The sequence below is a fragment of the Sarcophilus harrisii genome, chromosome 4 (assembly GCF_902635505.1).
Source record: "Sarcophilus harrisii chromosome 4, mSarHar1.11, whole genome shotgun sequence".
Classification (NCBI taxonomy): domain Eukaryota; kingdom Metazoa; phylum Chordata; class Mammalia; order Dasyuromorphia; family Dasyuridae; genus Sarcophilus; species Sarcophilus harrisii.
The window spans coordinates 422,786,889-422,847,836 of NC_045429.1; the positions used below are offsets into that span (position 1 = coordinate 422,786,889).

The following is a 60,948-nucleotide window of genomic DNA, read 5'->3' on the forward strand; positions in this document are numbered from 1 at the left end:
TCTCTTAGGTTCTTTCCAGTGTTATACAATCTATGACCTAGGAAATGCTCAAGTAAAAGTTGTGTGGGGTGGGACAGAAAGTTGGCCCTCCTGAAGTAGGATGTGGGTCCAACCACTGTGACCATGGCTGGTCTCCCAACTAGTCAGAATAGAAAGTGGGATGTGAGTCATTGTTAGAACTTAATGCTCCCTTCTTGCTTGTCACTGCTGTAATCATGTGGAGAAAGTAACCAAAACGGCTGGCTTCCCACTATCTCTGATCTTAGGTATCTTTTTCTGGCTTTCTTGCTTGCTTGTTTTTTTCTCCCTCCCTCCTTCCCTTCCTTCTTTCCTTCCTCTCATTTTCCTTCATTCCTTCTTTTCTTCCTTCCTTCCTTCCTTCCTTCCTTTCTTCCTTCCTTCCTTCCTTCCTTCCTTCCTTCCTTCCTTCCTTCCTTCCTTCCTTCCTTCCTTCCTTCCTTCCTTCTTTTCTTTTTCTTTCCTTCTTTCTTTATGCCTTGCATTCCTTCCTTTCTTTTTTCTTTCTTTCTTCTTTCTTCTCTCCTTCCTCTCTTTTTTCTTTCTTTTTAGGGGAAAAGCACTGAGAGGAATTAAAACAGGATTTAAAGCATTTCTTCTTCCTGCAGTTCTCCTCATTTCATTGCCTTTCTAGTCAGTATGCATGGTCCCTTGAGATGATTTTCATTCCTTGGTATTTTACCCTACTTATGTTCTGTAATGAAGGGATCCTAAGCAATAAGTAGAAATAGCTCTTAGGGCCACACTTCAACCTCAGTCCCAGACTTAGCCCCAGTCCATTTGAGATTTTCTTCTATTTTTTTTTTTTTTACTCAATCACTATGATCTTTACACCTTAAACTTTTGAGGTTATAGCATTCCTACTGATACTGGTCTCTCGGGAATTTTAAAACCAAAGAATTTCAAAGTTGGAAACAACCTCTTCTCCACAACATCTGAAAATCATCAACCAGCCTTTTGCTGGAAAACCACAAGGGATGGGGAAACTACTAACTCTGTAGACGAACAATTCTTAATCTTGCACTTTTTCTTTCTGAAGTAATTGGGGTTAAATGACTTGCCCAGGATCACACAGCTAGAAAGTGTTAAGTGTCTGAGGTCAATTTTGAACTCAGGTCTTTCTGACTTCAGGGCTGGTGCTCTATCCACTGCACCACTTAGCAACCCCCAATCTTATACTTTTTTTGCATAGATAATGTTGGAATTTTGAGACTATGTGAAAATGGTGGCCCCATTTACAGAGATCAGGAAAGATGAAGTAAGAACAGAGAAAGTTTGAATAAAAGAAAGTAATATCAACTTAGGGTTTGCTGACCATGAGGTACCAGTAGAAGTAGAAATAAAAGATTTCCAGTCACGGGATTGAGGCTCAGGGGAGAGATTGGATTTGGAAGTCATCTGCATAAAAGTGATTATTGAACATAAGAATATTATAGTGATCACCAAAGGAGAATCTCTCTCTCATCATCAACCTTTTCCAGTCTGTTAGAAAAATGGAAAGGAAGCTAGGGCTGACAATTAAGAAATAATTAGCTGATAGATTATGATAAATCTTTCAAGGTAAGAACATTTATTCAGTTGAATCAATTTGAGGTATCCTTAATACCTGTCCCTGTCGAATATCCAACACGAAATCTGACACGATTAAATAAATCTCTTCTTTGTTAACTGTTGAATGACCTAACAGGGTCTTATTTTGTTCTAATATCAAACCATTCTCAGAAACTTCCTAGCTGTGTGATCCTGAACAAATCATTTAACTTCTGTGTGCCTCAGTTTCTTCATCTGCAAAATGAAGATAATAATAGCACCTCCTTTCCAGGGTTGTTGTGAGAATCAAATCAGATAATATTTGTAAAGTGCTTAACATTTATGCCTGTGGGTTTGAATAGTTTTGAGCCTTCAAGTGTCCTGTAGTAACTCCCAAGTGGAAAGTATGACCATTTGGTGAGAAAGCACAGCCCTGAGAAAAGAGAGGAAAAAAAGGAACATGAGAGAAAAAAGACATTGGGGAAACCAAGAAGAGGATGTAGAAGCCAGATGAACTTTGCTTACTTCACAATCTTTTGGAGCTCTTGAATATTCTGAATGTTCCTGAACATGCATGAGAGTGGGGAAGAAGACTTTTAAACCATGCACTCTTGTTCCAAAACCTTCCTGACATACCAAATCCTGATTTCTCTCTGTGTAATATTCAATTCCCCCCACCAATAAACACATATAAAATTGACTGAATGACCAAGATGGAAAATGTAAAACCTGCTACTTTTTCCTCAGAGCAAGGGCAAAAGGAACATGGGTACCATGTTGATCCAATGTCCTGTGTTCAAATGCACCAAATAATAATAAGGGAAAGAGAGAAGAAAAAGGACAAAAGACAAAAGAAAAAGGAGACTAAAGTAATGACAGCAGCTGCAAAACCAGTTCTTCACCTCCCTGTATCACTTGATATTATGAACCATACTCTTTTCCTATGCTCTTTCCTCTTTTGTTTAACATGACATTGACTCTCCTTCTCCTCCCTACCTCTGCTCCTCTACCTGAGCTCTGGCTCAGTCTCCTTTGCCGGACCATAATGCATATAATTGCTCTTAACTGTAAGTGTGGTACAAGAGTCTTTCCCATGTGCTGTTATATTTTATCACTTGACAACCTCATTAGCTCCCATGGGTTCAATATATCTCTTTTTAGATGAACCTCACGTTTCACAGATCCAACTCTAGTCTCTCTCCCGTGCTGAGGTCCTACATTACCAACTCCAGATTGAGCATTTCAAACTGAATTATCTCAAATCAACATGTCCAAAATGAAGTTCATTTCTTTCCAACAAAACCCATTTCTTACTGGAATATTTCTGTCAATTACATTACCATTCTCCTAGTTACCCAGGTTCTGAACATCAGTGTCATTCCTGACTCCTTATTCTCATTCACTTCACAAATCCATCATCCCAACTGATGTTGCCAGCCCCCTCATGGCTTGAACTATTCCAATAACATCCATATCTTAAGTGTTTTCCCTCTTTCATCCGGTCTTCTCACAAAAACAAATATTTTTCCTAAAGCATAAGTCTGACAATATTGCTCCTGATTCCCTATAAATTGCATTAAATCTTGATTATCTCTAAGGTCAAACACAAGCCCCACTTTTGCAATTGAAAACTTTTTCAAGCTGGCCCTACTTTACCTATCCAGCTTTATTATATGGAGTGGAGTTCTTTATGCAGGGAAAGAGGGTAGTGGGGCAACTATCTCAGTTCAATCAAGCTAGAGAATTGATGAACCTTTACGCAGAAATAATTCTGTTTATGATGCAATTCAGGAACTGAGTTATGTTTTGAGCTTAATCCCCCAGCCCCAGCCTCAAACTGAGGTAGTATATGGCAGGAATTATGCTTGCAATGGGATGAGAGAAGCATTTGTATATTTATTCTCTGAATATCTTTGAAGTAAAGGGCTCTTTATTTTTAAAAATTATTATTATTATTATTAAGTGCTTAAGAGGAACTGGCATTTTATTCATTGATCCCATAATATAGTCAGTGGAGGGTTTAAGCTGATGCCAGAGAAAAGACATTCCACCAAATCTACAGAAATAGAAAGGGAGAAATGCAATCTGCCTATCCCTGAGAAACTAAGACCAGGACAACATGTTACATGTATGTGTGTATAAGTGACACAATAAACACACAGTATTATGACATGTATACAAACACACTGCAGAGATGTGTATATACTTTGTGCATATGTATATTGTGTTAAATGGTATATGTATACAAATTTATATAGATGAATAACCATATGAATAAATTTAGTTGGATGATGAATAGATAAGTGGATAGATAGATAGATAGCTTCTATTGACAGGCATGTATTCTAAGTAATTCAAAGACAGAAAATAAGAAATAGATGCATATTGTGATTTTGTATATAGTCCCCAAGTAGACATTATTTAAAAATATCATTCTATGTATACATTCATATATATCTGTACTTTATGTACCTATCCACATATACATATAGGCAATAGGTGTGTGTGTGTGTGTGTGTGTGTGTGTGTGTGTGTAGAGAGTACCACATTTGGAGTTAGGAAGACTCATTTTTATGAGTTGAAATCTGCCCTCAAATATTTACTAGCTGTGTGACTCTGGGCAAGTCACTTAATTCTGTTTGTTCCAGTTTCCTCATCTGTAAAAATGAGTTGGAGAAGGAAATGACAAACCATTCCAGTACCTTTGCAAGAAAACCCCAAATAGGTCATAAAGAGCTGGACAGGACTAAATCAATCGAACACAAAGATGTATATATACATATGCATAAATGAGTATATATACACTTCATGTATGTGTATTTTTATTCCCAGAGCCATGTATACATGTCTATATAATTAGAATATTTAACACTTTTATAACAGCAAAGAAATGTAAACAAAATTAAATAATGATTAAAGAATAGTCAAATGAATTATGGTGCGTGAATTAAGTAGAATTTTACTACATCGTGAGAAATAATTCAGGGAAATATGGGAAGGGTTAGATGGACAAAAGAAAGCAAGCAAAACTAAGAAAGTAGTATACAAAATTGCTACAACGATGTAATGCAAAGAACAACAAGAAAAGATGCAAAACCCAATAATTTGTACTTAAGTGAATAAGCTTGATCCCAGAGAAAAGGTGAAAAATATGAACATCCCTCCCTTAACTGCAGATGTGGAGTACCATGTATGTTTTACATAGCCATGATCATTGTCACTAAACATTTAGTAAGCTCCTATTATTTCTTAAAGCTTTGAAAATTGTTTGTTCTTATATAAATTTTTGTTATTATTACATAAATTATTCTCCTGGTTCAAATAAGTTCATAGAAGTCCTTCAAATATCTCTTTGTACTCATCTATTTCTTCTTTTCAAATAATATACTCTATCACATTTAAATAACACCTCTTATTCATGCATCCCATCATTGATGGCCATCTTTAGGGTTTCTACTTTTTTTTGCCACCACAGAAATAGATGCTATTTTTGCACATAAATAACCTTTTCCTTTTTCTATGATCTCTTTTGGGTACGGGTCTAGCATGTAGACAGGTGGCACAGTGAATAAAGCACTATCTACAATATCAGATATATTTGTTTCTGTTTGTTGTATATCTGATTTGTTTCATTGTTAAGTCAATTTTTTTTTTTACCAAATTAGTTTAACAAGCACTGTTTTCCTGTGTAGACTTTTCTCTTTTCAACAATGAGACAATTCAAAACAATATCAATAGACATGTTAGAAAGTGCCATCTATATCCAGAGAGAGCTATGGAAAATGAATGTGAATCAAAGCACAATATTTTCACCTTTTTGTTGTTGTTTGTTTTCTTGTTTTTTTTTTTCCTTTCTTATGTTTTTTTTCCTATCTTGATCTGATTTTTCCTGTGCAATATGACAAATATGGAAATATATTTAGAAAAATTGCACCTGTTCAATCTACATTAAATTGCTTGCTGTCTTGAAGAGGTAGAAGGGAGGGGAGAAGAGAGGAAGAACAATTTAGAACACAAAGTTTTGCAAAGGTAAATGTTGAAAACTATCTTTGCATATATTTGGAAAAATATAACACTATTGAATAAAAAAGTATTATTTTGTAGTATAACATGAATCATATTGATAGACCTCCTTCATTACTTTTTCATTATTTCTCTTGAAATTTTTGATCTTTTTTTTCTACAAATGAATTTCATTATTCTTTTTCTAATTTTATACAGCCTTTAGCATGTTGATTTGTATGGCATTGATTACATTTATTCATTTAGGTAGTATTGTCATTTTGATATATTGGTTTATCATACCTTTGGACAAATAATATTTTCCAATTATTTGGATATGTCTATTTTTTAAGCAGTTGTTTATTGTTGTATCTATACAGTTTTGGTATTTTGGAAAGTAGACATTTCCCTCCCCCCAAGTATTTTATATAGTCAGTAGTAATTTGTTTTTATTCAGTAGTAATTTTAAATGTAATTTCTCTCTTCCTGTTCAATTTTTATATATTACATTAAAATGCTAATGATTTTTTAAGATTTTTTTTTTATCCTGCAAGTTTATTGATGCTATTGTTTCACTTAATTTAGTTGACTCTTTAAAGTTCTCAAAGAACAACATGATATCATTTGCAAAATGGGATAATTTTAGTTCTTCTTTACCCATACTAATTTTCTCGGAATATATTGTTGTTATTGTCTTGTTATAGCTAGCATTTCTAATACTATATCAGATAGAACTTGTGACAATGGATATTTTTTCACCCCTAAATTTTTTGAAAGAGTTCTAGTTTTTCTCTGTTACAAATAGTGATAGCTTTTGATTTTAGATAGATATTATTTATCATTTCAAGATAAGGTTTGGTTATTCCTATGCTTCCTATTATTTTAATAGAAATAGGTATGTCATTTTGTCAAAATCTTTTGTTGCATTTATTAATGTAATCATGGGATTTTTATTAATATGGTTGAGTTTGTCATTTTCCTAGTATTAAAACTACCTGCCCTCTTTTCCCTTTTCCTCTCTTTCTGTTCCTGACTATATATCTTTATTGAGTTGAATGTGTTTCTACATGAAACTCTATGTCCATGTTGTAGGGGGAATGGGAGCCATGTGGATGGTAGGGAGAGGGTGTTCTGGTCTCTTTACACTAATTAAGATAAAAATCAAATTCAAATTAGGCCCATTCCCTTCACTCTTTTTATATTTCCATATAGTTCTATAACCTGATTATACCTCTAAACAAGTTTCCCATATCTCCATCCAATTACCTTGTGTTTTTTCTCTCCCTTCCATCTCTTTTCTTTTTTTCTTTTAATATCTTTTATTTTTAAATAACAAAGGTATTTACGGCTGGTGTATCTTCCATTATCAATTGACTTCCTCTCTGATCATTTGTGACATTAAAATTCTAAAAGAATTTTTTAATATCCCTCCTTTCCATTAAAATATAATCATGTTATTTATGAAAACTCAGTACTCTCTTAGTGGAAAAAGTCTCCTTGTCCACCCACTCCCCACAGAATGGACCATTTATAAACACCCTTATGTCCCATTACAGAAGATACCTTTCCCCTCCAATGAAATAATATTTAATTAAAAACTATATCCCAATGGGGTCAAAATTTCCCATTTTCTTTCTGTTTCAATATCTTTCTTTGTCACTTCACCCATTCTCCCATAGCTCTTTCTCTTATTGAGAGACTATTGTCCTTTAACCAAATTTACCTGTGGTCTAGATTAGGCACATCACACACATCCCTCTATTTCTCTGGCTTCTTTTCCCCCTTTATTGTACTTTCCCATTTTGCATCCAGTCACAGTAGATCCAGTCATACACTGACTCTCTCTCATAAGGGTGATTGGGATCTAACCTAGTGTCCATTGTCATTTCTCCTTTTTCTTTAAGTTACACTCTATTTCTAAAAATTCTCTGTGTAGTATTTTTTCCCTTTTTCAAAAATTTTCTCTTTCTAGTTTAAAAAAACTTTTAATAGTATCTAAAGATTTTTTATTTATTTTTTGTATTTATTGTATTGTCTATTCTTTGCTTAGAAATCCTATTTATTTACATTTATGTGCTTGTATTTTGGAGGTGTTTATAAACTGAATAATCTTGTCACATTTTTATAATTGTTACAATGTCTCTGTTGAATATTAATTTTTTATTGATGTCTTAAGTTTTCATGGTATGTCACTGTGTGCTTCATCTTAATCTTTGATTTTGAGGATATGTTATTCCATTATTTTCTGCACTATATGCTGAGTTTCTTTTATTATTTGATTTTTTTTTAACGTTTAAAGACATTTCTCCTGATTCCTTACAGAATTTGTTGCTTGTCATTAAAATTGTTAAATTTAATCATTCTGGGTCTTTGAATTTGAACTGTGAGGATTTTTTCTAGTGGCAATGTGTATTTTGATAAGCTTTTTGTTCTCTGTATTCAGAAGCTCTGCTCATCTTTTTTATATCATTTATTAAGTTGTATTAACTTTTCTTAAATCTGGCCTCAAACATTCAAAACTTCCTAGTTGTGTGACCTTGGGCAAATCACTTATCACCAATTGCCTCAGAGGGGAAAAAACTTATCATCTTTTTCTGGAATGGTTCTGATTCCTAAATTATCTCTATATATCTACCTTGTCTTTGAGATCAGTGTACATTCTTCTATAACAACCAATTTTAATTTTTAATTTATTGCATGTTGCTTCTATTCTTACAGAAGATTGTCTTTTACTGCAGCGTATTTCCATTCCTAATTTGTTTCTCTTTTGATTTTTTTGGAGAGATTCACCACTTTAGTTTCAAGTTTTTCTATTCTGCTAATTATTTCTGCCCTTTAGAAACAAAGATTTCTATATATTATCATTCATCTTTGTCTCTCAAGATTAGAATTTCTTTCTTCAACCATTCTGGAGTGACTTAGTGTGGTTCCAGGCACTCTTAGGAATCAACAGGGTTCTATTTTAAATCAGGTATTGGTTCAGTTTCTTTGTCTTTCAATATTTATTTAAATTAATTTTTAATATCTTTGATTTTTTAGTGTTCATCTTCCCTTTGAATTTTAGTATTTTCCATGTTGATTTCTACTTGTTTTTAACTGAATTTTCTTTTTTTTTTTTTTTTTTTTTTGCTCTCCCTGCTTTTGGTGTTTAGTCTTTTTAAAGTTGTAGTGTCCCAGTGCTCATTCTCTCCCCTTTTATTGTAGTTTCAAAGCTGGTTTAGCTTCCTCCCAAGCTGAGAATTTTTATGGCCTCATTCCCTGTCCCAAAATAACCCCTGGGGGCCTTTGATAGATTCTAGTCTGCTTTTCTTCAGTCCTGGTACAACTGAGTATCCTGGACTTGTCACAGTTCCTCTGATCTTTAGTTATCTGTTCTTTAGCTGAATTAGTGTTTGCTACTTTTCACAAGACTGGGGGGAAGGGTTATTCCAGATATCAGGAAACCCAATCTACTCCAGTTATAATTTCTTATATACCTCATATCCCTGGGAAGACAATGTTCAGAGCAAGGTACAACAGGAAACTTGGGGAAGGACATTATCAGGTCTCACAAAAGATACTCCAACAAAAGGGAATACCTGAGTGGCGCCAAAAATACAAGCCCTCAGTTCAATTTGTACATTTGGATGGAGCCTGGAGACTGATGGGGGAGAGATATTAAATAAGAGTTTTAAAGTTTAATATTTTTCATGATCAATTCATAAGGCTATTATATTGTTGGTTTATTATTCTGTCCTGTGGAAACAGATATAATTGATTTACTTCTAATGAATAATTCCTCTCTCTCTCTTTTTGAGAAAGAAAATGTTTAGTCCATCTTTTTGATCGTATGACCAGAAACCTCCTTTTATCTTTTCTATACTGCCTCAAATCTGGCCCTGATGATTCAATGACATTTGGAGAAAGGCAAGGAAAATCCATGCCTTGAAATAAAATGTGATTTAGTGGATTTGAGGAGTGTAAAGATTAGAAATATGATTTGAATTATACACAAGGCCATTTTCCATTGCTGTGGGTCAGAGCTATTGACATGGATAAGTCTAGGTTGCCTCTAAATTACTTGACCTTGAAAGACAGAAAAAGTGAGGGAGGGGAATGAGAGAGAGAAACAGAGAGAGACAGAGGGAGACAGAGAGAAAGAGAGAAAATGCAACCTTTGCAGCTTAAGCATAAAGTGAGCAAGGATGATTCATAGATCAATAGGGAAGACAAGCTATAACTCCCCAGTACTAGCAAATAGTACATGAACTCGAGACCTCTCACTCTTAGTCAGTTATCCTTTTCATGAATCTCGTCCTTTTAGATCACTGATGTTATCTGTCATATTTGACTATTCTTGGAGAGAGGATGTGACAGTTATATCTAAATGAGATACTACTTGGCAAATAGGGGCTAATCTTCCTCTCCCCAAGTTTAAATTTTAACTGTCCTATTCCATGGTAGGAGCAACAGTAACTACTTCAGGACAACACTAGGGCTAGATCTCTAGAGATACAATAAGCTATTGGGTGCCATGATGGTCTACTTCTGTTGATGGAAATTAAAGGTCCTCAGAAGATAACCTTGCCTTGGTGAAGCTACAGATAGTATAGTATATAAGAAGTGCTGGTTCAAAAAGTATTGTTTTATGAGATCTCACCTTTAATCCAATTCTTGTGTTGTTGTGTTGGGTGAGGTTAGATATTTTCCACCAAAATTAAACTAGAATAAAATGGTGAACGCCTGATGTAAGGAAGACAGGAATCTATGAATGAAGGGTCATAAATTCAGGGCAAAAATGCTTCCCGCTTCTCCTTCCCGCTACTTCCCGCTACTCCTGCTAATGTGTTTGAGGTTCAGCATCAAATGGTGAGATTTAGGAGAGCAGTTGGCACCAAATAATGTGGTTTGGCACTAAATGTTGGGATTCGGTCCTGTGAAGAATTCACAAATCTATTTGGCAAAATAGTAACCGTAACTTACTATATCTGATCAGAAAGCCAAGTTATATCAAAATCTTGAGCTTAAATTTCCCCTATATAGCTCTTGATAAACCAGTCCATTTTTGCTGAATCCCTTTTGGGTTAGTCCATCAAAGTATTTGTCTAATGGTGTCTTTCTCCTGCCCCCTCCCCATGCCTGATGGTGTCTTTCCCCTTATCTCCCCTTCATACTTCAAGGTGTCTTCCTCCTTATAGCTAACTAACTTTTCTAGAGTGCTAAACTCCTCTATGGATTTAGCCTGCCAGTTAAGTGTATACTCCCACCTCATGGAGTATTCTCTTTCTTCTGACTAATTATGAGTTCCACTAGGGAACTTATCTTTTCAATTGTTAATTGTTAAAACCCCTTTCCTTAACAACTGTACGCACTCCCAAATCTATTTCATATTTACCATTCCTGATGTCTATTGTATTTCTTCATTTTGTCTGTAACCTTTTCTCCTAAATAAGCTGTCCCTTTTGACAAAAAGAATGGCCATTGTGAATTCATTACACGACTGAACCCCAATATTTATTTGGTGCTGGCATCATTTGGTACTGAACCTCAAATACATCACTGCCAATGTTCTAAGTATCAATTTGAAGCTTACAAAGCTTCAAGAAAATTTGGACTTTTTTTTAAAATTAAGAAGCATTTATTTTCTTTCCCTCCTACTCCCCTGTCTATGTATTACAAGGTAACTAGAATAACTTTAATATTAGTTGCCAGTGGCATGATGGGCAGAGAAATCTCACCCATCTCCTCCTAAATATGAAGGCAACCTGAAGGCCTTCTCAACTTCTGTATGTGTATGTGTGTTCTGTGTGTGTGTGTGTATGAGAGACAGACAGACAGAGAGGGAGAGAGAGAGAAAGAGGGAGAGAGAGAGAAAGAAAGAGAGAGAGAGAGAAAGAGAAAGAGAGAGAAAGAGAGAGAGAGAGAAGGAGAGGGAAAGACAGACAAAGACAAGGACAGAGAGACAGAGAGAAAGAAAGAGACAGAGAGAGGCAGAGATAAAGACAGACAGAGAGAGAGAGAGAGGAAGATGGAGAGAGAGAGCGAAAGAGAGGGAGAGACAGAGACAGGGACAGAGTCAGAGAGAAAGAGACAGAGAGAGGCAGAGACAAAGACAGAGGGGGGGGGGGGGGGAGAGAAAGAGAAAGAGAGGGAGAGACAGAGAGTATGAGTGGGTGTAGAGGAGTTGGGTAAGACTGATTGAGAAAAACAACCCGCACACTCGATAACTGCCTAAGGGAATCTGACATGTGATAGCCAGGCGTGTTTTGAACATGCAAACTGGGCAATCTCTCCCTCTTTCCATAGTTTAAGCTGAGAATGTTGCTATTACATTTTACCGGGAAAAAAAAAAAAAAAAAAAAAAAGCTATACATTCTTCCACTCTTCCAGAGTTTCTCCCATTCTCTTCCTAATATCACATCACTCAAATGCCTTCTGCCACTTTTGGCTCATTGACCCTGTCTCAGATGCAGAAGTGTCCTTTTTCCCAGAGCAAACCCCCTCCTCATGCATATGGGATCCCGTTCCCTCATGTCATCTCCGGAAGATGGCCCCTTCTCTTCTCTCCACATTTTCACAATCTCTTCCTGTCTACCAGTTACTTCCCTTGAAAAGGTTATCTACTCTTGTGATGAAGAGAGCCATCTACACCCAGAGAGAGGACTGTGGGAACTGAGTGTGGATTTTCACTCTTTGTTGTTTTTACTTTTTTGTCGTTTTGTTGGCTGGAACTCTGAGAAGGTGTACTCGAATCAAAAACAACAGGGTGCTTATAGTTAAGCATCTACTCAGTGTGAGATAATGGTCTCTAAACATACACTTAATGTGATATGGTGATGTAATGGTTGCATATGCTCAGTTGCTGTAGTGATGTAATCATACTGAAGTACTTAAGAGCTGGGAGGACTGGGAATGAACCCCTCAGCCACAGACACAGAGGAATCTCTCAACCATGGACATTCCATCTTTGACCAGCCTTGTGGTGCCTCTCCTCCCTTCATCACTTCTCCTCCCAAAGACCAAGCCCATCCAGAGATCCTCCAGAAAGCTAGTTTGGACAATTCAGCTTGCATTTTATTTTCTTTCTCATTTTTTTCCTTTTTTGCTTTGATTTTTTTTGTGCAGCAAGATAATTGTATAAATATGTGTGCATATATTGGATTTAACATATATTTCTACCATGTTTAACATAAAAAAAAAAGAAAAAAAAGGCTATCTTCAATAGCTATTTCCACTTTGTTTCCTTTCGTTTTTCTTAACTTCTGTAGTCTGGCTTCTGATCAATTATTCAACTGAAATTGCCTCCTCCAAAGTTAAAAATTATCTTTTAATTGCCTAATTGGAAAGCCTTTTCTCAATCCTCATTCTTCTTGCTTTCTCAGTAGCCTTTCACACTGATATTTACCTTGTTCTCCTTCTCTAGGTTTCATGACAGACAATATTGTCTCCTGTCTCATTTACCATCACTTTGACCACTCTTAAATCTCCTTTACTACATCTTCATCCAGGTCATGTCTTTTAAGTGTAAGTGTCTCCCAATGCTCTGAACTCCTCCCTTTATACTACTTGGCTTGGTGATCTCATCAACTCCTACTGATTCTATGTACTCCAGTGTCATAAATTCTCTATCTTTGTACATAGCTATGTGCTTATTGTCCCCCCAATTAGACTGGAAGCTGTTTTAGAGCAGGAACTTTATGGTGGTGGGTTGTTGGCGCTTTGTTTTCTGTACTTATTTGCTTTTTGCCCTTTTTTGTGCCTTCTTTTCTTCTGCTATATATATCTGTACTATTGCACCCATTAAAATGAGACTTGATCAGATGGATTTGTCTTGCCTCCATTTTGCACGTCCCCTCTCTCTTGCCCTTATCTCTTTTCTTCCAGGGTCCACACACTCTGCCTCGCGGGCCGAGGCAAGTATTCACTTACCTCTGTATCAGTTTAATATTAGTCTTGTCAACTTTTTCTGCTACTATCCAAAGGCAAAGTCATTTGGGACACCAGCGTTTAAGAGGCTGGAGCATGACAGTCAGACTACAAAAGGAACCTAGAAAAAGACAGCCAGAGAGATAGGAAGAAAACTAGAAGAAACAGTGTTATAGAAGCCCAAATCTCCAGAAGCAAAGGGTTTCCAAAGTGGTTGCTTAATGAATGCTTGAATTGAATCACATTTGCTCAATTGAATTGAGTTAGATTCGCCAACAATGTCAAAAGAAGAAAGATCAAGGAGGATGGGTACCAAAAAAGAGCTGTTGAATTTGGCAATAAGAAAGTCATTAGTTATGACCTTGAGGGAAAGATATTACTTCTGTAAACTATTGGAGACAGAAGCCAGATTGCAAAAGGTTGAGGAGTGGGTGGTGAGGAAAAGAAGGCACAGATGTGAGCCTTCTAAAAAGTTTGGTAGTGAATGGGTGAGGGAGGAAGGATGACAACTTGAAAAGATTTCAGTCAAAAGAAAGTTTTTCTTTCTCTTAACCAAGAACTAAATATGTTTGTTGGTAGACAGTAAGGAGCCAGTATAGACAGGATGATTGATGGAACAAAGTCAGAAGAATGGGAGAAGAGGAGATCAACGGGAGGAAGATAACCACTTCCTCTGAGATGGGAAGGGAAAGAATGTATAAGAGACAAAAAGATTTTCCCAAAATATACATTTGGCCATACCCATCCCTGCTCAATGACTTCCACTGGCTTCCTATTATATTCAGTATCAAATGTATCCTTCCTACTTTTCCCATTTTCTTTCTTTCTACAACCCTTCACAAACTTCTACTGTAATGCTGAAGAAACTGAGCAAGACAGATTAGAGACCAATTCAATAAATTATTAAATGGAGAGAAATACTGGGACCAATGCATCCATGTTGATCCCAGGGCTAGATGAGACTATCATCTCAAAGAGTCTAACCCCGACTATTGGGGCAGCGAGCCTTTTATGGAATAACAAGAACAATGACATAATGGAGGGACCTAGGTGGGGATAAACTAATAGAAGGAGGTTACTGATATTCTAATGACATTAAGGAATGTCTATAAAACCTTTATCTCAACCATTAAGAGGGGATGCTTATAACCTCAGGCAGAATTACGAAATAGGACAATTGGAGGAACTGGTCACCCCATTAAAAGGGAACTTTGGCATAACAACACATATATCTATACACATGGAAAGGGTTGGATTCTAGGTCAGCAAAGCTTTTAATTCATAACTCCAATTTAGGTTGGCACTAATTTGTATAGTCCACTGTAAGATTTTGCGATATATTCTATTAGTTTAATCAATCACAAAGTATTTATTAAACAAGCCCTTATATGCATTTTGCTAAGGGCTGGAGAAAACGAAGAAAGATATTTTTAAAAAATCATAATCTCAGTTCTCAAAGATTTAGCATTTTAATGGGGGAGAGCGTGTAATGGGTGAATGTATGTGTACATATATATGGACACACAGAGGAAGAGGAGTTGGGACTCTGATTCATTCAGCAGCCACCCTTCTTTCTTTAGAAGGCACTCCCTTCTTCCGAGGTTTCTAGCATTCTGAAAGGGTGGCAAGTCTATTTTTAGAGGTGAGCCGTGTAGGGGCTATCACAGTCAGGCACAGAAGGTCCCTCGGATTCCACCCATCAGCACTCTCAGCAAAGACGGGAACGTCCGAGGGTGAGAGCCCGAACAGTCACGCCTGTTAGCCACAGAAAGGAAAGGATCCAGGAGATTCCCCAAATCGATTCCTTTAGATCAGTTCCACAGATACACTGCTGTTACATTCTCGATGACAGCCCCGCCCCGCTCCGAAAGCAGGATTTCTGCGCTTTTACGAGAAAATAAAATATTAAGACTCTAGAAGCAAACAAACGAAATAACACCCAGATGCTGAAGAACCCATCTTCCAGTCCCTTGAGAAAGAGAAAGGGATCTCTCCCCAGACTGCGCCCAGCCCCGCAGCTTGACCCCCCGCACGCCGCGTGGACAGCAGCCGGGAGGGGCTCAGGTGCCGGCCAGCGCGCGTGCCGTCCGGGACCGACGCAGGGCCGCTCGGGAGGCGTGCGCCTGCTGTCCCTGCGGGAAAGGGGGCTGCGGGGAAACGGGGGGCTGCGGGCAGGAAGTCCCCGGGAACTACAAATTGAGGCATGCTGGGAGCATTCCCACGCCCCTCCCAGGAAATGTCCTTTGTCCAGCCGAACAGGAAGCCCCAGTGAGGAGTCAGCCCGCCGTGGCCACTGCAGCCGCTCCGCAAGGACAGCAGCCCCGGCGCCGGGCAGCTGCGGGACGCGGGCTGCTCAGCCTCGCCTCTCTTCCTTCTCTGCCAGGCCTCCTCCTCTCCCTCCTCCCCGCTGTCTCCGCGCAGGTGAGCGCCGCACGGTCCCCGCGCCCGGGGGGAGCCCACGCACCCGCCACCCGGGCGGGCACCGCAGCGATCTCGGTGGGGAGGAGGCGCGCGGAGCGCCTCTGAGCTGGGGGGGCGAGCTAGGGATGGGAGGGGGGGGGGGCTCCGTGCCGCGGACCACCGAAGGGGGCATCCGAGACCCTCCAAGCACCAGCTCAGGGAGGAGCTTGGAAAGCAAGGTGAAGGGCTTTGTGTGCGCCGAGCTGGAGTTGGGCATCGGCCGCGCTGCCTTGTCTCCCCTCCCGCGGGGCAGAGGAAGACCCCCGGCGGGAGGGCACCTTCGGAGGGCAAGGTGGCTGCATTGCAGGGTCCCCTCGGTGCTCCCCTCCCGGAGCGCCTCCCTGCGTCCCACTGGGATGTTTCCATCGCCGCCTCTGTGACTATGTGTCTTTTTGCCTTACATTGTATCCTCCGCGTCTAGCCCGGCACCTAGCACGGGGAGGCACTTAATGATTGCGAGGCGATGCCTGCGAAAACCGTAGCCGAGCGCAGGAGCCCGAACGGGGCCGGGGGCCGGGCTCCTGCGCGTTTCTCTCCTTTCCAGCTGGGCGCTTTCCCTCTTAGTGCGGGAGCCTTTGGGGTACAGGGGCATCTTCACCTTGGGGAGCAGCTGGGCTGGGGGTTTGGCCAGTTTGGAACTATGTGAGAGCGCAAGCGAGCGAGGCAGCAACTTCATCTCGATCCTACAAATACTGAGTGTCCTGCGTGGCCCGGGAGGATGGGGACAGGGCGCAGCGACCGAATAAGCTTTCTACCTGAACTTGAGCATAATTTAACCTTCCGATTCTCTTCTACTCTAGCGTTTATCTTAACCCCCTTTTTTGGGACTCTGCGGTCTTTCTTAAATGTATTCTTTAACTGCACGTTGATTATTTATAATCATTGGTTTCATGATCTTAATTTGAAAGTCAGGTTCTTTGCGGCTTCTCTTTAATTATTTTTTCTAACTGGACATTGATTATTTAAAATTATTCGTTTCTTGATCCAATTTGAAAGAAAGGTGATAATTCTTGGAGGGTTTTTCTTAAAATGATTTTCTCTAACAGAACATTGTTTTGTTTTTTAATGATTGGTTTCATGATCTTTATTTGAAAAAGTCAGGTGATTTTGAAGACTTTGTCTTGGAGAGGGAGAGAAGATAATCTTTAAAGTTCTAGATTGGTTCTCATCCCTTTTCTGGCCGTATCCTCGTCCATAACACTGATAGAAAAAATAAAAGGTTCCTCACTGTAGGGAAACATAGGTGGGACCTAATGACTGGGTTGAAAATAGATTCTAGGGAAACTTGGCATTTCAGACTCCCCCCTCCCTCCCTTTGCCAGGATGGAGTGGGAGTGGGTGGGGCAAGGCTATTTAGGCTAGAGAAGAGGTTCTCTGCTTGTGAATGAGGAGTGATTTCTTGCCTAGTTTGGAGAGGATCTCTACTTCAGCTGTGAAAAAATAAGACTTATTCCTACCCTATAGGAAAAGAGAAGCAGAAGAGATCATCAGAAATTCAGTGGAAATTCCAGAGTGAAAGGAACAGCCTCAAATGTCTGTGCATAAATGCACAAGTATGATTAATAAGCAAAATAAACCAGGGTGTAAAACAAGAAGGCAAAGAGCCTAAAAGCTTGAGAATAGATGGGACTGGATGTGTGGATGGAGAAACTGGCAGTGGTATAGAATAAGGAACTAAGTTAGATCATATAAAATCAACAAGCAGCATGTACTTATTAAGGGTCATGCTATGTACCTGGTACTTTTGCTAAGTGCTGGGGATATAAAGAAAGTCACTGCTCTCAAAGAACTCGATTTAATCAAGACAACATACCAACAACTATGTAGAAGTGCTATCTCTAGAATAATCAACAGAGGGAAGATCCTAACTTTAAAATGGACCAGAAAAGTCTTGTGGGAATTGAAGTTAGGAGGTAGTGATGAGAAGGGAAGTGTTGCAGGTTTGAGGAACAGCCAGAGAAAATGCCTGGAGTCTTTAAGATCGAATGCCTTGTGGGAGGGACACCAAGAATGCCAGTGTCACTGGGTCACAGAGAAGATGGGGGTGGGATGATGTGTAAAAAGATTGGGAATGTAGGAGGAGGGCAGTGTGAAGGGCTTTAAATGCCAAAAAAAAAGATTTTATCTGTTCTGGAGATAATAGGAAATGTACTGAAATTTATTGAAGGAGAGACATTGTCAAAGCTGAATAGGATCTTAGAGGTCACGTGTGATTACTACACTTGTGAGCAGTGGAACCAGATTAAGATGTAATTGGGACATATTTAGCAAAATAGATAAAAATAGAGGTAATATATGGTTTTCTAAATTATTAAGCTGCTAGCAAGGATTCTTGGATATGGCTCATAAAACCATGGAGTTTGATACTTCGGATCTAGGCCAATTCCCTCATTTTACCTCATAGATCGGAAATTGACAACTTGAGAGATTGATTGAGGTTACAGGTAATAGGGTCAGGATTTAAATTACCATTCTCTTACTCCTGAATGTTTTCTTTGATAGCATCAGCGTCCTTCATTCTACATGTGACAAAATTGGAACTATCTCTACCTAGAATTTCCTTCATTTATATAGCTTATGTCCTTCCCTGTAATAAAATTTTATTGAACTGAACACTGACTTTTTTTCCAGTTTTTCCAGTGTCAGATAAGACTGTAAGCTTCCTGAGGGTAAGGACCATGTGCATGCCTTAGATTCCAGATAGACTATCATGTAATAGTTGGTATTTGTCCCTTAGGATTTATTAGGGGTAAGGTAGGGCCTGGGGTGAGGAGAATGGGACTATCTTTCTTTTTTCTTTCTTTCTTTTTTTTTTTTTTTTTTTTTTTTTGCTGAGGCAATTGGAGTTAAATGACTTGTCCAGGGTCACACAGCTAGGAAGTGTTAAGTGTCTGAGGCCATATTTGAACTCTGGTCTTCCTGGTCTTCCTTCAAGGCTGGATATACTGCATCACTTAACTGCCTTGGGACTATTTTTCAGAAGCTTTTAGATGGTAGACTGTGGGGAACTAGCTTCCTCTCCTCCCCACCCTCACTCCAAGCAGATAAATCCCCAGAATGTTGTGTGATATGTTTTTTGGTAGGGGAATGGGATGGATAGGGACATCTTTATTTTCAGATACTTTTTCTGCCTTTGAGGATCATTCTGACCTTTCCTCTGAGTTTCAGTTATCTTCTTACCTCTGGATCCCTTCCCCCTACCCCAATAATAGTTATCCTCCTTTGGTGGGGGAGGTATCATGGTGGGGGGAAGTCTAATCTGCCAGCAGTTTTCAAACCTCTAGCAAGTTTGTCATCTGAACCATTCTCTGAGTCTTGTCGGATGGGAAGATAATCACTTCCTTTCTAAATTCTCAGTTATTTTTAGCAACAAATGAGGGACTTCTGTTTCCCTCAACGCCCCCTCATTCTAGCTGGTAGTTGGATGAGAAGCTCCAGTGGCCCTTTGTAACTATAAGGGGTGGGCAGCTGTCTGGCGCTGTCAGGAGACAAAAAGCAGTAGTTGGCCTTAAATCCCTGGGATTGGGAGTTAGGGACATGATGAGACTGGGAAAAAATCAGATGGTTCAATTAAACACTACCGAGGGATGACATTCCTAGCTACTATATGGCTAAAGCTGATAGGATTTCATCATTCCCACCATTTCTCTCCTCACTTAAAAAAAAAAAATTTCTTAAGAATCCAAATATTTTCCTAATTACAAAATGTCCATTTAAGGCAAAAGAAAGCTATCTGGATGGACAAGTTTGAGTGAAGTACTTATTCTCTCCCCCTCACCCCCTTTACTCCAGAAATCTTGTTACTTATTTTGTATTTAATTATTTAACATATAATAAATGTTGCTACTTCCCTCCTGTAGAATATAAGTTGTCTGAGGTTGGGGACAGTTCCATTGCCTTTGCATCCATCCAATTTTTGTGAACATTGCTCATCTCACTGGGATTCAAAGGAGACCCCCCTCCCCCAAAAGACTGGGGTCAGACCAGGGTCTCGGGGTGTGTCAAGAATTTGCAGGATTGAACCCATCTCCAAGTCAGGGGGAAAAGTTTATTATAATTGTAAAGCCAATTGAAGCCGGCTAAGTTCCAAAATAATTTAGCAGAGAACCAGGAGCAAGAAGATAAATTTATAGGGAAAAGATAAGAGAAATATGATGTTTCTGGTCACTGATATGCTAATATGCTAATATGCTAATATGCTAATTTTATGGCTTAGAGGTAGAATTGAATGTTGAATGCTGTGGCTTAGAGGTAGAGTTGTACCCTATTACTGAATTCTGTGGTTTAGATTGTTTCAGAAACTTATTACTGACCAACAGATTAATATCTAACAATCCGCATTTTTTTGTGGAAATACAACACTCCCAAGGCCAGGTAACCTTAGGGTTATTGCTATATCCTCCCTAGGAGTTACACAACATCTAATCAATGCAAAATGGGACTTGAAAGTCATAAATTTACAGACTGCTAGGTGATAAATTGAATATCTTACAGATAAGATCCACATATAAAATGAATTCTGCCTTAATATGTTCACTAGCTGTGTGACACTGGGCAAGTCACCTCGCTTTCCTTGTCTGGAAAATAGGAATTATTGCACTAGTTCTAAAGGTTTTCTGTGAATCTCATCACTTAAATTACTTGGAAGTCCATGGAGAATTTGCTTTTAATTTGTATCCCCAGCATCTGCTCAGTGCTTAAATGCTTATTGATTGTTGGGAGGCTTTGTATACTTTAAAGAGCTCTAGTATTATTAAGTGTTGTTTTTTTTTTTTGGGGGGGGGGTCAGGGAGGAAGCTAAGTAGGACCCTTAGAAAGTATTCAGCCCATCCTTCTCTCATTTTATAAATGAATGTGGCCCATTGGAGAGACTTATCCCCCTAGTCACAGATGTGTTTGAGCTGGGATTTGAACTCTCTGAGAAGAAAAACTAGGGTTATCATCTTCTTCCTACTCCCTGAAATTTCATTTTAGTCAAAGCTATATATATACATGTACCATCTCAGTGCTGTCCATTTGCACACTTTAGTCAGGTCACATAAATGAGGCTCACCTTTGCTCATCTGTAAAGAAAGAGATAGGACTAAATGATCCTCAAAACTCTTTTTTTAGCTCTGTAATACTATGACTAAGAATTGGGCGGCAGGGTAAAAATGCTTTTCTAATGACAATAGATTTTTAGCATGGTCTTGGAATGTTAGCAAGAACTCCCAGCATTTGAGGTGTCTGATAGGAACCCCATCTTTTCAATGTCCATGACACAACCAAGCACTTGATGAATATCTAGGAGAATATGAATTGATGAAGAAGCAAAAACTCAATATCCAGGCAGCGAAAGCCGTTTATCCTTTCCCTGATGTATGATGCAGCAGCTCACCCAAAGATTTCACTGGAGGTGAACCCAAAGGCCTCTGAAGATTTCTTGGTGTGGAATTCAGGTGAATTGGATTCTCTTCCTGGCTAGCTCCTTTTCATTTCGGTCTAGCTGGCTTTCAAAACGGGTCAGTCAGTGCCTTCTGGAAATGGGCCAGCAAGAATCTGCCACGGTTTATTCTCTTGAATAATGTGATCAGAGAGCTTTAATAGGAAGTTTCTGTAGCTGGGCAGGGCTTTCAAGTAGGAAGCATGTAGTTTTCACATTTCGATTACATTCTCCTGCCATTTATTCCAATAAGGGCCTCTTTCAATTGTGCTTGAGAGGAAAGAGGAGACGATTTTCTCTGACCCTTCAAAAGTTGGGGTTTGAGCTGAGGGCTTATATGTGTGTGTGAAATGGAGCATCATGTTGTTTTTCCCATGAGCAAACACACTAGTGAGAAAGCAGCTTCTTGGATTTTCTTAGGTTTTTTTATCCCCAGTCCTGACTGCACAAGATGATTAATAAATGTTTGATGACTAACTGATTGACTGAAGATCCAAGAACTGGGCTTTAAACAGCTTCTTTCTCTGTAAATCCTGGCTGGCCCCAGCAGCCCTGATTGCCGTTGTCCAAAGCAACGTGGCCCTGAACAGTGCAGAGTTTTGGAGAGGAATCCAAGGTTCTCTGGGAGGTGCCTGCCTGTAGGACAGCATGTGTTTCTTGCGCCTCTGAATGACTGGAAAAGGAGTAAATTAGTGGATGGCTGCTAATGTTAGGTATTAGATACCCTTAAGTCACATATTCTGGGGTTTTGTTTTTTATTGTTGTTTTTTGAAGATGAGGCCAGCTTTAGGCTTGAATTTGGAATTTGACAGGAAAAAGAGTTCAGTATTTTGTTAACAATTCCATCTAAATACAGTCTTCTGAAAGAAGATTGAATGAAGACTTAAGAGAACCAAAATCATCCCTACTGAAATTCCAAGTAGAGGTTCTCTATTTCCTGCGTTTTGTCCATATTGATGTTTTAAGAAAGTCCTGGCAGTGGGGTGGTATCCCATGAAATGAAAATGAAAAACAAATTTTACATATTTATTAGCTTGCATGAATTTAAAAGGATAGTTTTCATTTTCTTGTAACTATGACCAGTCACTGTTGCTTAAAGTTATTTGTTTGTAATGTTTTGTAATTGTTTAATGTTTGTAATTGTTTGTAATGCTTTAAGAATTTGTATGTAATCTCACGCTCCTTGAGAAAATGTCTACATAATTCTCATTCCCACTCTGGCTTAAAGATTGGGTCTGTGTCAATTATTTAGAATGAAGTTTAATCAAGAGAAGTTTTATATATGTGTATGGTTGTTTTGTGTGTATGTATTTTAATTTATGTATGAGGGTTTTTTTGGTAGAAAGGTTAAGGGAAAGTTCATTGAGTGGAAAAGCAAATGAATCTCCAAATTTAAAATACTTGATGAGTTGAGACTTGAAAAATTGAGTAGCTTTTTGAGAAGGAAAGACAGTTAAAATTAAGACATTAAACATTTTAACTGATTTAGACAGCTTTTTTTTTTTTTTTTTGGTCTGAGATAGTGCTGTAGTTTTCTCTTTAAAAATTATTTTTATTCCATTATTTTCCAATTATATGCAAAAAGTTATTAACCATTTTAAAAAATTTTGACTTCCAAATTCCTGTCCCTCTTGAGAAAACAAAAAATATATCAGTTATATATATGAAGTCATACAAAACATTTTCATATTAATAACCATGTTGCAAAAACAGTAAAACAAAAATAAAAGGGTTTTTTTTTTTTTTAAATTATGCTTCAGTATGCTTTCAGAGTTCATTAGTTCTCTTTCTGGAAGTTTTTTATCATGGGTTGTTTGGAATTTTTTTTTTAATAGTATTTTGTTTTTCTAATTACATAAAAAGGGTTTTCATCATTTATAAGATTTTTTTTTAGTTTGCCCTCTCCAAAATGGTAAGCAACCTGATAATAGTTTAGTGAAAGAATTGGAACAAAAGGGAAAAGCCATGAGAAAGAAAAAAAAGGCATCCTCCCCCCCAGCCCCCCAGAGGTAATATATATCAATCAGTAGCTTGCTTTGATCTTCATTCAAACGCCATACTTCTTCCTCTGGATTGTAGATACCATTTTTACATCATGGATCTTTTGGAATTGTCTTTTCTCGGTAGCAGAGGGGAGCTAAGTTTATCAAAGTGAATCATTGCACAGTGTTTGCCTGATTTTGCTCCCTTTACTCAAGCATCGGTCTTAGTTCATATAAGTCTCTCCAGGCCTTTTCAGAATCATCCTACTGATTGTTTCTTATAGAACAATAATATTCCATAACTTATTCAGGCACTGTCCAGCTGATGGGCATCCACTCAATTTTCAGTTTCTTGCTACCATAAAAAGGGCTGCCACAAACAGTTTGTACATGTGGATCCTTTTCCCTTTTTTTGTGATTCCTTTGGATTATGGACCCAGTGTGTTTATTACTTCTTATAGCACTATAGTATTTGGATAGTGAATAAATAGTCTTTCACAGTTGATCATTCTTACAATATTGCTGTTGCTATATATAATGTTTTGGTTCTGCTCATTTCACTTTGCATGAGTTCATTTAAGTCTTACTTTTGAAGCCAACTTGGTCATCATTTCTTTTAGCACATATACCACAACTACTTAGGCTATTACTCAATTGATGATCCCCTTGATTTCCAATTCATTGCCACTAGCATCGCACACAAAAAAGCAAATATAAATATTTTTGTACAAATAGGTAGTTTTCCCTTGTCCCTTGATATCTATGGGATATAGGCTTAATAATCCAGTATTGCTAGGTCAAAGAGTGCACACATGTTTGTAGCCCTTTCGGCATAATTCAAAGATAGCAATAGTGATGTGAAACAATGCTCTAAATCCCTATTGATTAGAGAAATGCAAATTAAAACAACTCTGAAATACTGCCCCATACTAGTCAAATTGGCTAACATGACAGAAAAGGAAAATGACTAATGCTGGAGGGGATGTGGGGAAATGGAGATAGTAATGCATATCTGGTGGACTTGTAAATCTGTGTAAACCAATGTAGCCACTCCTAAAACACTCTTTCTCCAGTTCTGTGGGAATGGTCCCATTCTCCACAAGCTTTCAAAATATCCCTTGGAATGGTTCAGCAGTTACTTTTAGCATCCTAGACTGTATCCTATGTAGTTCATCAAGACCAAGGAACGTGAACTCAAGAAGAGCCAGAGGTTTTCTTACTGTTTTCTTACATATTTTGGGTGTCAGTTTCCTGTTAGCCATTTTTTATTCCATATTGCCCAGTGTAAAGATCATTCTCCTTGAAGTATAAGCAGATTAAGACTTGAGCTGTTCTGCCTTTTGTCAACAGTAATATTGTCCCATTCATTTGGAGCAGCAACTTCATCTTTTAGAAGTTCCTTTTATCTACAATATAATTCAAGTTATTATATAAGTATAATATATTAATATGTGTTGACATATTAACATATGATAATATATATGGTGAGAAGAATGGAAGGATGTCTCCATTGTTTATCCTTGTAAAGGAAAAGATTGTCCTTTTTTCTCCTACTCCTAATTCTCCCCCCCCCCCCTTAGGCACTTGGGGTTAAGTGACTTGCTCAGAGTGACACAGATAGGAAGTGTTGTGTCTGAGGCCAGATTTGAACTCGGGTCCTCCTGACTTCAGGGCTGGTGCTCTAACCACTCCACCACCTAGCTGCCCCATCTCCTAGTCATTCTTAGCAAGACTCAGAGCCAGAGTCCTTTTTAATTGGCTGATTAATCACCTGAAAGATGGTCCCTCTGTCTGCGAGTCAGTGTGGCTTCAGAAAAGACTAAAGAACAGTTAACATGGTGTTTGCTGCCTGACACCTTTAGGAGATATACTTGGAGCAGAACAGAGTTCTGTATCTAACACCTTCAACATTGTCACTTGTGAGGGCTTGGGGAAGAACATGGAGAATGTGGGCTGCCTGGAGAAGTGCATCAGCATTGTACCCCAGATTCATGATGGCATACTCTCATGGATTCTAGATATAGGATGATGCTCTCATATTGTGTACCTGCTCTTCAGCAGGAGGTTTTCCATGTTGTCAGACACCTTCAGTGAGAAAGAAAATAGCATAAAGATCAGCTTCTGCCCTGAGATAAACTAACTTGAAAAGACCACAGTGGAGGGAGTGTTGGTATATAACAAATTTTTCGTTTGCAGGTGATTGTCTCTGAAGCTGAGTTGCATGCTATTATTGGTTTGACAATCAATACTAAGAAAAAAGATTCTCCACCAAGCAACATCACCCAATCAATCATTGGTCACAGTAAATGAAGAAATTTTGAATGTTGTGGATAAATTCACTTACCCCAGCAGTCTGCTCTTCAGGGCTGTCCAGCTAGATAATGAAGTTGATGCTTATATCACCAGAGCTAGTTCAGTATTTGGTAAACTCCAAAAGAAAGCTGCCTACCCAACTTAAGAGCCATTATGCTAATGACTGTTGTATGCCTGTGAAACCCAGATGATCTGTCACTGCTCTGCCAGAAAACTGAACTGCTTCTACTTGAATTGTCTTACATACTGAAGATCATCTGGTAAGATAAGGTACTGAACCCCAGCTGAATTGCCTAGTGTTCAGACTCATGTATGTAAAGAACAAAACTTGGTGAGCTGGCCACATAGTTTGAATGACAAATGCAGGCTCACCCAAAAGGTTATTTTATGGTGTTTTATGCTAATCGGTAAAAATGGTATAAGGACACTTTTAGGGTCTCTATGAAGAATTTTTGTATTGACCCTGCCACAGGACCACCTAACATGTTGTGCTCACATCAAAGATGCTCTGTGAGCAAAGCACAAAGGAAATATGAGCTGCATAAATCAGTGCCACTTTCACCCTAAATGTTCCAATGGACCACTTGTGCCCAACCTGTGGTAGATCCTTCTAAGCCCTACCCTTACTCCAAGACAAACAACAATATAATATACATTTTGTGTATATGTGGAGAGAGATGCAATATTGTGCCCAGATTTTAACAAATTTATCCTCTCCCCTCCCATCTTATTTATGTGCCTTCAAAACCTGATTTGGTTGATTTATTTACCTTGTTCCTTCTAACAGCTTCCCTGTATTTTCCACATTTCATTTTTGAGAGTTTCTCATCCTTCTAGCGCTATTTTCTCTGTTGAACCTTATGCCATGGAATAAGATTCTTGAATTTTACTCATCTCTTAATTCGTCTCTTAATCATCTCTTGAAATCTACTCTCTCCCACTCCTATGCTGTGACAGACCATGTTTGCTTTTCCTCTTCTCTGTCATAAATGGTAAAATAAGGTTATTGCTTTTCTTTCAGAATTTCCTATCTTTCTGTGCTTGTCCAAATCAAGTTTAGAATAGCAGTTTCCCTTATAACTTCTGTCTTTTGAAAAGGGAAAGGAAAACAAGCATTTGTCAACAGCTGGTTTTGGCAGAGAGTTCCAGCAGGTATAGGGCAGAGAAAAATGAAGAAATGACAAAACTCTCAGTCTGCTGTGTGCAAGCTCTCTTGGGAGCCTCCTATTTCCTACAAAAAGGAATGAGTGGGCACTTGATAGTTTGTATTCAAGGGGAGTGCCACATAGAAGCTTGTAGTTGTTACTGGTGCATGTAGCTGTACTGAGTCGTGACAGCCAGGTGTGGGAGAAAAGAAATCTTGAAGCCATACAAGCAAGAATTTTTGCCTGATTACTAACCACCAACCAAGGGACTGTTCTCTATGCGTTATCTCTGATTCCCCTTGTCTGTTATCTGGCTTGTACAGAGTTTGTATGTTTTCTCCTTCATCAGATTGTGAACTCTTTGAAGTCCAAAGATGGTCTTATACCTTTCTTACTAACACCAGCACAGTGCTACTATTTACCATAGTAAATGCTTCTTGACTGATTCACAATATCACTATTTTGATGTATTGTTAGCACCACTCATGGGAACAAGTGGTATACTGAATCCTTCCTCAGTAGAAAATAGTCCCCTTGAGGACAGGAATGCTTTGGGTTTTGGCTTTCTTTGTATTCCCAGTTCCTCAAAAAACAGGTACTTTTCAGATGTTTATTTTATTAAATTGACATGTATGTTTCTAAGGTTTTAGGGGGAAGGTCCTTTTTCATAAAGGAAAGTGTGTTGTGAAAGGAAAGGTTAACTTTTGATAGCCAAGTGTTCTGCTGCTATGTAGGTTAGTGCTTAATAAATATTTGACTGTCAGCTAAAATCAGTACCTAACAGGAACTAGAAATCTATCTAGTAGATATGCTGGTTTCAAATACAGTCTGAAGAGGCTCTCACCGGGACTTGAGCTTGAGCCCAGGGTTTCAATTATATAATGAGTAACTATGGAGGACCAAAGAAATGAACTTAAAAGCTTCAGGAAAACTGATCCTCAAATTTGATTTTGTGGCCAAGAATGCTTTCAGTGGCTTGTATTTGCCATCTCATAAAGTAGACTGAACTAGGTGGCAAGGTCTCCAGTCTGCCAGTTCCATTAATCTAACATATATATTAAGCTGCTGCAATGTGCAAGACCCTGGATTAGGTGTTGGGGAGGGGCACTATGTAGATAGGACTCATCTCGTGCTCTGGAAGCTTATGAACTTTTCGACATGGGCTAAGTGCACAAATAACTAGCATAGAAGAGAGAATGTGTTAAGTGACATGAGGAATTTAAAGAGGGAGAGATTGGTAAGCAGCTATGTGACCTTGGATAAATAAATAACCTAGTTTTTTTTTTGTTTGTTTTTTTTTTCTAGCCTGTGGAGACAGACTTTCTCTAAAGTTTCTATAATTCTGTGGTTTCTGATTTCCAAGCTGTCTGTAGTCCTAATTTTTAGAAGTTTCCTAGGAGGATGTGATAACCTCTTTGTCCCATTCCCTCTTGCTCCCCCAAAATGAGGGAGACAGAAGATTGAAGATCCCTAGTTCCTATGTAAAAAGTTGCAGTCCTGAGGTTAGTCCTGAACATCATGCAGAAGAAATCTTTAGAAGAAGTAAAATGAAGCCAAGTGGGTATATTTGGGGTCAGTGATCTTCACCAGGAGACCAAACTGTTTCCTTTTTCAAAGAGAATAATAATTACTATTCCATATGTCCATTTTGCTTTATTGTTTACAAAGCATCTTTGACCAAAAAAGAAGTACCTTTTTTTTTTTAAAAGGTAAAGAAACTGGGGTCCTGAGGTGTTAAAAGACTATTTTCTTTGCATCATGTAACCTTTCCTGCTCTTGTGACTTTTCTGAGTCTTGTCTAAAATCAATTCATTAAAAAGCATTTAAGTGCCTACCAGATAATCAGTCTATGTCCTGAAAGAAGGGAATGAATAGAGAAGATGAAGAAGTCCTGCCCTAAGGAACTCACTTTTTAATGGAAAATAGAACTTTTTTGTCACTAGAAAGAGGCATATGGAAGAGATGGGAGGTGGTCTCAGAAGGGCCAGCACTAACTCAGTGCCTCTGCTTTATCCTGGCTTCTCTGGACTCCTTAAAGACCCAGTTCAATTGTTATTTCGTACAAAGGGTATTTCCTAATTCTTCCAATTATCACTGCTCTTTAGGCTCCCTTTTTTGTGTGTGTATACTCATCTCTCCTGTCATTGCCTTCCCCCTAACATCCTCAATAAAATAGAAACTCTTTGAGGACAGGGAAAAACTAATTTGTGTTAGTATTTATACTATGATGTCTAGTACATAGTAAGGAATTACATAAATTATATTTAAAATCCTCATTAGCATCATTATTCAAGGTCTTTTGACTTGTGAGTGGTCTTTCTGCTGTACCACACTGCTTCTTGTCATTTCCTGAACAAAACAGTGGACTCAACTGTAAAATGGAGATAATAACAGCACTTTAACTTTGCAAGGTTGTTAGGAGAATCAAAGGATGCAATATTTGTAGTTAACACAATGCCTCTTCATACATAGTTAGCATTAAGAAATGAGTCTTCGCTTCCCCCCTCCCAAACTAAATGTCGAGTTCTTTCTCTTGTCTTTCCATCACTTTTGAGTGAAGTTGGTTAGTAGCTTGAGCTCCTCCTAAAGAGGATTCCCTAAATTAATAGGGGAATTTGACTTGGATTAATGAATTAAAGGTTTTTTATATCTGATTTTTTTTTTTAACATAGACATTACATTGTCACAGATCACCACAGCAATTAGTTCCCATGCTGTCCTCTCTTCCCCCTCACTCACTTTTCTGGTAATTTGGGATGTCATTTTGGAGGGTGACCTATTAGTAATGTATTGTATTACACTCTTGCATCAGTATGTTAGTTTGTGCCACAAACACAGCATTGCCGCATGGCTTATTTATTTATTTAGCTGTTTATTATTTGCTTGTTATTATTAATATTTATTTATTATTTAGCTGTTGCTAAATAAATTCCCATTTTTAGTTAATTTCCTTTTGGGTTTTGATACTGAACCTTCTGAAATGGAAGCAGGCATAAAGCAATCTTTTGAAAGCCTATTTCCTTGCTTCCTTGGAAACAGCAAAAGTAGGGACAGAATTTTTTTTAACCCTATCTCTAATTTAAAATGCTATTGCTTTTCATATGTTTTTTAAAACAGCTTGGCTTTCCTTACCTACCTCCTATCCCCAAATTCATGTTGGCTGTTGTCATCATCATGTGTCTTTGGTTATCAAGCAGATATTCTAAAAACAAAGATGCTTCTTCCCCTTCTTTTAAGGGAGAATCACTGAATTTATTTTTTATCTTTGGTATGTAATTTTAAAAAGCTGGTCCACCTTAAAAAAAGTACATTACTAATGTAGAGTCATCAGACTCATAGGACTGAAAGGGGACTTAGAGATCATCTAACATAGTATATTAATTGATTGTTTTTCTTGAAGAAGACCAAAATAGCATCCTCAAAGTGCACAATGTGTCTGACTGGCTGATCAGATTCTGGAAGGCTTTTCCACAGGTTGGATACAAATGGTCCATATGAACATTCAGTGGAGATGCAACTAACATTTTGTGCAACTAACATTTCTTTTGAGTTTCTGCAATTCTGCTTCACTCATAATAAAAAGCACATATGCTGGATGTGCCCTTGCCAGTGTTTCATGTCATGCAATAGATTCCAGAGTTCTTCACAGAGACCTTGAGAGTGTCCTTGTATTGGTTCTTCTGACCACCATGTGAGTGCTTGTGTTATATGAGTTCTCCATAAAAAGGTCTTTTAGACAGAAATAAGTTTGGCATTTGTACAATATAGATACCAAGCGATTGGAATTACTCACAATGCAATAGCATTTGTATGCTTGGCAGTTTAGTTCAAGAAAGGGCCTCACTGTTCAGAGCCTCATTTTGCTAGGTGATCTTCAGAAGATGCACCTTCTTTGCTAGGTGTCTCAATAAGACAATTCGAGTGGAAGCGATTTCATTTTCCTGGCATGGTGCTAGTAGACTGTCCAGGTTTCACAGGAATATAACTAGAGGTCATCACAAAGCCTCTCTGGACCTTCAGTTTAGTAGGCAATCTAATACTCTTATCTGGCAATGGCTGCACCAACCTCATCATTCCTGGAAAGTTATACTGCCAAGGTAAGTGAAGTTATTATCCGCAGCGTTCAAAATTTCAACTTTGCTATAACCAGTGGTTTTGTGTATGGATATTGTAGTGGTGGTTGGGGAAGAATCTGTATGTATACAAGTTAACAATTGTGCTCTTAGTGTTGATTCTTAGACTAAAATTAGCACAGGCAGCAGAGAATTGATCTATATGTTGTCACACTGTGACTTCAAAGGTTTCATTGAGCACACAATTATCTGCAAACAAAAAAATCATGTGCCAGTTCCCTCTACTTTAGTCTTGGCTCGTAGCCTTACATTACACAACATAGTGTGATGATTTGTCCAGGGACCCCAAAAAAGTTAGCAAAGTGTCAGTCATCAGGCAAAAAGAATAAAAGGACATAATAATAGATAATATTTTTAGTACTTACTATGTGTCATGACTTACCCTGGCATGACTATATTGTGGTATGGCATCTGTGTTAGGTTGATTGTGACACGGCCGTAGCATTTACCTCATGGCAGCACTGTTACTAAGGGGAAATGGACCAAAGCTCTATTTCTTCATTTTTCCCTTGAATCCATATCTACTTCTTGTTCTATTACATCATGCTATATTAATAATAACCCAATAAAAGTTAAAACTGGTATTCAATGGAAATGCTCATTTTGAGCTGAAAAAAATCTGGAAAAGGAAGCTTTAGAGATCATCAGGACCAGTCTGTTTCATTTTATAGATGAGAGAAATTGAGGCTTGGAAAGGAGGACTGATTTTGCCCAAATTCACATACCTACTTAATCCTCAGTCAGAACTTAACCAAGATGTAAGAAAATCCAAGAATGGATGACAACTATAATTTTTAAAATTATACCTCTGCCTCTGGGATACTCAACAAAGCAGATCATTTACCTATTGCTGGAATGCATTGGGCTGGAACATATTTGCCATTCTTCTCCAAGAAGGCTCCACAGTTATTTTAAGCAGGGAATTGGAAGAGCATTTTCTGTGTTTGAAGGTACAGTGAGGAAGCTAGGTCACCTGAATATATACTTCTCAGATCCCCTTTTCTGTTTCCCTTTGTCTCCTCCTTCATGAGAAGAAGAAGAAAAAAAACTAGTTGTAGACATATTTCTGTCCTCTCCTTGATGATGGTCCTCCTCTGTTTCCTTCCCAACTAATAAAAGTTGTCTTTGGAAGCCAGTCATTCCAGTGGAAATCTGATCATAGAATCATTTAGACTAGAAAAGCTGTCCTGAGGTCACCTTATCCTGTTTGGTGGTTTTGAGAAGATTGATTCTCAAAGTATTCCAAAACAAGATGGTTTATTAGGTTCTCTAAGGAAGCATCCTTGATAACAATTTTATGGGAGCTTAAATTTTCTGCTGTAACCTAAGTTTTAAGAAGCAGTCAGCTATGGTGGAAAGAAATTCATTCAGGAAATGTTTTCAGATGCCACATCCATCATATTCTTCATAGTGTGACCTTGGGAAAATGACTTAATTACTTAAAATGTCAGTTTCCCTATTTGTAAAATGTGGTTGATAGTACTATAATACATATAATAATATAACATCCCAGAGTTGTTTGGAAACTCAAACAAGGTAAGGTTGTATAAATGATTTGGCAGAACTTATTGTCAGCTTTTATTATCTGTAAATCTTTCAGAAGCCTTGTGCAGTTCCTTGAGCAAGTTGACATTGTTCTCCGAGGTAGTATTGCAAATATTCTGAGTAGAGTATTGAAATGTGAAATGTTGAGGACTTCAAGTAATTCCTTTAGCTTACTTAGAAGGATGGCCTCAAAATATTCCCTTGAGATAGCTACTCATGTTTTTCTTCCCTAATATCAGAAAAAAAGTTAGTTGACACAAAAATATTATGATTTTACTCAGAGATGAACATTTTCATCTGACTATCAGCATTTTCATTGCCTTGTAGCTTAAAAAAAACCCAAACACTCATCCAAAGCTTGGTCCTTTGAGGTAGTCTTAAATTCTAGAGAGGAAATGCCCATCTACAATAATAATGGATGAGGTTCAACATACTGCACAGAATATAAATGTTATAAGAGCAAAGATTCTTAGGCTCTTGGAATCTAATCTATTCAGTCCAATTAAAAGACAGAGTATAAATATTATAAGGCAAAGATTCTTAGACTCTTAAAATATAGTGTATTCAGCCAGGTTAAAACTTCCTTGTTCTCACTAAGTAGCAAGAATGGATGAGTAAATGATGTTTTTGTGAATGTAAATCAGGGAGCTCATGATATCTTGGGGGTGTAAGTGAAGGAGTAGACCCAATTCATTGTGTTTTGCTGGCCTCTGGGAGATGGAGCTTGGCAGCTATGACTGGCTGGAGTTTCAGGCCAAATGGAGGGACTTTAACTCAGCTAATTTACTGGGAAATGTCCAATCCAGAGACACCTGGAAGTCTAAGAAATGCCAGTGATCAGTTAAGCTATAAATTGACTTCACTGTTGCTATGGATTTGAATTTTCCTTTTACTAAGTATATATTTCAGTCCTCTGGTAAATAAGGGAAAACCACTAAGAGAAGGATCACCTAAAATTAGAAGTTTTCTGGGCCTGAAGCTTGCTAAATAACCCTAAGTGACCCGAATGGCAGCGCTTTACCCTACCTCTGTAGACTGGGAAGTTGAAGCCATCAGTGGACAGAGGAAAGCCCAGCCCAGATCAGAAAACTGTGGCCAGGGTCACAGAGTCAGTTAAGAATCAGACTAGGATTCCAGTGGGAAAGACTGACCCCTATATCCCTTTCGTTCCCTTTATCATCTAGTGTACCATATAAAGTTGGTCCCGATCCCTGAAAATGTGGGGAAGGGGCTGCTGGAATATATTCCCCCTCCTTGGTGCTTTTCATCTTGACACATCTGACCTGAGGAGTAATAAGTTGTGACTGACTACTTTTGTCCTCAGGAAGAACCAGTTAGGTTTTTTTTTTTTTTTTTTTTTAAACTTCCTAGCTTCCTTGAAGCCCCAACAAAAACCCTATCTTTTAGTGAAAGCCTTTTCCAACTCCTAATTCTGGTGCCATCCTTCTATTAATTATCTCTTATTTATCCTGTGTATGGTTTGTCTGTAGATTGTGTCTTTTGTCTCTTTTTGTATCCCAGCTTGATTAGCAAGTCAAGAAGCAAGCACATAGTAAGGGCTTAATACATGCTTATTGATTTAATTTAGTTGCTCCAGAAATGACAACTGATTTAAACTTTAATCATCCATCGCTGATCAGACTGAACTATGATTATGATTGTTTTCTGAATTGAAGGCAGGAAATGATGTGAATGTACCAGTTGTAAAACAAATCTAACCTATGAGTGTCCAGGGTTGCCCAAAACGATAAATCACAATTTACAACATTGCTGTAATGGAAGCATTCTCCTTTTTATAGAAAGAACCCCAATTGATTTCCTTTTGAAGTGACCATCTTGTGATATAATTAAGAATTGCATGTCAGATAATCTTTTAAGAAATATGCCTGTTGGGCACAATGGGATAGACCTTTTTTTATCATCACTTTTAATTGTTGCATTTTTGGAGCTGGGACAAAGTACCTGACTCGGAGTCTGGGAGACCTGAGTTGTGTGACTCTGGGCAAGTCGTTTGCCTTAATTTCTTGTAAAATGAAGAAGGAAATCACAAACTACAGTTTCCTTTGCCAAGAAAGCCTCCAATGGGGTCACAAAGGGTCTGACATGATGGGAACAAATGAACAATAACAAACCTAGGAAACGGGCTCTAAAAGTGGTTTTATTTCTGGGTTGCATTCCTAGTGTCAGAGGAAAGATGTAAGGCTGTTCCTTTCCACCTGCAGGCCCCAAAACCTCAATAAGGGCTTCATTTCATGAAACATTTAAACATATTAGCAGATTATTTTTACATTACTTTGTAAAATAAGTATGTCCCTCTTCCTCTGCTAAGCAGAGAAATGGGGGTGATGAAGGGAGGTGCTTCAGCAAGTTAACCACACACCAACCAAGTCTGACTCTGCCTTCTATCCCTAACGTTCCTCACTTTGGCGAAACATGGGGAGATGCATGAAGGAAGTGTTTGTGTCACACTGAAGGCCTCATTGAGCAGGGAGCAGAAGAGGTGGTCCAGCACCTGGGAGGCCTGCTGCCAGCCCGGGAAAGCCTTGCCCGCCCACCCAGGAGAGCCCTGCCTGCCCACCCGAGAGAGCCTCGTCCATATAGCCGTGAGCTCTGCCCATCTGCCTGGAAGAGCCCTGCCTGCCCTGCTCTGAATCAGCCCTTCAAGGGAAGGGGAGGCTGCTGCTAGGAAAAGGGGTGAGGGCTAGGGAGAAAGGGAGGCTCCCAGACAGGAAAGGAGCCAGAGCTGTAGAGGAGGCTGAGGAGGAGCTGGTTTTGGACAGCCGCCCAGATCTGCTTCCTTCCCCTGACAGCATGGCTCTGCTGGCAACCAGCCATCTCCCACTGACTGTGGTACATGATTCTTGTTCTTCCTTCGCTTTCCCTGCTTCTGACCAGGTCTGTGGGCAGGAAGAGCAGGGAGAAGGACCCTTGCTGTCTCTGAGACCACCCTCTCCAGCCTTCCACCTGGATGTCTTCTCTCATTGATTGAGTCTCTTTTCTCATTTGTGGGTCCTGTGTACCATATGCCCAGCCAACTCTATCTCTCCCAAGCCTCACCAAAGTATCACACGGAATTAGAGAAATGGGGGGCCTCACAAGTCCGGTGATCCAGCCTCATAAATGAACGAGGCATTAAGTAACTTGTTCAGAGGCACATAAGAGTTGTAACTTGAATCCAAGTCCTCTGACGTCCAATCCAGTTCTCTTTCCACTAGACCACATTGCCTCTTAAAGATTCGAAAGGTTCATCTCAACAGTGTTGTTGCTTTTCAGTTATGTCTAATTCTTCATGGCCCTATTTGGGTTTTTCTTAGCAAAGATACTGGAATGGTTTGCCATTTTCTTCTCCAACTTATTTTGCATATGGGGAAATTTGAGGCAAACAAGGTTTACGTGACTTGCCTAATAACACACAGTAAGAATCTGTGGCTGGATTTGAACTCATGAACATGAATCTTGCCAGTTCTCAGCCCAGATTCTTTGCACTATGGTAGACCTAGCCACCACCTCAACAATAGAGGGCTCCTACTAGCACCCCCATATAAAGGAAGCATTCTTTATTTGGGGACACCCTTGCTGCAGGGCCTTGAGGTAAAAGAAGGTCCAAGTTACCTGGTCCAGAAGCATTGGTTCCTGGTATGTTTGTTTTTATTTACCATCAGAACGTAGAATGTGATTGTATTTCTCCTTTTCTGCTTGAGCATCTATGTTCCTGATCTGTTAAGGATCGTCAAGGGGATTTTTAAGTGTGTCTAAATTGGGATCTCTGCCCCCTCACTGGCTGCTGTGAATTTGATCCAATCCTCAGGTCCACCTGTCAGATTTATACTCCCATTTTGAACTTGGAACATCCATTTTGGACCATTTTGGATTTTTTTTGGACTCCATCCTAGGACCTCCCCCAAACCTGTCCTTGAGCAGACTCTTTGACTAAGGGAGTTGGATGTTATTTGTTTTTTATGACAAGTGGCCAGATGCCCCTTTGCAATGATTATAGGCTTTTAAAGGTATTCACTATGTGAGATAAGTATGATTCCTACTGATTCCTGAATCTGCTGAAAAACACTAAGATCAATCCATCTGTGAAAATGAATCATTAAAGTACTTGGACTCCAGCAGGAAAGACAACTTAAAAGACTATTTCAGATTTGCTATAGATGATTGAAAGTATATTATGATAGCCTTTTGGCATCTGAAGTGCCATCACAATTTTTCTGCCATTTGTGAGTTCCATTTTTGTCACTTGGATTAGGTAGTGTTAGTCTACTAGAATATATTCCTCTGGTTCCAAGCTTACAATCAATATATCCAGCTTAGTTATACTGGCTTCTTTCTCCTTTCATTTCAAAGAGGACCAATGACTTCATGGGTGATGTCTTGATTAGTGAGTGAATTGTAAGTGAGATTGGATGGCACAGAGTCATGGATTTATTCCCTCTTCCTGAGTCTTTGAAGTTCAGAGGCAGGACAAAAGCCAGAAAATTGGGGGTGGCTATGGGCTCTCCCTCTCTCTCTCTCTCTCTCTCTGTGTGTGTATATATATATATATATGTAATATGACCATGGTGTCCTTAATACTTAAGTTCACCTCAACACCTGCTTCAGCTGCCTTCGTGGCTGTTGGAACAAATTGTTTTATATGTCTCCCACATTTTTCATGTTCGATGTGGGTTTTGTCATTTAAGCTTAATAGCCTTAGTCCATCTCTGTACAACAAGATAAGAGTTTGTTGGTCTCTCAGACTGGGAATTCTTTTTGAGTTTGAGTTGAATTGGATGGTCTTTGGGATCTCTTATTTATTTTTAATTTTCCAAATACATGTAAAGATAGTTTTGAATATTTCATTTGTGCCAAAACCTTGAGATCCAAGTTTTTCTTTCTCCCCAAGATAGCAAGCAGTCCAATATAGACCGAAACATATCTCCATATTTGCCATGCTGCGCAAGAAAAATCGGACCCAAAAGGGGGGGGGGGGGAAACTATGCGAAAAAAAACTAACCAAACAAACAAAAAGTGAAAATACCATGAGATTTTTTTTTTTAGATCATACCTGTTATCCCATCTTTCTTAGGAATCCTGCCAATCTTCAAGGACTAACTCAGTAGCTATTGCCTCCAAGAACTCTTTCTGACAATTTTCTTCTACTCTGTAGTAGGTAATGAGTCCATTCTGAGACCTCTTAGAACATTTATTTGATATGTCTCCTGCCTTTGTCATTTATGTCTTTGTATGTCACAGCTTCCACTGGGTTGTAGTCCCCATGATGACACTTGTAAGAACTTGATCCATGTTGAAATTGAACCTACATGCTGATGTGGGCTTTGTCATTTAGGCCATTTTGGAGCCGCCACCATGTATGAAGGGAGGGGGGAAATGTGGTATGTGGTTCTCACATCCTGGCAGGTCAGTCCCTCCAAATGTGGCAATGCCCAGTGTTAGCTAATTCACTATTAAAAGAAAGCCAGAGTCTCACTCTAATTTCCCTCTGCCAGCTTTGTGATGGGACAGGCTCTCTGCTTGATTTCAGTCTGTTCTGGTTTTCTTTGACCCGTATCCTCCCTTTTTGCCCTTCGGCTGCTATATTCCCCTGTATCAGTTCCTGAGTAATCTACCAAAGTATCCACTTTAAGATGAAGTCCTTCATGATTGTGGTTGTATTGTTTTGACTATCCTGCTCCTTTCCTCCAAGCTCTTAATTTCTGAAGGTCAGTCCAGGGTGGGGAGAGGGGGGGACAGCATGCAGTTTGCTGCTTCTGAATGTTGTCAACCCTTTGGTTTGGACTTCCTGTCCAGAGAATACAGCCTGTCAGATTTCTGGCTTCCACAAAAGAAGCATGTAGTTTCATAGAGGTCTCATGTTCTGATGGATGATTTGAGCAGGGTTAGCTGATAAAAGGCTAGAGTATTGCAGCTAGGCTCCTTTCTGACTTTTTTGTGACTTCCAAAATTGAAGTCTCAAAAATTGTGCCCTGATCTCTCCCTTCTTTAAGATGAAATTGGTAGTGGTTTATTCCTACCCATTAGCGGGGAGAATGGAATAAGCATGTATATGTATTATATTTCAACTACATTCAACATTTTACAAAATATTATCTCATTTAATCCTCACAACAACCCTGCAAAGTTGATGCTATTATCTCCATTTTACAGATGTGTGAGGCAGGATCACAGTACTATCTGAGGTCATATTTAAGTCCAATTCTCCAACTCTAGATCCAGAACTCTTGTTTCATGCTAAATGCCATAGTAGACAATTTAATTTTTTTTTAAAGTTGATGAGATTTGTTAGTTGGTGCTCTTATTGGAGTAAAAAAAAATCAATTCTTTCACTAACTATTCAGAAAAGCCTCTTGTATTTTAGAAAGCATCTGGGCATATTGTTCAGGGATTCCTAGCTCGCGTATCGGATTGCTTTCATTTCTAGGATATGTGGGGTATTGTATATTTGAGGAGTATTGATTGAGATAATGAGAGGAAAGGAGAAGAGTTGGAAACAGTATCAGAAGTGACATCTTACCCATGAAAATTTCTTTGTAATCTGGACTTTCAGACTTGTGTCCAGCCTGCCACGTGTTGTGGATCTCTCTCAGGTTCAGGGAAGGGACCTGGGGTGCAGAAATTCTCTAGGTGTAAGTTATAGGGCTGAAGTGATATTCCTGTGGTCCAGGAGATAGTAGAGGAAGTAGGGTTATGGAGGGAGGAGCCGTTATTGAGCTCCTCTGCCTGTTTGCCATGGGTTTCCCTATATAAATAGGAGAGGATGAGAGCCCAGAGATAACAGAATGTTAAGGAAACTCTTATCTCAGTTTTTCTGGGCCTTACAAAGCAATTTTAGAAGAGTTCAGCTTCATGGTAAATCTATTACAAAGATGCTTCCCCTTAACTTGAGAGCCATTTCTTTCTTGAGATTTTCCTTATTGATTCTCAGTCCTTTCTCTTATTCTGATTCCCTCCTTTGCTTCCTCCCAGCACCATGGCTGGATTTCTTTGCACTTTTAAAATTTTGCTTTGCATTTTAATTGTATATTTACATCAGAGATGTTAGGTTGCTTAAGAGCAATTGCTGGGTGGTGTTTGTAGAATTTGATCAGCGTGTTTGTGAATGTTTAGAGCAGAGGTTGTGTGCCAATAAAACTAATTAACTTTCTAGGAGTGAATGCTTGGTCAAAGTTATTGAGGTCAAAGTTATTTGTACTTATTATCTTGCGCTATGTTGTACATCTTATTTGAAAGTCATGCTTCCAATCCACCTTCAATAGAGCAAGTAAATCACAAATTGATCTATACTATCTTATATGTGGCCCATATATGGTGTACTGAGTTGATCACCTATCTAACTCTATTGCTCTTCCAAAAAAATTGTTGCTTAATTGATTGTTGATGATCCATTGTGATCACAGTCTTGGTCCTTGCCTTTGTGATTGGCCTTTATCCATTAACAACTGCTAAATGGATTGATAAAGTGGCTGCCACCGTTGATAGTCTGACTCCAGCTGTCAATGTCATTTTCTTCTCTTCAAGGATGGACATAAAGAATTCAAATAATAAATTATTTTCCAAATTTAAATATGAGTCCTCGCATTGTCCCTTGCGATTCACCAAATAGCCAATCTTTTGTTCAGATCTTTCTTTAGTAGAGTTCTCCTGCTTTGGCTAATAATGGTTCATTTTATTGTTGGCAAATCACTTACGTCCCAACCATTCTATTAGACGAGAAGTAGAAGTTGTCATTCTCGTTATTTATAAATGTGTAATCTTAGTGAGATCCATAGATCTTAAATAACTTGCCTGTGACCACAGATCCATCTATAAAGAACTAGCTGTTCCCATCTCCGTTTGGGCCTTCCTGTTTCCCTATGAAGCAGCAGCTCAACCAAATCTATAACCGTGACGTGATGGAGGATTGCCCATAGATTGCAAAAGTCCCTATCTCTCTGGGACTCATTGTACATTCTATTCTCTTCTGACCACCACTTTTTGTTAGGAGCGGGGTAGAGCAAGGAGACTTTCTAGTTCTTGTTAAGATGCCATTTTACCAAATCTTTTGTACTGTCTTTCCCTAAATATTGTTCTTGTTGGGGTTACTTTGCTTGGCAAAAATCATTGGTTAGAATTTGCCTATCTCCATTGAGTTTTTAGTGTGGCCAAGTGATTTTTGAGAGAGTTCATTTTTTTCTTTAAAAAATTTTCTCTTTAATGCAGCTTCTGAGAAGAGATTCCCATCTCCCAGGAGACCAACTTGAAGGTATCAGCAAGCCAGAGGAATCCCTGGCTTCTAAAGGTGGAAGACACGGGTAAGCATACACTGGATAAAATTGATTCTAGGTCATTGGTGGCTTACAGTGGAAGAACCTGCACAATTCAAAGTAACAAAGAGTGAGAAGCAGAGGACCCTTACCATGAGTGTGACCTTCTAGAGGGCACTTCTTTTTGACCATTGGTGTCCTCCTTTCCCTGCACTAGTTTCCCTAGTTGTCCTGAGTTTCCCTGAATTGTTCTACCTTCCTTAACTGTTCTGCCTCAATCTCCTTAGTTGTAAAACCTGCTCTGGTTCGTTAAGATTGAGGGCCACTTGCTCTAAGGTTATAAATTGTCAATGTGAGACTCAAGATGAGGGGGAGATCATTTGACCATTGGTGTCTTTCCTATTAAGAGAGGGAATGTTATGCCACAGTCTCCTTGAAATGTTCTACTTCAGTTTCCCTGAATTGTTCTATCTCAGTTTCCTTAACTGTTCTGCCTCAATCTCCTTAGTTGTAAAACCTGCTCTGGTTCATTAAGACTGAGGGCCACTTGCTCTAAGGTTATAAATTGTCAATGTGAGACTCAAGATGAGGGGAAGATCAAACTGCCTGGCTCCTAACTCCTTCTGCTCTCAAGAATTTATGGCACTATCCCCTCTAAATATTCCAAAAGATGAGACTATCCGGGATACCTCATTGACATCTTCTGTTTATTCAGACATCCTGACTCTGGCTTCTAGTAAGAATTTATAGCCTCCCCCCATCCTGACAGAACCAAATGGTTCTGAAAACTTCCCACTCTTTTCTTCCTTTGTTTCAAAATACTATAAAAAGACTTGGGATTCTCACATGCATCACTGGATACTTTGAGATGAGAGTCCTGTCCAGTCAATTATATTCTTTAATAAAATATTAAAAACTCTCTAATATCTATCTTGCCTCAGTTTCTCCAGCATTACAGGAAGAAGGGAGGAAAAAGGAAAGCAAGAGATGTAGACCAGGTTATCTTCAGGGTAACTTTTAACTCTAAAATTCTTTAATCTTAAGAAAGAATTTTGAGTCTTTAAAACTATAAACCTTTTAAGGTTGGGGAAACTCAGTTTCTGATAAGATTATTAAATCGTTTATGAGCACTTTAAAAAATGTTTGTTTTGAGCAATTTCCCCAATTTCAGGAGACATTTTAAGAAAATCTTGTGTTACTGTTGTGAAGTAGGTGGAGAGAAGAGGCGTAGGTAGTAGCAGACTTAATTGGATTAGGGACCAATGGATCAGTAATGCCAGCCTGGAATAATCTTTTGAATGGCCTTCTTCTGTTCCTGTTCAGCACTTATCTGCATTGCACTTTTTAAATATCATATAAAGGATGAAAAGATCTATAAATCAAATTCTTACATGGCATGAATATAAAATTGATGGCCCATGCATTAGATGAGATAACTGGGGTTCCAAAAAATGGTCTATGGTAATATGCAGAGGAAATTTAATAAGGATCAGTGTTAAATTATAGATCTAGAAAGGGACCTTGAGGATAATTGAATACAAGTCCTTGTTTTTATTCATGGATAAAGCAATACCCTTGGGAATGTCTTGACCAGTGTGGGTCCTGTGAAGGTCAGATCCACTTAAAGAGTGTTCTGTTCTCTTTTGAATACTTTTTAAAAGGGACATTGACAATTGAAGCATGTCCCAAGAACATGTAGAGACAATAAGAGAGCCCATGAAGAATACTTGTTCCCAGAGACTTAGAATGAACCTGATACCTGTATTTAAATTTTTGAAAGGCTTTCATGTGCAACTCAGTTTTAAACACTAAGGCTGTGACATACAAATATGAAATAGAGGTTATTCCAGTGTACAAAGATGAGTAAATTCAAAATAATTTCCAGAAGGGGAGGGGGAAAGCACCATGGTTTTAGGGAATAGGAGTATCTTCACTTACAAAGTGATGCTTTCAAGTAAGCTAAGCAGGGATGAGTAGGAAATGTGTCCCAGGCCTGGGGGCCGGCTAAGGATCGAGAAGTACAGATGAGAATGATAGAGATGTGATTCCAACAGTTCGGCTTGAACCCTCAGTATAAAGGGGAGTGAATTGAAATGTGACAGGAAGGTACCTGGGAACAAGAAGTCAAAGGCTTTAAACCCCAGGCTCAGGAGTTTGTAATTTTCTTTGAAGCAGGGAAAAGCCTGAAAATTTTTGAGCAGTTTGAGTGACATGTTCCAGGTCACAGCCATACATTTGTTCTAGGAATATTAATTTGGCAGCTATAAAGAGAAAAGACTGGAGTATTGTGAAACCACAATTGAGAAGACCTTTTAGTTGGCTGTTAAAATAGTCCCGGGTGAAATGTGTTTGGAATCTGAATTAAGGTTGTGGTTCTGTTAAGAGAAGAAAGTGGATTTAAGACTGACCTAGCAAAACATGGGGAATGATTTATGTGCGGGATAGTGAAGACTCGTGGGTGACAAATCTGGAACACTCGAAGAATCCCTCCAGGACTTGGGATGTAATAGGCCTTTAATAAATGTTTATTGAATTGAAGAATAGGTAGGTTTGGAGAAGGGTAATGGATTTTAGGGGAAATGCAGTTCTGTTTGGGATATGCTGGGTTTGATAATGTCAACAATGTTTGTTTTGAGCAATTTATAGGATTATTGAAGTCATTGAAAGGAATGCTACTAACCTGGTATATCGTCGTTTATAATATAGTATATATAAGTATAGAAATCCAGAGGGAAACTAATATAGGACTAGAGTTGAGAAATTCTGAACAAGATAGGTACATTAATAATTGAATCCATGAGAGTTGGTGAGATATGAAAGAGGAAATATGTATAAAGGAGGAGCAGAGGAAGATTTAGAATGATAAATAATTGTGATTAATTGTCTAGAAGTGGTACTGTGTGGGGAGGATGTAGGAGGGAGAAAAAGTTTTTTATCTCTGCAGACTTTGAACTGAGAGTTTGCCCACCATAAGTTGGGGAAGAACCTATGGACAGGGCTTCCATGTTGTCAGGTCCTGTAATCAATATGATTACAGTATGATTCTGAGCCTAGAAATCAGTATGGTGTGGGTGGGCCAGCTTTCCAGACTGGTCATTTCAGATACAGAGAGCCTACAGTCATAGGTATAGGGATTGAGTGGGGGCAGGGGTGGGGATAGGTAAAATACTTTTCAGACACTTGAATCAGGAAATGATTGGTTTAATGACTCCTGATTGGAACAGAAACAAGATGTTTATATTATAGTCTGCTCCGTTCCAGAGCAAAAAGTGTCGGTATCAGTGAATTATAGAAACAATGCCAGGATTTCAGCTTGATTCTAAGGAAGTGCTTCCAGCTGGGAAGGGAATGGACTGCTGCCTTTTCACTAGAAGATAGAATAGATGGGCACCTATTGGGATGCTTAGGGAACCTGTGAGCTTCCTCTGCTCTTTTCCTGGGTGATCACTTAAAGCAGGGGCCCTCAAACTACGGCCTGTGGGCCAGATGCGGCAGCTGAGGACAATTTATCCCCCTCACCCAGGGCTATGAAGTTTCTTTATTTAAAGGCCCCACAAAACAAAGTGTGAGGACCCCTGACTTAAAGAGACCATCTCTTTAAAGGGTGTTTTCCTTATAATCACCAAAGTCCTGGAGTCTATCTTCAGAGTTGGCAGTGGGATCCCAGGGCTACCCAGAGTCTCCATCCAGCTGCAAAGATGAGGATTCTTGCTGGATCTAAAACATGCATCCATCATTCTGAACACAGAATTAATTCTAAGGGTTATTCACAATTGTCTGATACCCATCCTCCAGCCTTACTCTCCTGATACTGTGAGAACTGGGGGTAGGAGGTATTTGCACTCAGAGACCTATTTTCCCTCATCCTTATTCACTCCCTGATTTCTACCTTCTCTAAGGACACCTGACCACTGACTCAAACTTCCTGCTGCTCTCCTGTTCAGTGAGTGCCCGTTGCTCTCACATTGATACCCAGGGACTGGAATTTTTTCACCAAACCACCAATTCTTAGACATGGTGTAATCTTGCCTTTTTTTTTTTTTTTTAATAGCCCTGCTGTTTATTCTGCATTAAGATGATAGATGCAGCTTTGTCTCTGTATCTGTTTAGTTTTTTTGTAAATACAAATATCTGTAATTTGTAAATCGGCATTAGCTGCAGGAAGAATGAATTAATTACTATTAACTTCCTTTCATCTAAGAGAGCTTGTCAAATAGCATTTATTAAGGGTTTAATTTATACTAACAACTGTGCTTAATGCTGGGAATACAGGAACAGTTTCTGTCCCCAATAAGCTCGTGTTCAGGTGAAAGCAATTTTTGACACACAAAATGTATGTGGAAGTGTCCAGTCTAAATGGGAGGCTATTTGACAGGAATTTGAAAAGGCCTCTTGCAGGTGGAAGGTTAACTTTGAGCTGAGCCTTAAAGGAAATTAGGGGGCCCAGATGTGTAGGGAGGACATTCCAGAGGGGAGTGCTCTCTGTAAGGACACAGCCAGTTAGGTCTGGGAGGCTAAATTGTGTTCTCTGCAAAGGGAACAAAGGAATGAGACTAGAGACTTTTAAAAGTCATAAGAAAGATTTTCTATTTTTTTCATTGGAGAGAGCAGCTCAAATTTATTAAGGGTGAAGGAGTGTGGAGAGAGTTAGGATTAGGGAAAATCATCTTGACAGTTGAGTGGACTGGAGTTTAGAGAGCCCTGAGGCAGGAAGTCCATCCCAAGAGTGGGATGATTAGAGTTTACACCAAGGAATATAAGGAATAAAAAGATTAGGGGAAGGGCTTTAAATGCCATGTAGAGGTTTTTATATTTGATTCTGAACATAATAGGGAGCTACTGGAGTTTATGGGAGGAGAGATGATCAGATTTGTAGGTCCTCAGAAAGAACACTTCCAAGGATAGACTGGAGGGGAAGAGATGCGAGATAGACCAAACAGAAAGCTATTGTAATCATCCAGATATGAGATAAGGACCTACACCAAGATGAAGTGTTAAGAGCTTTTTTTTGTTGTTACTATTTAGTATATTTCAGTCATGTTTTTACTCTTTGGGAACCCATGAGGCATTTTCTTGATAAAGATACTGGAGTGGATTGCCATTTCCTTCTCTGGCTCATTTTACAGATGAGGAAACTGAGGCAAAAGGTAAAGTGACTTGCCTAGGGTTTTATAGGCAGTAAGTGTCTGAGGTTGGATTTGATCTCGGGAAGATGAGTTTTTCTGACTCTAGAGGAGACCCTAAAGCAGAGTCCTATGCAACACTTGCCTTTAGCAATAAAGATCCAGCAGAGAAGACAGAACAGAAGTATCTCATGGAGGGAGAGAATCAGGACAGTAGTGTCATGAAAACCTCAGAAGATCCTGCAGGAACGAAGTTGTAAAAAGGCTGGGAAGGGTTGGAGCTGGGGCAGTCCCATTAAATTTAGCAATTAAGAGATCATTGGTAACTTGGAGAGAGTATTTTGGGGTATAGAGGTTGGAAGTCAGGTTGGAAGGCATTAAGAAGAAAGTGAGAGGAAAGGAGGTTGAGAGGCCAGTGGACATTGTCAAAGGGGGAGAATAGATAAAAATCAAGAGCTAGCAGAGATGGATCAAGTTTGGGGGGGGGGAGGGGAATGGAGTAAACATAAGCACGTTTGTAAGCATCAGGAAAGCGCCCATTTAAGAGGAAGAGATTGAAACTAAGTGAAGGTGGGGATTGATAAAGGAGACCATCCACTGGACAAGGTAGAACAGAATGGCATCATTTGTGCCTGAGAAGGGCTACCTGATTTTGTGTGATAGAGGAAGGTGGCAGAGGGGCAGCTAGTCAATGCAGTAGATAGAGTACCAGTCCTGAAGTCAGGAACACCTGAGTTCAAATCTAGCCTCCACTTCCTAGTTGTCCCTGGGCAAGTCACTTAACTCCAATTGCCTTAGCAAAAGAAAGAAAAAAGAAATAGTGGCAGAAGGCATCCAGTTGATATGGAAAATAGTGATTTCTAGGTCTGCCATTTGACTTGCATTTTACTTTTGCTCAGGTAACTTCTCCAAGTGACTGGGTGTGGTTAATATTTTCAAATTCTATGAGATGTAAACTCTTGCCAATATGTGTAAATGACAGCTATTATTTTATTTTACTCTTAATCCTTTTTCTTTTGCATCTCTTTGGCTTTTCCTTCTTTAATTAAATTTTACTTTCACACTGTAGAATTACTTGCCATTGCCATAAATTTTCCTTGACTGTTGTTTGTTCTCTGATTATCATCTTTTATCTCCACTTCTTACCTTTTAACATTCTTGGGGTCTGGTTTTGCACTTCACTAGTACCACTTACTTAGTAAACTGATCCATTGATCTTTTTAACTAATCTCATCTTTAATCTCCACACAGTGCTTCGATCACACTGCATTCTTAAAATTCTTCTACCTATCTGACATAGGTGCTTAAGAAAGATTTTACACATTTCTTTTTTTCTTTTTCTGTTGACATCTCAAGGCTTCAGGCAATATCTCTGTGTAGATAACTTTTTCCCTGGCACTACTTCCATATTTTCAATTTACTGCTAGTAAGTCCTCCTTGATTTCCCACAAATCCATTGAATCCAGAACAAAAGTTTTATCATCTCCATCTGTATCTTATCTTAACTTCTCATCATTCTCTCTGAGAACAAGTTTTATCATTTCCAACTGTATCTCATCTTAACTTCTCTATTTTCCCCAGACCCTCATTATCCCAAGCTTGCAACCTAGGAGTTTTCATATATACATATACACACATATATACATATACATATACCCACCCACATACCTAGGAGTTTTTAAAAATTTCTTCTCTCTTCATTTTGTCCCTTCCCTTTTCCCAATTTCAAAGCCCTATTATGTTTTGAATCCATTCTCCCATAGATGCTTAGGCCCCTTCATCTCTTTTCACCTAACTAGACCAGTTATTCTCTCCTCCAATATATTTCTAATTCAACCCATCCTCTGCTCAAATGCTGCCCAAATGGTCTTCCAAAACACTACTAGGGTCACATCATTTTGCTACACAAAAAAAATTGAGTTTTTGTTACCCGCTGAATAAAGTGCAAACTGCTGACTAGACTCCAAGGCCTACCTATCTGTCTATACTGTACATTCTTGCCAAACTGACCCGCTTTTCTTTCTCCATCTCCATCTTGCTTATTCTTTCTCTGTCCATTTTCATCCCATGTATAGAATGGACTTTTTCTCTCTGGGTCATATTTTTATCTGCTTAGGCCAAAGCCATGATTTTTGCCTAGAATGTGAGCTCTTCCAGTTCACTTTCCTCAAATACTTCCCCATTTCTCTCCTTTGCCCTTTTTTCACCCTCTCTTTGTTTTTTTATTTTGTATGTTCCTTAAGAGCGGGACCTGTGTTACATATTTTTGCATTTATATCATAATTATTAGCATGTTTGATCTCTTTTGGTCTTTGTTATTTTGTGTATTCCTTGAGAGCAGGACCTTTATTCTATATATTTTTGCATCCTCAGCACAATACCTTGCCCATAGTAGAGCCTTAACAAGTTTGTTGTTGAACTGAAGCAATGAAATCTTCCCACTGAGTGATTTAACCTTTGATTTTTGTGTGTTTGTGTGTATTTCCGTCTGTGAGCAGAAATCTCGGATCAGTTCCTGGCCTGGTTTTCCCGGATGGAACAAGAGGAAGAACTGGGTGTGTCTGAACTCCAGGACTCGGGGGACAGGGGGATGGGCTCAGATATCGAGGACTCGGAGGAGAGGGGGATGGGTTCAGACCTGCAGTACATGGATGAGAGAGAGGACGACCCGGAGGAGAGGGAGGTGGGCTCGGACCTGCTGGACGAGAAATACAGAGAGGAGAACTCAGAGGAGAGGGAGATGGTGACAGACATCTACACAGGTGAGGAGTGCATTCTATGGAAAGCTGGAATTTCCATTGAAGCTGCCCTGAGTACAGTCAGTTCTAACTCCTCTAGTGTTGTAACCAGCAGTTGCATTAGGTGTTGAATCAGGCCTCTGGGGGAGACTGAGGCAATATGGGCTACAGTACCACCAACATGCTGTGGAGACCCAGCTCGGCATCTCCTTCCGTAACACCTGGATTCTGCCGTTTCCTAGCCCTTTCCAGTGTCGGGCCGAGAATGGAGCCTTATCCTCAATCCAGACCTGATTGAGGTGATGCTGGTAGGTATGGGGGAAGAGACTCAGTGGAAGGAAACTGGGACTGCTTCCTAGATGGAAGGGGGTATGCTTTGCCTTAGTCTTCATAAGTTTGCGTCTTAGAACACTGGCTGGCTTCGTTACACTTCCCAGATTCCCGGGGTGTGGAATCCCCGCTACGTCCCCCGTGGCCGGGATATTAAAATCAGAGTCTTTGCTCTAACACATCCCCAGCCTCTTCTTCCAATCCCTACATCACAGAGAAGCATGCAGCTTTCCCTAATTGAGCAGCCTTGAGCTTAATTCTTGTAATACCTTCTGCTTGGGAACAAGAAGCAAGAAACTGGATGAAGTCTGGCCTGGCCCTGTAACCTGGGCCTTCAGCTTTGCTCTTTGTGTTCACTGTCCAGCTCTGTTCTTCCCTCATGGATGTAGCATTTTGCAAAATATGCTTCAGGTCATTTTGGGGTTTTGTATTGACAAGATGCATTGTGGGAAGGAGACGGTGCCTTAGGGTAAAGTTGCTCATCCCCTTGATCATACTTACTCATTAAACTCATTTCTCTCTCTTTCATTCCTCTCTCTCCTTCCCCCATCTTTGGAGATAAAGAATTGGAAGCACAGACAGGTGAAGTGACTGCCCCAAAAGTCACTCTGTGTATGAAGGCCAAAGACTCGGGCTGAGATTTTTTGGCTTTTCAAAAACTTCTGAACTCTTTGCTTGGTTCAGTGAGACGTTATGTAGAACAACTAATTGTATTTTGCAAAGTGCTTGGTACTTCCCACTGCTTTTTTTGGTTGAGGCTGGGTGAGATAGTTTATGTATTTTCTGATCCTCAGTCTTGGGACTCTCTTGGACTTAAATTTTCTCAAACATTTGAAAGAACTTAGTTTTTATAGGAGTTTTGTTTTATTTTGCTGAGACAATTGGGTTAAGCTCAGGATCGCACAGCTAGGAAATGTTAAGTGTCTGAGGTCAAATTTGAACTCGGGTCCTCCTGAACGCGGGGCTGGTGCTCCCTTTTGGGGGCAGAGCAGGTGTACAGTCCCACTTCACCTGGAAGATTGGATGGATAGAGGGCCTTTCCTTGGTCTCCTTGACCAATGCCGTGAATCTTGTTTCCTCCCGGCTCTTCTGAGAAGGGGCTGATGCGGGATATCATGCACATTTTTTTTTTTGGAAGATTAGTGTATGGCTTCATTGGTTTTACAAACAATTCCCCCAAACTCAAAGAAAAATAAATTCTACCGGGATTCTTTTTTTTCCCCCTCTAGCAGATGAGAGACTCCTCAGTGAGGAAGAAGAGGCAGCCCTCCGGGAGGAAAACGAAGATGACGGGGAGGATCCCGAAGTGGTGGAGATGGGGATGTTCTCGGGGCTGAGTGAGTCGGAGAGCCTGACGCAGAGTCCCAGAGAGGAGGACGAGAGCACCGGCGAGAGCCGCCCGGAGGAGGAGGAGGATGCTCCGGCGCTGCCCTGGAGGAGACGCCTCTCCATAGGGAAGTGTCCCCGGGAGGGCAAGCCGGCCCAGCGCCGTTTCCATCATCTCCATCACCCGATGGCTGTGGATTTCGGGGAGCTCAATAGCTTGATGGCCAGCATCATGGAAGCCCCCACCATCTGCTCCGATTGCGGCGAGAGCTTCAGCCCGGGAGCGGCCTTCCTTCAGCACCAGCGCATGCACCAGCTGGCCCAGGCGGCGGCGGCGGGGGTCCAGCCGTACGGCTTCGCCGCGGAGTGTGGGGGCGTGGTGGGCGTGGTGGGGCTGGGGGGCTCCGTGCTGCCCCGGGCCCCGGGGGAGAAGCCGTACCGATGCGGGGAGTGCGGCAAGGGCTTCAGCCGCAACACGTACCTGACCAACCACCTGCGCCTGCACACGGGGGAGCGGCCCAACCTGTGTTCGGACTGCGGCAAGAGCTTCAGCTGGCGCGCCGACCTGCTCAAGCACCGCCGCCTGCACACCGGGGAGAAGCCGTATGCGTGCCCCGAGTGCGGGGAGGCCTTCAGCCTGAGCTCGCACCTGCTGAGCCACCGGCGGGCCCACGCGGCGGCCAGCGGGGCCGGGGCGGCGGCGCTGCGCCCCTTCGCCTGCGGCGAGTGCGGCAAGGGCTTCATGCGCCGCTCGCACCTGGCCAACCACCAGCGCATCCACACCGGCGAGAAGCCGCACGGCTGCGGCGAGTGCGGCAAGCGCTTCAGCTGGCGCTCGGACCTGGTGAAGCACCAGCGCGTGCACACCGGCGAGAAGCCCTACATGTGCTCCGAGTGCGGGGAGACCTTCAGCGTCAGCTCCCACCTCTTCACGCACAAGCGCACGCACTCGGGCGAGCGCCCGTACGTGTGCAGCGAGTGCGGCAAGGGCTTCGGCAGGAACTCGCACCTGGTGAACCACCTCCGCGTGCACACCGGCGAGAAGCCCTTCGGCTGCGGCCAGTGCGAGAAGCGCTTCAGCGACTTCTCCACGCTCACGCAGCACCAGCGCACGCACACCGGCGAGAAGCCCTACGCCTGCGCCGAGTGCGGCAAGAGCTTCATCCAGAGCTCGCACCTCATCCGCCACCGCCGCATCCACACCGGGGACAAGCCGCACAAGTGCGCGGGCTGCGGCAAGGGCTTCCGCTACAAGACCCACCTGGCGCAGCACCAGAAGCTGCACCTCTGCTAGGGCGGCCGGGGCGGGACTCGGGAGCATCATCTCGGGGACGTTCCAGGAGGGAAGGGGGTTTCTAGTAAAAAAAATCAGAATAGATACTTGCAATTGCCTTTTTCCTCCCTCAAATGAGAAAGGCAGAGTGAGCTCACAATGAAGGCCCTTACTTTTACACGTGGTTGTTTAAGGTCATCAAGAAAAGGGATGGGGACTAAGAGAGACATAGTATTGAAAGGGAAGGAGTAAAAAAGAATAACGGGTCTTAAATCGGGGAAGTGTTTGGCTCCTGAAAGGTGAGGGGATGGGGAGAGAGAGATCACAGCAAGGGAAGTAGGAGGCAGTGATTTGTGTCTGGGTTTAGTTAGCATCCTCTTTTAACAGATGCTCCAATTCATGCCCCATCCCCTTGGGAACCTCTGCAGCCACCTACTGATTCTTCCTCTTCAGCTTTTCCTTGGAGCCAAGACAAATACAAAGTGTCCCATCAGGACTGTGGAAGGAAGAATGTTATTTTCCCCGTCCATTCCTTTTTTCTCTGGGCCATATCTAGCTGCTATTTGGAGACTTCTAGAGAAACTGGGGTGAAAAGTAGAACATTTCAGGAGAAAAGTGTCTTCAGAGAGAGGGGACCACTTCATTGCTTGCTTTCTGCTTCCGGTTTTCTGGTCTCCTCACATCAAAGCCCTATCATCTCCATGTACCAAATATTCTCACCCTTGGCCCTGGAGTTTGGGTACTAGGCCCATGATTTCTATTAGACTACACACGTGTGACTTTAAATAGAAGGAAAAACGGCCGCAGTCTGGAATTGTGGGGTTTCTCCTTAGTACAGTGTATTGCTTGATTTCCCATGGAAATCTCAGATGATTTTTGCAGGAGAAACCCAAGAGGCATTTTCCACCAAGTTTGCTGGGTTTCTCTGAGGATCCCAGAAGAACAAATCTGCCGAGTCCATCATCCATTGGTTTCATCTCATTTTGTTCTCTCACTTGCTGTCTTCCTCACTTGAAGGTGAAGGAGGAACCCTGGGCTTCCACCTCTCCAAAATCTAGTTTTCCTCTGTTAGTTCACACAAGAAATACGGAGGATGTTCTCTAAAAAAGACCTTGTTTTTAGTACCCAAATGGGCAATAGTTAAGGAAAGTATAAATGCAAACACTTTATAGCACCAGCAAAGACTGCATCCTCTTGGTGCTAATCAGAATGCCAAATAGCACTTTTATACTTTTAAAGGTGCATTATCATGTTCATTATTATAGCCATTCATCAATTTGCTTGTGAGATCCATCAGTATTAGACCCCTATCTTATAAGGAAGACTAAGGCATCGAGGACTGATCTCGAAAAAGGTTTGGCAGTGTCAGATAGGTCTGCTCTGCTCTCTGTGTTTTCCATTTTGACTCTGGACCGTAAATTGTTGCCTATTTCAAGGGCTTTTTCTAAATTGTCCCTTGCTTGGAACAATCTTGGCTACACTAGAAACAACAGGAAAGGTATTCCGTCATGTGTAAGACCTGCCTCTGGTAGCCTTGTGTTAACATCAAGGATGCCAGACTGCACCCTTCCCCTTCCACTCCCCCAGAATAAGCCTTTAGAATGGGAATTCTTATATTTGGGAATTCCAACTTGGAGGAAGAAAGCTCCAGGATTGTCATTTCAACCCTTTATGATCTTGGCAAAGATTGTCTAAGGATTTCCTGAGAATTAGCATGGGCAGTTCTATCCTGGGAAAACTTTGGAGGAACTATAGGAAAAAGGCATGTCTATACCACTACCTACAAAACAAAACAAAAAACAACCACCACTTCATTTTTAATTGAATTCTGTTGGAAATTCTAGTCTGGAGCATTTGTATCTCACAGATGCAGTTTCACCCTTTGAATTACAAATTTTTTGTTTTGTTTTTTAAAAAAGCCAACAAAACTAGGGGGTAATAAAAACATTGTTCCTATTTAATAACAAGCCCTTTTGATCATGGGCCATTTCTCCGGTTTGGGAATCAAAATAGGCTTATACTTCTCCGATTTTATAAAATTAATATTTATGTTTGAAAGAAGATGATGAAAAGATCAATTCCTTAAATCCCCTTCTCTAGCAATTTTTTTTTTTTTTTTTTTTTTTGGTGGGGAAGAGAAGGAAGGGAGAAGGAATAAAGAGATTGGAAACTTATCATTAAAATAAATTGGGGAGGGTGGCTTTAGATTTCGTTTCCCAATAATTCTTGTCTCATTCACACAGAAAAAAGTCAGCTACAAATTGAACACCACTTTAGGTAAACAAAACATTGTAACCAAAAGAAGTGAGTTAGATTTGGGGGCCAGGGGCAAAGGTGTGTAATAACTGCTTTTCTCCTGATTGACTCATTTTATGATAGACCTAAGCTTTCGGGAACTCATCTGTATAAAGTATGCCTATATTTGGTCCTCCCAAAGTTTTCAGTTTTGTCTCTAGTTTTTCTCTAGATTGTTCTTATACCTGCTTTCTCTGGGACACCCTTGAATGTGTTAAGCAACATATGAAAATAATTATTATCCACCAATCCATTTATCACCACAGGGTCAAAATTGTTTTAATCTGGATTCCTTAGAAGTTTAGTCAAGTAGTTTTAACTGCGATTAAGTGGATTTTTTTCCCCCAGAGCTTGTGCATGGATTTGGAAACAAACAAGATGAGAATTTCTACCAAGCCCGGAGCTGTTGCATAGTCCCTCTGTGGGATTTCTCCAGCTTCATCAAAGGCTGTGCATGTGTCATATAAATTAAGAATTTGTTTTTTTGGCTTTTTTTTCTTAGACAATCTGAACTGTCATTTTTGAACTTGTGCACATTTGAATGCGGTGTAATTTGTGAAAATGATAATTTAAAGAACTTCAGGATAAGAGGTTTTGTGTTGGGGTGGGGTTCGGGTGAGGGGTAGGGTGGGAGTGGAATTTCTTTACTGGTTTCAGGTTGTTTTTATTTAATAATGGTTTTCTGGACAATGTTCTGGTGTTTGAATGCCAGTACAATGTATTTGTCATTAAATTCTATAAGATGTTGATCTCATGACTCTAGCTACAGTATTTGTCATTTAAAGTACCTGTTCTGATCAATCCAAATAGATCTGTTTTAGGATGTTCAAGGGGTACCCCTGCTAACAAGTGACTGATGTTTTGGAAAATTCTAAAAACTATCAATTCAATGTCTCAGTCTTGTCACAGGTAAATCTGGAAAAGAGGAAACTGTCAGATCATCTAATTCCACACACATTTACTAAACCAATATTGTACACAAGGCACACTTTGCAGTACCCCGATATTAAAAGATCTATTTAGATATAATCCTTGCCTTTAGACTCTTATAAGTTGAGTGTTGAATAACTGATGTTCACTTTTTAAAGATCTCTGTCTTTACTGCAAGAATTGATTGGGGCAAAAATGAACCCAAGAGAAGGAGGTCACATTGTGCATGTCTTTCTTAGTTATAATCCACAATTCATGAACTCACTGTTTTCTCTGCCTCAAGCAAACTTACCACCATTCTACCCCCCAGAAAAGGGGGAGGGAGGGTAATGAAGGCTATAGTTTTCTTGTATTAGGAAATCTCATAATCTAGAGAAAATGATCGTTTTTTTTTCCCAAGCATATTGTATATGAGGTTAGATCTTCCTAAAATGAGCCAGCTCTGTGTCAAAAGGGATGAGCCAGGTATTTGAGAAGTTAGGAACATTTTCCTATCAACCTCCTGAAAGCTCATGAAGAGTTTTGGGGATGGGGATGTAGAGAAAGTGAGGAGAGTCCTCCAACATGAGGATGACTGATACATATTGTCTCTTTTTTTGGCGTTCAACATTTTATTTAACATAAGAACCCACCAATGCTAATCAATGCCTTTTGTTTATTTAATATGTAACTTACAACTTTATGTTGGGCATTTCTAGATCCAGGTTAATTCTCCTTTGTGACAGGAAAAAAAAAGTACTTATGCAGTCTATGTAAAGACTGACTTAAGTAGTCTTCCTCTATGTGGGGTAGGAGGTTTTTCTTACCTGTTCTGGGACTCTATGCTCATTGTAGATATTGTTCTTTTTTGTTTCAGTATGAGCCACCCTTGTTTCATTTAAACCTCATGTTTTTCATTTCTTAATTGGTTACTTCATATTGTACAGCAATATTGCATTCAGTGCCATAGGTTTTTTTTTTAAGCCATTCCTCAATTTAATGGTAGCTACTTGATGTCCAGTTCTTTTGTTGTCACAGAAAGTGTTACTATGAATATTTTGGCCATATGTTGGATTTTTTTTTCTGTGATTCACTCCCATAAGGGTACATTATGTGTTCAATACTGGGATAACTGAGTCTAAAGTTTTGGACCTTAAAATCTTTTCATTTTTATTGATGTCTTTTAAAAAAATATATATATATATATATATTAAATCAAAATTTCCCTTTGTCTCCGTCTTCCTAGAAAATAATTTAGTTTTTTTAAAGACAAAAGGGAGAGGGGATCCATAAAATGATCTAATACATCAAAGAAATGTGAAAATACGTACCATATATCACATTAATGATCCCCTCACCTCTACAAAGAGGCAGAGTAGAAATGTGGAGTTTTTTTTTTTTTAATCTCCTTTAGATCCCTGCTTATTCTTTGTAATTTTTAAAGTCACTTTTGGCTTTTTAAAACAGAATAATCATTGGGGCTTTTCCTGACTCTGCATCAGTAATCTCTACTTCTCTTGGTGTCATTTTTTACAGTCTAGAAATAATCCATAATATAATTTGTTGAGACATTCCCCAATCAATGAATATCAACTAGTCTTTAACATCACAAAGAATGGCAGTTTCTTAACAAGGCTAACATTTGTTAGCATCATGTGGATGTCAAAATTCAAGAGAAAGACTAAAATTGTTGTCGTTTGGGGCATTTTAATTTTCATGGGGCTACCATGATTTTCAGATTGAGTCTAGGCCAGTTTCTATGTCATGATTACAAGGATTAGATATTCGAGTGCTCTTTGGCAGAAGTGTCACGTATTGTGTTCTCAGCTATTAAAACCATTCAAGCATTTTAACATTCAGTGATGTCTTCCCTGAGGAGGGCCATTCATTATCTGATATTCATCCTCTTAAAACTGATAGTGACTTACAGAGATCAATTGTTGACCCAACTACTGCTTCATGTTTTTTTAAACCTAAATTTTATTTTCATTGATTTCAGTAGTATGATACCCAAGTTTCTATAATTTGATCCACTTATTTCTTAAGCAAATTACAACCTTTATGTCTTGGTCTTTAGGAGTGTTTGAGGTCTAATGTTTCATCAACCTGGAGGCCAGCAATGTCAGCTGGGAAGTTCAGAATGATGAACTATTTCACCCAATAAACCAGTGTATCAGGCCTAACTTAGGCTGACCTCTTGACTGATCCCCAATGAATCCCAAGAACAGGGACTTTAATCAGTCTCCTTCCCTCATTACCTTATCCTAGATTCCTGCTCTCTCCAGAATGACTGTTTGAAAGCCCCTCTTTTCCCACTTCCATTCCCACTAGATGAGAACAAGGGTATATATCTTGCAATGCTACTCAGTGTGGAAGAGGAACTTTGGCTATACCGCAACCATGCATGGTTGCCACTCAGATTCCTGTCATCCCTAAGCTTTCTCTTCCAAGCAGAAAATATGTGACAGATTGCAAAGTTATGAGTTCAGGATCCCTCTTCTTTCTGAGAAGGGAATCAGAGAAAAGCCTCACAACTTCACTATATCTCCACTTTGCCTTTGATACCTACTTTACTCAGGTGGACTTATGATCTGAAAATGCTCTCTCAAAACTACCAACATTTTCTTTACTTCCTTCCCACTGGGGCAAAAGTAAGGGAAATAAAACTCTCAAAATAAATACGTACAGTCAAACTCTCATACACATCCCTCAAAAAAAGGTAGAGACTAAAAGATTGTGATTGAAGAGAAATTTCGGAGTCCTGTGTTAGATTAAAAAACAAAACAAAAAGATTTGAAAAGAACTTGATGGTTTTTGGTGGGTTTTTTTTAGAACAAAAGATCTTTATTTTCTGATAAAATACATAAGCTAAGAAAACTTAGCTTTGCATGACATTCATGAAGTTAATGGTTTTTATGAACTACTGTTTCAGGGGAAGATTCCAGAGTCTTCCAAGTCATAACATAGATGAACCTGCTTTCTTATACAGCAACAATAGTTTTTCTTGGGTTGGTGATGTTTTTTTTCTCCCCTTGCCTGGCCTGCTTCATTTTTCTAAAAATTTGAAGCGGTTCAGGACAAGTGCAACTTTACTTACTGCAGACAGAAACCCTGCTCCACCTAAAGCAAAGCACCGGAAGAGCAAAAGGGTCACAGGAATGATATTTCGCCAGGGAGTCCTTTCCCATTTAGGGGGAGGGCCACTGTCAATGCTTCCTCCAAATCCATACTTCTTACAGAATGGAGGAGCCCATCCATAGTCACAGTGGCAATTTCTATTATTGTTACAGATTCCTCTCTTGTTACACGTGTCCACTGTACAGTCAAATTTAAGAACATTCAAGTTTGCACAAGTCTTATTAATGCATAAAAATCCCTCTCCACAGGCGGTGCCTTCTCTTACTTCTCCAATATCTGGCAGTTTCATTGTAGTCATCGGAAGATGATAGTCTGTCCCCCAGCAAGTAATGTTGTCCTGGCTGACAAAATTCATAACTATTGTATAGTGATCATCCATGACAGGAATACTCTTGACATTGACACACTGTAGTCTTCCACATAGCACGTTATCGGGTTCACACTTGGAATAAGCACCGGTCATAATTCCACAGTTGCCAAAACGGTCCCCTTGATTGGCTTCTTCATAGCAGGCAAGGGGTCCTGATCTTGAAGAGCGTCCAAAAAGGCTCCTGCATTGATGATTTCGAGAACTGCAAAGCCCTTTGAAACAATAGCCATGGCCAGAGCAGGGGGTACCGTCTTGAATGTAGGTGTTGTAAGGGCAGTGTTCAGAGGTGCCATTGCAGAACTCCTCGAGGTCACACTCACTATTTTTGGCCCTGCACATTTTTCCTGCTTTTCGAAATCTGCAGTTATAGCAGCAAGGACCAGAACCACACTTTGCTCTGCCTTTTAATTTACACGTTGGCTGACAACACTTATCTTGCTCACAGTCCTTTGGTGTGCCACAGTCACACTGTTCGCTCCCTTCCACCACCCTGTCACCACATACAGAGACTTTTTTTTTTAATGTTGGTATATTAGACAAGCACTTTGCATAAATGACTATCTTGTCAAAATAATCCGAGTAACTGCAGTCACTAAAACCACCATTGCCAGGGTTTGGATCCATTAAGCATCTATCAGGTCCCTGACATTCACATCCACTCACATCGTCTTTCATCCCCACAATGTGGCCCAATGCATGAAGAAACTCATTAGAGCCGCTGAGGTTCTCTTGAGAAAGGCTGCTCACAGATGCGCTATTTCCTTTTTCACAGATACCTCCTATCTTGGCTCTTGTGGCGATCTCTTTACTTACAATTAAATGTGCCCAATCTGACTGGGCACGGTGGTCTAGCTGTTCCTCTTTATATTTCATAAAGTTTGCATAAATTTTATCTTCTTTGGAGTTTTTTATGTCTATTTTGTCTTGATCGGACCAAACCTCAATTCCCTCCAGATGAACTCGACAATGGAGTCCTTGAAAAAGGGTGTCTGCCAGAGCTGTCAAAGTTAGGCCCTCATTAATGCAAGCTGTCATGTTGGAGCCCAAAAGCTGATACCTCCCATTAGATATCACAAGAAAGGACTCTATATACTTAAGGTGTAGATAATTCCAGTTAAACCTAGCCGAGATCTCTAGGTTCTGGTCATTTTCCAAAAGAGGACTTGTTTCTTCATCAATTGACTGACAAGCGCGATCAGCTCGAACGTCCTTCCGCAGGCGATATATGATGTGTTCAAATTTGGTGGAGGTCCTCAGGGGTTCCATTTGGTAAAGGCTTCCATTCATGTTCAGTATCCCCCGAAGGCCCCCAAAGCAGGTGTTTAAGGTAGCCAGGGAGTCTGGGGAGCCCTCCACGAATCCTCCGTAGCTGCAGTCATCGGCGATGTAAGGCTGGTCCTCCAAGAAGGCTCCCTGCCCAGAGAAGTAGAAGACACGCAGATGTCTGGACAGCAGGAGCTTCTTGGGCCGAAGGTGGACCACCTGCTTCCTGCCCTCCACCTGCAGGAGGTAAGATGCCCGGCCAGCTACCTCGGGATCCCCCTTGCGAGGAGCCAGCAACTTGGGGATAATCACTTCGTAGGAGGAGAAGCTCTTCCCCGGGCGGTAGCCGAAGGCCAGGGCCAGGCAGCTTGGGCAGAGCAGGAGCGTGCCCAGGCCGAGCAGCAGGAGGGAGCCACCCAGGTGCGAGACGACGGCTCCCTCGGACCCCATGCCGGCTTCCCGCCTCCCTTCCAGAAGCCGAGCTGCAGCTCGGATCTGGGAGGGAGGTCGGACTGGGGCAGCCAGCGATGTAAAGGGCTGGGAACTGGGCTCTGCCCCGGGGGCGCCTTCCAGGGTATTGGCCCAAGCACGAGCCTCCGGGGCAGTTGGAAGGAGGGGAGGGTGGGGGTGGGGGGCTCGGTCGGGATGAGATCCGTTGGGTGGGCTCCAATGGAGGGGACTGGAAGGATACAAAATGGCCACGCGAAACTTCCTGTGGGGAAAGGGAGATAGATGATTTGGCTGAAAAGAACAGTTGGAGTGCAAGGGAGCCGGGAACTACCCAGGAAAAGCTGTTGAAAGATTTCTGTTGCTATACCTCTAACAAATGGTAGAAAAGTCTGCAACATGTCGATATCACTTATCAACGTTAAGAGACAGACCTTTCAATCCATAGAAAGCTCAAAAAGAGCTTCACCAAGATCTATACATAGGGAGACCTCAGGTACATATCCCTATCTATCTATCTATCTATCTCTCTATATATATATATATACACACAACTATCATGTATCACATATGGACAGATGTATTTATAAATAGATATGGATATCCAATTAGATAACAGTCTAATAACAGTATCAGATAGATATGCTTGTGCTATGAATATGTAATCATATATTTAAAACTAAATCATATATTTTAAATAGAACTATATAGATAGAGATCTACCAATATTGATAGGTAGAGATATACTATATACATAGAGCTATCTATCCTATAGCACATACACAGACAGCTCTATCTATAAATACCTATATCTGTGCGTAGATTACCATTTGCCCTTCTTTCACCCAGAGGACCATGATATCAGGGAGGTGATACCATGACATGCAAGTGAATTGGATCAAAGTGAGAGAAGGATGTGCAAGGTCCCCGGCCTCCCTTTCTCCTCCAGAGCCATCTGAGTCTGATGGTAAGAAATAGATTAGGAAATGGCCCTGGATGAAGTGGGAGATCTTGACCTTTTTAAGCTAAAGTCTT

The 60,948-nt window shown here is 40.1% G+C and overlaps 2 protein-coding genes across 7 annotated transcripts; one reads left to right on the top strand and one right to left on the bottom strand.

The window, feature by feature from the left end:
• Nucleotides 1–14,984: 14,984 nt before the first annotated feature.
• On the top strand, nt 14,985–54,540 carry ZNF697 (zinc finger protein 697). 6 transcript variants are annotated; one of them, XM_031967391.1, is made up of 5 exons: nt 14,985–15,876; nt 40,658–40,749; nt 48,323–48,379; nt 48,805–48,870; nt 50,122–54,540. In XM_031967391.1, the coding sequence occupies exon 5, from the start codon at nt 50,208–50,210 to the stop codon at nt 51,510–51,512; it is 1,305 nt and encodes a 434-aa protein (XP_031823251.1). In that variant the 5' UTR covers nt 14,985–15,876; nt 40,658–40,749; nt 48,323–48,379; nt 48,805–48,870; nt 50,122–50,207; the 3' UTR covers nt 51,513–54,540. The 6 variants fall into 6 exon arrangements, with proteins under 6 accessions (XP_031823251.1, XP_031823247.1, XP_031823249.1 ...); XM_031967387.1 differs by lacking the exon at nt 48,805–48,870 and having other exon boundaries at nt 48,323–48,586; XM_031967389.1 differs by lacking the exon at nt 48,805–48,870 and having other exon boundaries at nt 14,987–15,876; nt 48,323–48,586; nt 50,125–54,540.
• A 2,977-nt stretch (nt 54,541–57,517) lies between these two features.
• LOC100919431 (disintegrin and metalloproteinase domain-containing protein 30-like) lies at nt 57,518–60,077 on the bottom strand. Its single transcript, XM_003769871.2, has one exon. The coding sequence runs from the start codon at nt 59,914–59,916 to the stop codon at nt 57,742–57,744; it is 2,175 nt and encodes a 724-aa protein (XP_003769919.1). The 5' UTR covers nt 59,917–60,077; the 3' UTR covers nt 57,518–57,741.
• Nucleotides 60,078–60,948: the final 871 nt, after the last annotated feature.

What these genes read in the sequence shown, in the direction of transcription:
- LOC100919431 (XM_003769871.2), bottom strand. Translation starts at nt 59,916, where the DNA reads ATGGGGTCCGAGGGAGCCGTCGTCTCGCACCTGGGTGGCTCCCTCCTG.
- ZNF697 (XM_031967387.1), top strand. Translation starts at nt 48,358, where the DNA reads ATGGAACAAGAGGAAGAACTGGGTGTGTCTGAACTCCAGGACTCGGGG. An exon ending in GGTGACAGACATCTACACAG is followed by an intron (nt 48,587 to 50,121) that starts GTGAGGAGTGCA and finishes TTCCCCCTCTAG; the next exon opens with CAGATGAGAGACTCCTCAGT.